Source organism: Astatotilapia calliptera, chromosome 2, assembly GCF_964374335.1.
Source record: "Astatotilapia calliptera chromosome 2, fAstCal68.1, whole genome shotgun sequence".
NCBI lineage: Eukaryota > Metazoa > Chordata > Actinopteri > Cichliformes > Cichlidae > Astatotilapia > Astatotilapia calliptera.
The window spans coordinates 5,113,154-5,174,101 of record NC_137423.1 but is presented as its reverse complement, the minus strand read 5'-3'; the positions used below and the strand labels follow the sequence as shown (position 1 = coordinate 5,174,101).

Below are 60,948 nucleotides of genomic sequence, written 5' to 3'. Positions count from 1 at the left end.
AATGCCAAGGAGCTCCAGAGCTATTTATCTCCATCTCTGCATCTTTTGGAATTAGTAACATCGCATTTCAATAGTGATTCCTCAATCAACAGTGGAGTGCTTGGACATCTGGCTGTAGCTGTGATACTTGTATATTCTTACATGTTGAAATAGCAGCAAGTAAATGAGGGAGTTGGTGAGTGATTGACTGAGTGTTGAATTTGTCAGGGAAGCACCATGTTTAGTCAGTGGTAAGACCTTCAGGCATACAAACTACAAACTACTACAGGAATGTAATATCAAATCTCCAAACAACTTGTAAATTAGTGAAGCTGAGCATGATCTAGGATGTACTGTCTAAATAACCTTAACAATGAGCTGGCTGCTAGATTGTCCCATGTCAGAATTTTACCTGTACTTTGGGAAGTGTACAAATAAAATATTCTCAATAAACTGCAATAGTCAATTTGCCAGCATTGATTTTTGTTCTGCAGCAGCAGAAAAACGTTGGTATGCCTCAGCCTGTGAGTGCTGACAATTTGATCTAACTAATTTCCAAATATTTGTTTGGCTCCAAGAAGTTTCAGAGTTGACCACACTTATCCTTTGGCAATAACGTGCAAAAACTGCAGCGATAAAATGCATTATCATTCACCGTTAATTGTTAAAGGAAGCTGCAGAGTTGGACGTGTTGTATTTTTAAGTAATATTCTATGAACTGCATCTTTAATAAACTCCAAAATTAATGGAACTGTTTTATTACAGTTTGAAAAAAATGTCCAGAATACCACCAACATCAGAGAGGTTAATTTTGTGAATGTGTGTTTCATCACAGTAAAATATGTTCCACCTAGTATAGCAGACATGACCACAAGATCAACCTGCAAACTGAGTTTGAATGTGGGTATCAAAATTTACATGTAACCAAAGTACTTTGGTTACATGTAATTATGTTACAAGTACAATGTAAAAAATTAAATTTAATGTAATCTGGTCAAAGAAAATGTATGTAATTAGTATACATTCATTGAGCATATTTTGTTAAGTATTTAGAGTTATTATTTTAAATAAATCAACCTTTTATTTTATACATCTCAGTCACATTTTACTCAAACATTTTTAGTGTCAAACTTACTGATTCATGTTTATGAGGGCAAAAATAATTTATTTGAGTGCTGGTCGCTTTCAGCCACTATCCGGCCTAGAGCTCAGTGACCCTGTCTGTAACTTTATGAAGTCTGCCACTTTATGCCTGAATTGCTGTGGTTTCTAAGCACTTCCACTTTGCAATAATACCAATTAAGATTGAAATATCTAGGATGAAAGAAATTTCACAAGCTGCCTTGTTGCAACAGTGGCATCCTACTACAATCCCACACATGAAATTCAATGAGCTCTTTAGATCAACCTATCCTTTCACAAATGTTTGTGAAGGCAATGTGAATAGCTAGGTGCTTGATTTTATACACATTGTACATTGTCCACAGTGTATTTGTAACTCCCCTTATGATGTATCTTGATCTTGTGGTATATTTCAATCAGCTTTGAATCCATCATGAAACAAACATTGCTTTACTCTGCTATGTATGGTAACCAGTAATTTACCTGAAGCCTGCTTCTCAGCTGCTGGTTAAACATTTAAACTGTGTGTCAAAAAAGTAATATAAAATCTTCAAATTGCCTGGTTTTGTCACTGTAGCTTCAGAATGATGATAAATTAAACTGAATTCTTCATTGTCTGTGGGCTCAAAAGTCAACTCCATATGACAGGAACACTGAAAGAGCTCAATTTTAAGTCTAGGCCCTCAGATTATACTAATTATACGCAATAACAGACTCAGTTCTTTGAAGGTTAAGCCTCATTAACTTCTCCGTGTAGGCACATGTAGCAGTAAAAGATCATCGGAAAACCCCTGGAAGAGTGTCAACATGTACAAATTCGGCTGTATCTACAAGTGGTATGTATTGTAAGTATTTCGGCATGCTGTACTTTCTGTAAATTATTCTGACTTCATGTTTTTTCCATTTTGTAAGTAGTTTTGTTAAAACCACTACTGTTTTCTAGACCAAATTAAAACAATTTGTGCATGTATTGTTTATCCAAGATCCATTCATTCACCTGACAGTTGTTGTTGATCTACTTATCAACTTCAGCTTAGTAAATTGTGTGATTTTTAATGCAATTTTGTTAGGCCTTTTTTGTAAATGAAAAAAGACAAAAAGGTAATCTACTTGGTTTAACTTGAAACAAAGTTGAAACACACAACCCTAAATCCATCTGCTTCCTCGGTGCTGGTACAAAATTCATCTCAAAAACAAACACCTGTTTCAGAGATGCTCGCTCCCTCAGTTTTAAGCTTTATTATTGGAGAACAAACATGGTGTTTAATCGTTCATATTAGACATGATTTTGATAAACCCAAGATTTTAATGTATCTCAGTGCACTGGCTCAAAGGTCACTGCCTTCCACCTAACAGAGGAGTCATATAGTAAGAGAATGAGCCCTGTAAAGGAGACCAGAGATTTACTGTGTCTTCCTCATACCCATGCTTTGATGCCATAACATTTTATGATGTATTTTCAGCAATACTTTTTAAGCACATCTATCCCATAAGGCAGAGACATAATTCACTTATGGCTATAGCTGAGTCATAGCCTTTCAAAGCCTGATCTAAACCTGATTTGAATTGCTGACGCACACAAGAGCTCATCTACAGTGTTATAGAATAGTCCATACAGAACGGATTTAAACTGATTATTATGTTATGTATACCATTGTTATGGTACTATAATGTTATTGTTGATAGTCGCATCATAACTGCACTATGCAAGTCAGTGTCAATTAAAACTCATATATTATACGCTAATTTTATTTCCATAATTCACTTATTATAAATGGGAAAATAATTTTGGTAGCTTCTGTGGATATTTTGTTATATTGTTATGGTTATATTTAACTTATGACTTATTATTTTTGATTTTTATTTAGATTTATTTATTTATCTAGACATATGTTGTGTTGCAAGGAAAATTAGCTAAAACTATTTATATTATACATGCAGAAGAAGAACATTCCCCACATTTTCCCACACTTAAGGTCATGAAAGTGTCTTGAAAAAATGATTATCGAAAAGAAAAAAAATGCTTACATATAGATTTAGCTAGGTGTCTTAACTTAGAAAGGAACCACTGCCACTTTTAGCCACTTCTAAATGTACATGAAACTCCCATTAAATGTGATAGAATAAAAGAAAATATCTAAAGATAAACTTTATTAGATAATTACAATTTATTGTTACTTAAAATGAATCAGAACATTTCCATATAAGGATGTAAGACAAAACACATTCATGTCTGATGCAGACAAGCAAATGCATGCAATATTTAGTTTCAGAAATGTTACACCGTAAAGAGTTTTGGCAGTGAGGCTGCTCTAATTAAGCTTAGATGTTTTGGTTCATAGTTCAAACTCACCCGTTTTTATTTGGAGAGCAGTAAGGGTTCAAACTTGTCCTCTGAGTGATGTGATTGGAGGACACTAAATCCTTGTTCTGTTAAGGCTCAAAGAAATATTGTGGATGAGAGAAAATATCTTGGCAAAAAGCATCAGTCAGAGATGCTCATGGGAAATTATTGTTTTTAAGTTAATAAGTTGTTTTACTCTTAGCTGAGTGAAAGGGGATTTTAGGGATTCAAATCAAAACAAACAAAATGTCCAAATGAACTAAAGTGCAAAGGAAGAATCCTTGGAAGGAAATCAGTTCTACACATGGTATGAGCAAAATAAAGTCCAGATGTAGTGAGCTGATTTTCTGCTTCAGCTGTGTTTATAGGCATGCAATAACTAACACAAACACACACACAAACTCTCAAAATGGCTTGTCAGGAATAAAAAATTATGAAGGAGCCCACAATTTCTTCATACTAATCAAGATAAATAACCTCTACTGTAGCAAATTGAACTCGCTCCATTTAATGCTTCTCTAATTTCTTATCTCAGCTGAGACATGGCATTAATACAAATTGTGAACACGAAGGTTTGGACCATATTTAAAAGCTTGATTGCAGCCACATGATTAATGGATTAATGTAGTAGAGTTGACAGATAGGAGCAGCTGTCATTTTAGCACCTTGACAGTCCATTTTAACTGAATCTTGTGCACTTTTAGTATATTTACAATATAAAAAACATGTATAATAGCAATATAATAACTTTCATTAAATGTGGTACATTTCATAATAAAGTTTTATGTGTAATATGTACATTTTTTTCTACCTTACACACAAAAGACAGATTTTTCATTATATTATTAAATATATGTTTTCCTTTTCAATAATAAAATTTATAATTACAGTTAACAATGAACTCCTTTGCATGATGTCTCCCAGTTAGGGGATGTACTTTTCTCTAACCAACTACTGTTGCAACGTTGCTCCCCCTAGTGGACGTCCTTCTCTGCTGAATGAACAAGAAAACAGAAATTGTAAACAACTTATTTCACACAAGCAAGACTAGTCATATTTCTTGATGATGTTGTTGAATTTACTTTGAACATGTCTGCAAAGCTACAGGTTTCAACTTGGGCAACAAAAATTAATCACAGGAGACAAATCTCTCCCTTAATATCTCCAAATATTGAGCACATCTCAAAGAGCAATGCTGTAACTGATCATTAGGCAACACTCTCGGGTTAGGGCTCCCTTTGAAAACAGCCCAGTTAGCAAACAGAATGCTGATCCCTCTGTCACTGTGCTCTTCAACCATTAAACCGCCTTTCTTTATGAGTCCAGAGATGAGGTTTAGGTGCTAACAGAGCAGGACGCAGAAGAGGCAAGGGCCATAAAATCACTTGGCTTCCCATATCTCCATAAAGTCATATTTTTCATGCTTCACACAAAGTTACGTTCTATTTGCCCAGAAATGAGATATACCGACTCATAGAGATAGACTGTTAACTTCATTAACCATGAAATTGGATGCTTTTTTCATGTCTTTTAGGTGTTCTGTACTTTTTGAACTGTATTATGTGATACTGGCATTTAAAACACATTTTGAAAACTTAAAGAAGGCACAATTAATCATTTTGATTAATCTAAATGTTCTAAAACAAACATTTTATGGTGGTTGTGGGTGTTCCAAGAGCCCATGCAATAGTCTAACTTGTCAGGGCAGGGCAGAGCTCTGGGGTGGGTAAATCTACCTCCAGTACCCTGGGGATGTGGGATTACCCTGGGCCATTTGGCTGTTTCCAAACAGGTGAGGAGTCAGGTTAGACAAGACGGACTTTGTTGGGGTGTCCAGGGCTTAGTGGATATTACTTTAAAAGCAACTTGGTGGGTGTTCCCTTTGGCATCTCCCTGCCTCTCTGGGTTGTTTGTTTGTCAGTCATTAGAGATGGAGCATTTTGTGTGGGTAGTAGGTCTTAATCCAAGTGATAGTGATTATAGGGGCAGTCAATAGAAGCTACTTGTGTGCACTGCAGAGTTAATAACACAAACATAATCAGTCAGCTTTTAAACGATGAAGTAATCTTGTATTGTGCTGAAGGACTTTCCTTGCTGATTGCTAATGAATTAACATAGTATGAAAACTACTTCTGCGCCTTCTGTTAAAATATAATAATTTCTATGTACAAATGCAATGACCTTTGACTAGGGTGTGTATTCAAAGTCTTTAAATTGAATTGTTACTCGACCAAACTGTCAAGCATAAACCCTACCTTGACTGGGGACTTTGTGTGCCTTAATAAAGTCCTAATAACTGGGAAGCATTGTTTATTTTCTGTTACACTGGCCCTGGGGCCAAACAAATTTAAACCCACTGGCACTGTGGCTTTACCTCAAAGCCTCACATATCCGCTAAATACCATTGGAGATCTGAGACTTTTCCTCGACCGTCCCTTTCACTAATGTTTCTGGTGACCTGACTAGGCCTCCCTGGCACTAGTTTCATTTCCTAATAGTGGATCAGCTATGCTTTTTCTGTTAAACATAATAGAGTTCATTCTGCAGGGAGATTTGTTATTGGTTGCCGAGACGCTGTGCCGCTGATTCTTTTACTTGTTATCATTTGTTGCTTTACATGTAATGTTTGCAATTTAGGATTTGTAGCTTGTTTTGCTGTTACTTTTAGTATCCTGGTTAAGAGCAGACATTTAATGCTGAGAAATACAAGAGGAATATCTCTGAAATATCAATGTAAAGCTAGCGTTCTGTCAAAATAGAAATACATAAGCGCTTGAATAATAGACAAAGAATATTTTGATTAACAAGCTAAATTCAAGTAAACATGGCAATCTGGTCTTTTTTTGTTGTACTAACTCTTTAAAAAGTTCTGTGTATTTGCAGTGGCAAACAAATGTTTTAAAAAGATTTGATAGTATTAGCTTGGAGTATTTATAATGTGGATGTGTGGATCTGGGTTTTTGTAGATAAGCACATCACCACCTAGTGGAGCTTATTGTTTTTACAGCTACAGCAGATGCATTTCTGTCTCAAATAAAAGGCAGCCAATAGAATGAATGAAAAAAGAAAACCGCTAAATCATATTTTGTAGAAAATGTCAGGCCATGTATGTCACTTTATTACATCTCTGTATGTTGGGCATTTCAATGTAGATCTAAACATCCCATCCTATAATCGCTGACTGTCACTGATATCCATATCAAGGCCAGATTTTCCACGTTTGCTCAGAGAACATCCCTTTCAAGCAAATGTGTTTGCTCTTACACTCAAGACATGTGAGCTGAGGAATGAAATATCAAACAGGACAACTGTTTAATGGGATGCACGCATGCTCGCGCAGCCACACGGGCGCACACACACACACAGTTATGCATGCAAAAACAAAGCAAATGAATCTCTGAGTTTACACTTGCAGACACTTCATACCTCAGTGTCCTTAATGATAATTAGTCCTCTATGATGCCCACCGAGTGATCAATGACTGTTCTGTGGGTTTTGCATGAATAATTTGTAAAGGAGAGAGTATGACAAAGAGATTGAGAGAAGCAGTAGCTGTGTCCTGTTGTGTTCTGGGACAGGGGAAGGCTAGATTACCCATGTGCCAGGGGAATCTAATGCAATTACGAGTGTTTGCTTACACCATGTGTCCTCTTCCGTCTGCGCAGCGGCATCGGGACTGCACCCGCCGCCATCCTCCCATTCAGCTCTCTTGTTTGTTTTCAGTATTTACGCCACCACAATTCCCTGCTCCTTCACCACCCCCTCCTCATTTGCCCCTGTTTTCAATATCACTAATTAAAGTAAACCAATAAGGTTGGGGGAGGGCAGAAAATAAGATTTGTTTGAAGACCAGATTGAACTCTACCGGCAACTCAGAAGTCAAAAGAGACATTGTGGGGGTTGTTGTTGGTGGTGTGTGTGTGTGTGTGTGTGTTTTGCTGGCAAAATATACATTATTTATAATGCAAGAAAGGAAGCCACAAAGGGAGAAAGGAGGTTTGTTTAAGAGATTAACATTGGCCTGCTTATTAGCTTTAGCACTCATTCCCAGTCATTTGCCTGTTCTCCCATGCCATCCACAATGGAGCCAGATTATTGATTAAAATCAACTTTTACATTTTAGTCTTAATTTGAGTCTCCAATAACGCTTCGCATTAATGTATCTGTACGTAGAGCAGTAGAGGTAGGAGATTGAAATGTTGCCCATTGTACTATATCAAGCCCTGGCTTGGCTGTCGATACCGTGGGACATGGATGACTTAAATATTTTGTGTATTAGCTCCAAGGATGATATTAAGTTAATCTGTCTATGCTCCCATTTGTTCTTTGAGATTTAAGAAATATAAGCAAACATGAAGCACACAGAGACTCCAGCTAAGATGAGGGCCGATTGAGAGACTTTTGGTAAAGAGAGGGAGCTGATCGCAGTGAACTGTTGGCTTTCTCAGTGTGAGGCTGTAAGAACACTGTCCATGTTCAAACCTCCCCGGTTAGGATTACATATTTGATGGTTAATCCTTTGCTTAAGTTTAAATCTGTGTGTCTTGCTGACAGCAAAGTTGACCTTACAATGTGAACCTTCTTAAAAACTAACTTCCCAGAGGCATACAAGATTTAATTCAAGATCACTAGGAAGAGATCACATTTACAAGCGATATGCAGTGAAAAACTGCGTCTACATGCAAGTCTGTGTTTTCAGTAGCAAGTCTTTACTTGCTAGCCTATTAATGAGGAAGAAAAAAACTTGCTGCAAGACCTACACTGTTAGTCTCTAACCCCTTCATTGAACAGCATTATTATCATGCCACTATAAATTTTGTTCCTGTTGCCCACATGCTAGAGTACTCTTACAGAAACTCTCGATATTAAAAAACTCCAAAAATCAATCTATTTATTCCTGCTAAACTGCAACCATTGATAGGTGATACAACTAACATTGTTCATCTCACTAAAGTGCATTACGCAAGCTTTGGGTCGTGACGTTCATCTGAATGTTACACGGCCATATAATTTACAATATAATAAAATAATATTGTATCTGCTTTTGAACACCATTTCTTACTGTCTTAAATGTATTATTCAAATATTGTCTGTGCCCTGCTTCATTACTGCTATAATATAAAGTATAATACAAAAAATAAAAGTTAAACTCTCTTAAGTCTCGAGGCATTAGTTTCCGGTTGCTTTAGCACTACATACATTTCTGTGTACATCGGTGAGATGGATTTATCTAAAACTGCTGAATCTGTTTGTCAGCTATGCAGACTCCTAAAGACACAAAACAAAGTGTCTTTATAATTTAGACTTCCAGGTACGTACATATTTAAATACACGTATATGTGAATTCAGCATTACTCAGTTGAATTGCTGCTGCCCACGTGTAATTGAAACTGTGGGATGGTTGAGTATGAGTAATCTAACCCAGCCACCTATAATGGATCATTTCAGGTTTCTTTTCTGTTCACCACAATTACTATCCAAAGAAAAGTGTATCAACTGTGTGTGTTTTTTGGGATTGGCCCAGTCTTTTTGTGGACAGGCAGTAAAAAAAGGAAGCGTGATCCGGGTGCCTCAATTTGGAACAATGGTGAGTTGTTGTGAGGAAAAGTGGAAAAACAGAATGATGTACTTCACCGTGGTGGTAGAGCAAGGTTAACTATGGCCAACCGCACTCATCTTGACTTTTCTTGTCTTACCACAACCTTGAAACTCCTATGAAGCAATGTTCAACTTGGGAGCCATCAGAGCCAGAATATTTTTCAAGGCCAAAAACAACGAGTGCTTGTCTACCACTAAAGTCAATTTATTTCACGTGATTTTTTTTTATCCTAATATTTTATCTCATCATATTCTTGGGAAAAGGTGAACAAAGTTCTTTTAAATAAACTGCAAAAAATGTTATAAAAATGTAACTCGCTTTAAAGGCATATTACTACAGCATATTGACCATTTTAAATTGTTCCATGTAGATACACAACCACTTATTTCATATCAATTATGTTCTTACAGTCACATAAATAAAACGTTCACAAACCCTCCCAGGAATTACCTCAGCCACATGAGGCTGTGGGAAACAGGGGAGAGGTAAACTGAGCAGGTTTGGAAGAAAGGTAAATCTCCAAGTACTTTCTTCATGCTTGTGAACTTCTCCGGGATTACCGGGTAAACACACAGGGTCTCAGAGAAATATTTCCCCTACCTCCATGCCATAACCACATCAAAATACTCTGTTGACTCAAAGTTAGCATACTAAAACAAAGAATAAGTGGCAGATGGGATAGGGCTGTGTTCAAGTCTGTCATGGATAAGTCCTGTCAAGCCCACAGGGTCAGAAGTTATTCCACTGTTTTGGGGCACTACATTTAAGTCAAGTGACAGTGAGTCACGGATAAGAGCATGAACACAAATTATGATTCTCTACTTTTGCCATGGTATCGAATTAATATATAATAAAAAATGTATCCTCAGAGTCTTTAATACTAGGTCATAAGAGCTATAAAAAGCTAGACTCAAACTACCCCAGAGTATGACTCCTTCCCATGCCTGTTGGTGATGTGCTGGGTGACCACTATGGGAGAGACTAAACAAAGGAGTGCCATGATAGCACCTTAGAGCTAATCTCTCAATTACTACTTTACTGCTGCTGTCAGACAAAACACAACAAAAGCTTAGACCTGTCACGCATGTATCTCTGTATGTGTGTGTTTGTGTGTCTCTTTGGTAATAGCCATGTGTGGTCTGCCTAATCCTGCTCTTTGTTGCAACTTAACTATTAAACAGTGTCACAGGTTATAAAACACAAACATATGGTCATGCATGGCTCAATAAGGGGTGCATGATAAAGTTCTTATTAGGGTTAAAGGTTTTGTATAACACTAATGCCGCTGAGAAATGTAACTATAGATTTTAATATTGTACGAGGAGCACAGAAAAATGTAATAGTCTTGTATATACTTTTGTTAGCCATGTCATATGTCTTTTGCTTTTAGAGTGCTGTTGCATGGAAAACATTACTATAACAACACTAGTATCTGAATCCATTTCAGTCACTTTATAATGCCAAATGCACTGTTATCAAGTCTTCAACACATGGCAGCCATAATTTCTAAAAATAAATGATAATACCTAGATAAAGTAGGCTTTTCACTTAAAAAACAACACACAATGCCGTGCCAGATATGTTACTGCACAGTTCACTAATGCAGCAGAAAACCAGTTGTCCTTCCACTACACTAAGTACCACATTGTGCTGTCCTCCAGTGAATCTGAGTATATTCCACTAACACAGCAGCTAAAGCTAACCGTGTCAGTGAAAGACCGGGAATGTCACAGGCAATGCCTGGCATTAGCCGTATAATGGCCAGGATTTGCTGATAAAACAGGGGCCTCACACTGGCAGTCTTTAGTGACTTAAGTGGGCCGTTCTTCCATAGCCTTGAGGCTATACAGTATATCTACTTGGTCTCAGGTTTAGTTCTCACAGATATGGATATTGTAATTTCTTGACTGATCAATTTTAGTTTTACTTTTTTGATTTTCCAGTGACACGAAACAAGTGTGCAAGAGGTTTATGAGAACACAGTGATATCAGTATCGTATAGAACTGAAGCCCTGCAATGTCGCACTGCAAAAAGAACATATAAAGACTAATTAAAAGTAGTTAACACTGAATATTTGCAACACTGCGTTTGCCACTGAAACACATCAAAATATATTGTGTGTAGAATGGATATAATACAGAATGATTGCTTCTGTATGTTCACTGAATACATCATCAATGTCCTTAAGAAATGAAAAAATGGAAAAGTGAAACACTTCTAGAAAATGTATTTGTCATAGAATAAAATATCTCAACATTTTGTCAGACTTAATTGTTAGCCAGTGAAAAACAAATAAACCTGTCACTTTTCTTGTTTGATATGAATTCTCACTGTGTGACTGAAGCAGCCATAATGTGAAACGGGAACGAAAAACAGATAAAGCCAAATATAAATTAGATGTGTATTAAATTATTTCAGAATATCTAGTAAAAGAATAAATATTACTAAGAGTAGATGCATTGCGTTGCTGTATTGTGTAACCATGTTGCTGAAACTGACCCTTTTTTTCGTCTTTAATTGTTTTAGTTTTGTTATTTATTTATTCTCCTTAATGTGGCAGAGAAAGAAAAATATTAAAAATTAAAATTAAAAAAAACTTTTTTAAAGTAATGTCTTTTACTTTTTGAATATACATAAATGTAATCATAAAAATGCATACAGCTTGATTCCAGGTAGCAGGAATGTGAAAATGATGGGGTGAAACAGCTAAACATCGGCTGCTGCTTTCAGCGAATCTCATCGAGTCAATGCCACTCCACAAGACAAATAATATTCAACCGCGTCCTTCTATTTCCATTACTAATTCTTTTGTGTTCAGAGAAACCTTTTCCATATGACATGAAATAACAAACAAAGACCAATATAGCATATTCTTTTTTAAACCCACATAGACTGTTTTCTGCCTACTATTCTTATATTCTTAGCATATATAATGTGCCATCATCCTGTCACACAGGAATATAGCTTAATAAATATGAGGAAATCCCTTGATCCCACTCTAAATGTTGTGAAAAGGCAAGGCAGCATGTTTTGATTTTTTTCCAGACATACCTTTATTTGTGCCATGGCATTTACCTCAAGTATCGTGTCTAAAAGTCTCAGGAAAGTAATGATATCAAGAGAAAACGAAAAGAAAATCAACAGAGGGGGGAAAAAACATGTAAATATCAGGGTTGGTATCTCTTATCACTATTCAACTCCATGCTCCTTCATGCTAAAAGGTTGTATCCAAGAAATATCTGCAGAAAAGCTGTACAGATGAGTGAAAAATATGACGAGATGGACAGTTAAGGCTTTTCAAATGCATACAGTGCTGAGGTTGTAATTCAGATAACATGTCCTCCCTGTGTTGGTGCACAATGCTGTGACAATTCCAGAGGTTACAAGGATCAAAAACAAAAAGGGGAAAAAAGAGGTGGGAGACTTACGGTCGTCACTTTGGATAGTTTTCCCATGGATGAGGCAGATATTTGGACACATGTCCGCAAGAAAGCCTTATAAATCTGTGAGCATGTCCAACATTTATAGATGACAGTGCCCAGTCACATAACCACCTGTCAAAACTTGTCTTCCTATTTCTTTTGATCTTCCCCTCTTATCTCCTTCTACTGCAGCATTATGTGCATTATTATGTGTTCTATTTCTCGACAACATTCTCTACTTTGAGGGTTTTTTAGTAACAGAAGGTGACCTAAATTGTATAATCTGTGATTGATAGCATACAGGCAGAGGAGAAGGAAAGGAAGGAAGAGCACCAATTTATTTTCCATTTTAAATAAAGATGGAAAAGTGAGGTAAGTGCCAAGGGTATTCATCTGATCTGAATGGAACTTCAATAAAACAAATTCCTTCGGCAGCTATTTCAGCTCTTCACTGGGAGGCATTCCCCAAACAACCTTTTGTCTTCTGTCCTGACAGCCCACAACTGTTATTCTAGCCCTTCTCTGTGACTCCCATTTAAATCAATATATAATATTACCAAGGACGAAATTTGGTAAGCCTGACCACATGAAGCAGATGCTTCTTCATGGTTTATGACAGATTCAGCTACTTGGTTCCTGTGTCTTTTAGAGCACCTTCTATACAAGGGTATTTAATTACAACTATTGCTGTACATTGATATCTGGATTAGAATGACCATCGTTGCAGCTTCCAAGCATGACAAAAAAAAATTGCCCTGATGTTCCTGCAGATGCTGTATATTTATAAATTACAACCAATTTACAAAAAAAAAAAGAAGTAAACATTTTTGTGTGATGGATCATGATAAACAAAAACAATAATCTCAGAAATCCACATGAATAAATCATTCTTTGCACACTGAAAACCTGTTTTTATTGAGATGATGCCTTTAGTGGACCTAAACATCAAAGCTTTTACACGACTGCCATCTAGTGGCAGATGGTGGCATGTCATTTCCTACAAAGCCGAGCATGGAAAATATTGTAATTGTCAAACTAACACAAAAATGACAAAAACAATGCAAAATGTTATAAAAGTGACAGAATACTTCATTTTATGAGCAGACATTAAAGGTTTATCCTTTGTTTAAGAATCTTGAAGGCTGACGACAGTGCGGATGCTAAGAAAATAAAAAGAAGAAGATGAATTAATATCGAAGTTTCAATTCCCAACAGAACCAAAACATCCATCCTACAATAGAATTGCAATGTTTATACAATTAATCAATCCAGTGGACATTACTACAAACATTATCCATTTTTTTAAGCCACAAGTCACTGTTCTAGCTTAATCAATGTGAATATTTGGATGTTTTAAGGTCTCAAGGTAATCAAATACTTAATCAATAGAAATATTAAGGACACACTATACCAAATAGTATTTAAATTTTAATGTCCTGGGAAATAAGTTTCTGAAATTATTTCTAAAGATCAATCAAATTGAATCTAGTGATTTGTTTAACCAAACAGAACATGTTAGACAGACGTTAAAGATTTGAAAATACTTTTCTTACATACACAATTTTGTCCCTATATAGCAATTCAGCCCCAATATTTATGGCTAAGTAGACTTTTTCGTTGTTGTTTATGTACACATATGAAAGGTCTCACCTTTTACCACTTTTTAAAAGGTCAAAGGCCTTATTGATTTGAACCAGCGGGAGCTTCTCCGTAATAAACTCATCCAGTTTCAACTTGTGATTCATGTAGTCATCCACCAGTTTAGGCACATCCTTCACACTCTTCCACCCTTTAGAAAAAGTTAACAAGCTCAATTTGTAAACATGTTTTCATGTAATATGAATTGCATTGTTGTAAGACCGTCCTGTGGACACATTCACAGCCAGTTCAGTGCACATCAGATGTGAGTTTGATGTGCTCATAGTACATGAAACATATGTAAATGTATTGTTACAAACTGTAAAAGTGATTATATAGTTTATGTAGGATATACCTAACTGTCTGTTCTCACTGAACTTCTTCTTATATACGTTTTGAACTCAGGAACCAAAAACTGATGGGTATTTTGACAGAAATTTAGACGATTCATCGATTGTTTAATTTGTTAACTGAGCACAACTCAAGACTTTTTACAGATTCTATTTTTTGGGGTTATTCTTTGGGTTATTAAATTGTACTTCAATAATATTTAGGTTCAGGAATGTTGATCAGAGAAAACAAGCAATGATTGTTTTTAATGCTTTACCTAAAAAAATTACAAAATAAAATTCTAATGCCAAAGCATTTGTAATATAATTTTTAACACATTTTAAATATTAATAATCCAATAGTAAGGTTTTTTACTCCAATATAACATTCGATTTTGCACTGAAGGGCAACATTAGGGACAGTTTTTCAGGATGATACACTCAATTTTAGGTTCATCACTCAATTCCACAATTACACCAGTTACCATAAACCTGTTGATGCGTTATGAAATGCTGTTAAATAATCTAATATGTATGGTAATTTTTTTTTACTTCACCTCCAAAATAAGTGCCCTTTAAGGTACGTCCCATGAGAAGCTTTTCAACTGAAATGCTCATTACTTCTGTCTCTGTCCATCCAGCAATGACGCAAGTACCCCAGGCATCTCTTGTGGACTCAAATGCAGCATTCTAGGGTGACAGAAGCAGTTGCTTAGCTAATTATCATTTTGTATTTGTATCATTATAGAACTGTTTCACTTGTGTCACTTTTGCAAAAGAGATCAAATCTAGGTTAACAAGGAAGACATTGTACAGTGTATTCCAATTATAGTCACAAGACTTAATTTGCATTGAACAATCGCACGCCAAATTTCAAATGAGGCACCCACCATGATAGCTGGACTTCCAACACACTCTAGCGCATAGTCCACACCTCCACCTGTCTTCTCCACCACAACCTCTTGGATAGGCTTGCTGTAATCTCTTGGGTTTATGCAGTCTGTCGCTCCAAACTGTCGGGCTTTCTCAAACTTGTCAGGGTTGATGTCAACCCCGATGATCCTTCTCGCCATGGCAACTTTGCAACCCATGACAGCAGCCAGCCCGACAGCTCCAAGCCCAAAAACGGCACACGAGGAATCTTTTTCAACCTGAACGCACAAAAGTTGGAAGCCAGTCAACTAACAATTCTTAAAGATCATTTCAGCATTTTCACAGATAGTTTTTACAGTAAATATAACATTTAGAGTACATTCCTTTAAACGCATACATGAGATATTATCAGGTCTGTGAATCTTGATTAAAGTTATGTCTAAATAAATAACGCATGCAAGGATTTCCACTCATTTTTAGTTGGTTTCTTTTTAGTAAATGAGTACAAAAGTGTCCTGATTTTGTCATTTTGTCATTTTATTTATGTGTGTGTGGACCTACTTTTGGCTGCTCCCTTATTCACAAAGGGTCACCTCAGTGACTTTGGCAATTTTTAAAGCAGATTTCTTTCCACATGCAGCCAAAACAGGAACATTTATTTCACATGTTATACAAATGTGTAAACAATTGCACTACTTTGCATTATTTGAATTTGTATAAAGTAACAAATTAAAGTAGTTGACATGTACACCTTATCCTGAAAACTTAGAGGCACTCATGCCATTTCTGCCATCTAGTGTTGATATTAAATGACTACAGTCTTGCAGCATATTGTAAGACAGAAAACTTCCAAATACAAATATCACTAATTTTTCCTTTTTTTTGGTTAAAATATGCTTGGCTGTTTATATATTGTCATGTTTATCAATATATCTTTTCAAATTTGTTGCTTCGTCACATCTGTTCTAAGAGTATTAGTTTGAACCTTTAGAGTTCAGTTTTCTAACCTTGCCTGCATTAATAGCAGCTCCATAACCCGTGGAGACACCACATCCAAGCAGACAGACTTTGTCTAGCGGTGCATCGCTTCTTATCTTTGCAACCGAGGTGTCGGGGACCACAGTGTATTGAGAGAAAGAACTGACTCCAAGGAACTGGTAAACCTGCTGTCCCTTGCAAGATATCCTGCTAGTCCCATCAGCCAAAATTCCAGCTTGCATATTTGTCCTAAAAACCACAAAGAACAGTATTTACGTGAACACATTTTAAGTAATAGAGTAAACGTGGTTGTCTCAAAAATGGGGAAATAAAATCACCAGTTTTTCTTGCAATGATTTGTTTTTGGACTTAGACAGCGTTCACATTCCCCACAGTATGGCAGAAAAAGAGGAATAACTTTGTCCCCTGCGAAAACAGCAAAACAATTATGTAAGTCTGAGAAGAAAAAAAAGAGAAATAAGACAAATGTCATCTGACTGGTTGTGGCGCACTTTACCCGGGGAGAATCTGGTGACTTCTGGGCCAGTGCTCTCCACTATGCCAGCTGCCTCGTGACCAAGTACCAAAGGGAATGGTCTGAATTTCATCCCTTTTCCAGTCTCAAACAGGTATTCCCAGTCTGTGTGGCACACACCTGTGGCAACAACCTGTACAAGCCAAATGATGTGACAGTTTTAGGAAGTGGAAGTGTCTGTGGTTAACAGTCACACTAACAGGAAATTAGATTAATCATATGCAAATCATATGTATTGTCATATTGCTGACAAATTTGAGCTGTGCCCAACCTTAATTCGGACTTCATGAGCTTTAGGTGGTGCCACCTCCACTTCTTCAATACAAAGAGGCTTCCCGGGCTCCCACGCAACAGCTGCCTTGCATGTGATCACCTAAAGGGGAAGAAACCCCAAAACAAAACAAACAAGTTTGCAAGGATGAGTGACTGTGTTTGGGCGCTGTTACAGATGGAAACAAACAACGAACACTCTCCATGACAGAAAACTTTCGAATGAAAAGCAGAACCCCCAAAAAGCAGCAGTAGCTGTTTATAAGACAAACAGTAAAAAAGAAAAAAAAAGCTTAAAAACAACTTTTTTCTTACCTTTCCAACTGTTGCCATTGTTGACAGATGCTGTCTTCATATAAAACAGCCTGTATTTAAACAAAATAATTTAAATAAAGGAATAATTAAATCTTCACTTATCACCAAAACAGCTGCGAGTTACATTATATCAACATTTGAGTGGGTAAGGTTGAACTGACCGAGTCAAACAGCAGACAGGTTGCACCCTCTTCTAATTCTAGTTTTTCTTCAATGGTTTAGCTCTGTCAGCGCATTTACGACACTTTCCGAGACTGCCCGGTGCCTTTACGGCACGTTACGGTCACACGTGTTGTAGTCGCATGGAATTTCGGCAGGGTGGTCTGAAGTCTAGCCACTCGGTCAAATTTGTGAGTAATTTTCTTTGTCTGTGCAAAAACAGTGTTGCGCACTTTTTCGGTGTGTATGTTTTTAAACGACAACGTATCGTGTTGGTTTATGTTAGAAAAAACAGATGAATTTTCGTACTTTGAATGACTGAGTAATGCTAACGTGAGCTAACGACTTCAGCTAGCATAAGAAAGAGCTTCCAAGTCGGCATAGTTTGCCTGAATCATGGGCAGGCTAATTCATTCATAAGTGTTTAGCTTCAAGCATGAAATCACGTGAGCTGTGTCGTCTTTGTGTTTTCGTTATTTCTTATTACAGAGCATTTGAGGAAAATGTCGTTCAGAGGAGGAGGAGGACGAGGTGGTGGCGGATTTGGACGAGGTGGAGGAGGATACGGTGGAGGCAGAGGTGGTGGAGGATTTGGACGAGGTGGAGGAGGATACGGTGGAGGCAGAGGTGGTGGAGGATTTGGACGGGGTGGTGGAAGAGGGGGTTTCAACAGACAGCAAGACTATGGACCTCCTGAATATGTTGTTGGTAAGCCCAGTTCTAACAAAACGCTAAACCGAGTGCTTCTTTATACACATGTGAAGCTAAACTTTTACCACAGCTTCGCGTGAGTTCTCAGCCATTGAGATACAAGTAAACAGTCTTGATGTTGCCAAAACACTGACTCTGTAATATTACCATTACACAGTTATGGAGAAATGGTGTGGATGAGTAGGCTGTGAGAATTTTGTCATCATCAAAGATGGAGACTATCCAAGGATGTGGAAAACAAGACTTGTCCTGTTGCCTGTCTTCTGTCTCTTCTTTTCTATGTTTGCTGAAAAGTCACCAGGAACTAGTCTGTGCAGTCACAAAAACAAACAAAAAGAACAGACAGGCATGCAGATGTCCACGCACACCATCTTGCTTGAATCTATGTAAAGCCCATGTAACATATGTAAGATGACATTATCAAGCCAGCATTTACTGTGTTAATTACTTTGTGGTAGAGTCCTGGCAGTTTACATGCGGTGCCAGTCACGATAGAAACAAACAAAAATACCAGAAAGTTTTTTTTCCCCCTTCTGGGTTGCCACTCTATGCTTTGTCATTTTTATAATTGTTCCTCTAGTTTTTCCACATCTTTGTACATTACCCTAGTGTCCATTCCAATAGTTTTGGCAATCTCCCTCCAGGAATTTGCTGCCGATTGTGAGTCCGTATTATGGTTTCTATTCCTTTAACAGATCCTTACATTGTTATTCTGTCATTGACAAATTCTAGCACTGCATCAAAAAAGTAGCCAGAAATGCATAGGAGAAATCAAAGGTATTCAACAGGCCATTCACGGTTGTAGTGGGCAGTGTTGATGTGACATGTAATTAAGTTTCTGGGGAGGTGCATGTCAGTTTATGAGGGTAGGTTGCATTATAGGGTTTCTCAGTGTCTGCGGCTATGTACATTGCCCACTGAAGCATACGTTTCCAGTCAGTGTTAGCAGGCAACTCTAAAACAACGGTGGACCTTTGGGTGTGTGTGAATGGTGAACTTCAGTAGATATTCTATGTGACGAGAGTATGAAATTAATACACCGTGTGTCACCTACATGAGGCATTCAAGATCCAGTTCATGTTAATTAACTTTAACTACATGTTTCCAAGTTGTCCCAAAAACACCAGAAAACCAAAAAGATGTTATATAATATTAGTAATAGTAGTGGTGATAGTAGTAGTAACAATAGTAATAATAATATGAGCAATATGTAAGTGTTTAAATGCAAACTGCATTACAGACAATCTTTTATATATTTAATGATCATCCCACAAAATGTGAATATGACATGCTGTACCAGGAGTTAGGGTGCATGGAATATATTTTTAAGTCCACATTGTAATATTGTTAAAGATGTATCTGTGTTTCTACTCATTGGGCTGTTCAAAAACAATTTTTTTCCAACTTATTTGAACTTTGTTTTTATATGTTTATATTCTAGTGCCTCAAAGTCTCTGTTTTAGCATATATTCTGGGTCACTTCCTTTAACCCCCATTTATTCCCTCGGCCTCCAAAGAATTTCAGACTTACAGAAACCTTGTGCTGGATGCCCATAAAGTGAACTGCAGAGCAGTCAAGCATATGCTGACGTATTATATAACCAGACAGAAATTTAAATTGGGTGTCAGTCATGGTATTGCACGTCTTAAACTTTAACTGTGTTTCATTGTCTTCACAGCAGTGGGAGAGTTCATGCATCCATGTGAAGATGACATTGTCTGCAAGTGCACAACAGAGGAAAACAAGGTTCCCTATTTCAATGCCCCAGTGTACTTGGAAAACAAGGAGCAGATTGGAAAAGTCGATGAGATATTTGGCCAACTCAGAGACTTTGTATCCTTTCTATTGTCTTTGTTTTTCTCTAAACCTTTGACTGAGTAGGGGATCTGTTTGACATTGTCAGTGTTCTTGTTGCTTCCTTAACCCACCTTTGCAGTATTTCTCAGTAAAACTTTCTGAAAATATGAAGGCATCTTCATTCAAGAAACTACAAAAGGTACCAAAAATGTCTCACTAAACTTTTCTAGTGACTAATTTAATATCTTAGATTTCTAACCAAAATGTTGTCTTTTAGTTTTATATAGATCCGATGAAGCTACTACCACTGCAGAGATTCCTCCCGAGGCCACCAGGAGAAAAGGGGCCTCCAAGAGGAGGCAGAGGTGGAGGAAGGGGTGGTGGTCGTGGAGGTAAGATGGCATTCTCATTTTAATTTAATCTTCTGGCTACGTGTTTAGAATATATAACAAAACAGACATTTTTGTTTTTCTTTAGGAATTCTGCTCAGTTTTTGCTCAGTATTTACTTTTGTAGATTGAAAATGGAAAAAGCCTAAAGCATGCAAGAGTAGTTTGATTAATTTTACTTTCTTTTTGTCTCAGGTGGTTTTCGAGGAGGCAGAGGTGGAGGTGGCCGTGGTGGAGGAGGAGGCCGTGGTGGAGGAGGAGGCCGTGGTGGAGGAGGCTTCAGAGGAAGAGGAGGTGGCGGTGGTGGACGTGGATTCAGAGGTTGGCAGGTTTTCTATCGTCTTACAATGTTTTGGTTATTTTCCCTGATGTGACACATGGTTTATTATGTCTGAACTTTGTTGATCTTTTGTTTTCTTATAGGTGGGAGATGATCTGACTCTGATGGTTCATTGTGACCATCACATCCTTATGGTCACTCTCGCAGCTAAAAGGTTATGATCTGTGTCAGATCCTGGCCTGTTGGACTCATATGAAGATTGTCTCTATTTGTAGAGTTGATTTTCCTGTTCTGTTTTAATTTTTTTTTTTACCAGTTTTAGAAGATTGCTGGATCTTCAAGATTTGTATTTAAAATGTATTCTTGTAGCTGGAACCTTTTTGAGTCATTTGTGGGGATTATTGTATATTTGTGAGAAGAATGACAGGCGTTCGAACGTATTCACAAACCTCCATGTCCAAATGTCTTCATGTGCAGGATGTCAGACGTGTTTTCAGCTAAAAACATTGGTAGTTTGTAATATAAAGAGTTACCATTGCAATCAAATGCCTCAATTAAAAAATGTGCTTTGTAATTGTGTGGCTGTTTCTTTATAATTCATCAGTTTTATCCACATAGAAATTAAAAGAAAAGAAACAAAAAAAACCAGGCACAACTATGTTTTTACTTACTTTGGGCATCTCCTTGCTTATAAGTCACCTAAAAATATGCTCTATTTAACTCAAGTTACAAACCAGTGGAGGTTATGTTTCAAAACCCCTTTAAATTAAGGCTGAGAGAATCCTTCTGCTCATACTGGGTTCCTTGTAATGGCAAGAAGACGTATCTCTTGTCCTGCATGAGTAGGACTGGATGACTTGTGACTTGGGGACAGTTTTGTCAGTTCTTTTTATAAGACTGAAGTGGGAAACTCAAAAGAGGAAGTGATCGATATCATGTTCTTCTTTTGACTTGTTTTGAATGCACTGAGTGACAAAAACAAACGTGTCTTATTCATTGATGTGTTATGGGCTTAGTCTGTGGTTTCTGTTTGGCATGCTTTTAAAAAGCAAAAATATACTTAAAACGATGCAGGTGACGGTTTCACGAGATTGAGGCTGGACCATCTGGCTTGTCCATACTTGCGCAGCACATTGAGGTAGTGCACTTTTATAAATATCTGGGTGTCCCACTGGATGAGAAGTTCTACTGGTCACTGAACACTGATGCTCTACACGAAGGCGCAGAGCCAGCTGGTGGGCAAGCCAACTGTGCTTGGCAGGAGGCTGGACACTTAAGACTGTGGTTGTGAGGGATACATTGAACAAAATGAAAGCTATAATGGACAACAGCAGACACCCGCTCCACAGCCTCCTGACTGGGCAGAGGAGCAGCAGTGGCATACTGCTGCAGATCTGAGTGGTTCAGGAGGCCCTTTGTCCTCACTGCTAGTTTAACTGGCAGTTTTTTTAACTGGTGAAAGAAGTTTTCTTAGTTGTTTTTTTTCCCACACTGTAGTAGGATTCTTCTTTCCTTCTGATTTTTGCAGGTAAAAAAATCAATAACTGAAACTCACATTTTTATATCTTTCTTATATGAGTCTGGCATGTTACAAAAGCCAACTCAGCTTGTTCAGTGTGAATCTTGTTTCCTGTATCTGGGCACAGTGTGTTGATCTATGTCTCAGACTAAACCCTGTGAGTTTCTCAGTGTAACAGAGTAACAGCTGGACAGCATTCAATCAACCCTGGGTTCTGGATGAATCAAACCTAAACAACCGAGCCTAAATAAGGACTAAAAGCAATTCTAATAAATTATTTTATTTTATTTTTTTAAAAAAAGGTGCAAAATGAATAATAAAGGTGCTAAATTGAAAACAACACCAATGAAGTAATTATTCATATAGTGCTGAAACAAATGGTTTGTGACTCTGACTTTTAGATTTATATTGAGGCTTAAAAGCAGATTTGGAAGAGTGTGCTGTACTTTGAAACAAGCTTCAACATATCAAAGATAATTTCCTTATCTAGCTTTTTTTTTTTTATCCTAACATCATCAACATTATTTACATGAAGGAGGTGCTGCTGGCAGTATCTCACCAATCAGAAACAAGGACAAGACTACTGGAAGTAGAGTGACTGATTTTAAAAAGGAAACTCTGATATTAGGAAAATATGACGAGGTTAAACACAGAATACAGACTGAAAACACCAGAGTGTGTACGGTATGTGAGGAAATTTAGAGTCTGGTAGGGAGGTCAGCTGTGTAAGGTTGGCATTTAGGCATTATATATATATATATATTTATATATATATATATATATATATATATATATATATATATATATATATATATATATATATATATATATATATATATATACATATATATATATATTTTTTTTTTTATATTTGTATGACAGGTCTATCATAAGTGAATTTGATAGCTTATAATTGTTATTCCAAATTAAATTTTAGATGTGTGTGAAACAGTATTTCAGCTGCATGCCTGGTGCTGCTTAACTGCCATAAGTGAGTGAAAATGAAATATAAAAACAGAATTCAAAACACAAATTGCATTGTAATCCTGCTCACTCTTTAAAGACACCTGAAGCATGTTTGGTCAAGAACATCATTTATTATTGATGTTGACTGGCACCGTTAACAATTGTCTAGTTTAACACGAAGTACTAAGATGTTCAAGTTCAGAGTTAGTACTTATTCCAACTGTACAAATATATCAGTAAACTTTTAAAGATAAACATAACATATTCTCCAGCATCCAAAAAGCAAAAGTCCCCACTGTCAATGATGACATTCAACAATGACTGAAGTTATTTCTGAAAAGTGTTTAAAAAATAAAAGATTGCAGCCTACATGTTTTCATTTATTAATTCGTTTTATTCACAAGTATTTTTTTTAAATATTTTTTTTTTAAATTATTATCAGTAGTAACATAAGTAGTACCAGCAGCATGCAACTATTTGAAATTCTTAAGCGCCCTTTTTTGGCCTATTTTCTTCATTGCTCCCAAATGCGTCATGCGTACGCTAGTCGTTCTCGTATCTGATTGGTCCGAAGGTTAACTCCTTTACGGCTGCTCAGTGGCCCGTCTTCTTCTCTAGAAACAACGAGCATGGAGACAGCTGGTGAAGTGAGTACTGTTCACAAAGACTGTGTAAGAAATATATGAAAAAACAAACAAAGTTTCCGTTTGTGCATTAGTCGTAAAGTTGCCTTAAATTTCAAGTTTATTGTAAACCTGGCAAGTTCTGTAAGCTAGCATGCACGCATTAATTTGCTCTGAATGAAGTACAAAGAATCACTGTTCGATTACTTAACAGGGAACTTTGGTGGGTCAGCGGCAAATGGTTTTTTGCAAGTAGCTGCAGCACTTAAAAGCCATAGTGATAATAGTGATGGCATGGTTTAAAAAGCATCAAGACTGACGGTGCTATTGGGGGTTATGTAGGCTGAATACTATTAAAGCAAACATCAGGAAGAATCTTAGAGATGCATAATCTTTGACAGAGTGCAAAGGCTAACTACGCTGGGTGCAACTAGCTCGATCTGCCACAGGGACTGTAAAGCTGGAGCCAACCCACAGCTGCAGCTACTCACTTGACTTGGAAAAACATGCACATGTAGATATGGAAAAATACTGTCCTTTGCCTTCAGGTAATCAAGTGCAAGGCAGCTGTTGCCTGGGAGCCAGGGAAACCTCTTTCTATTGAAGAGGTGGAGGTAGCCCCACCTAAGGCCCATGAAGTTCGCATTAAGGTAACTCAGATCATCAGACTCGTTCATAAATCTAAAGCCTGACTTGACTGCAACTGAATAAAAACACAAAACAAAACTATGTTCATTTTAGATTCATTCAGTATTTGTGTATTCTTTTAAGATATGTTGCTATAGTCATGTGATAAATAGCTTTCATAGGACTCTAGGCAATCATTTGAAAAACTACCTTTACTATTCCCATAGGAATTAAGAGGGTAAGTAGCAGCCGGGTGCTGCTAATCAAATGCACTTAATTAAAGGATCATCAGCAAGTGTAGCTTCCATTATTAAAGCAGATTTTTTTGGCAGTTTGCTTGTCTGAAGTATTTATACAGTGCTAGAAGTTTGGACATGGCTTTTCAGAATGGGTGGAAAGAAAAGAATGAAGCTGTTGCAATCATTGAAAGTCCAGACCGCATCCTTAAGAGAGCTTAAGAGCTGTGCATAAACAAGGAAGAGTCCTATGAAAGTGTTATTTGATAAGCAGAAAAATAAACACTTTGTTTTTGCTCTTTATTCTTTCAATCCCATCAACCCCAGGCTTTTGCTTTTAAGGTTTGAAACCACATGTTAAATTAGTCAGTGTTTGTTTTTTTTTTTTTCATAAATAAGGTTTAAGTTCAATTCAACATAATGTTTTAAATGTAGTACTAATATTATACTCTTCCATCCAGCAGCCATGCCTGACGTGAACTTTAAGTGACACTGTGTCTTTCAGATCTTTGCTACAGGCGTGTGTCATACAGATGCCTACACGCTGAGTGGCAGTGACCCTGAGGGGCTTTTCCCTGTCATCTTGGGACACGAGGGTGCTGGAACAGTTGAAAGTGTTGGCGAAGGTGTTACCAAGTTCAAGCCAGGTAAACAACTGCCAAACAAAACATTAAAACTTTAATATTTTACTTCTTGGTATACTTAGGAATAAATATTTGTTGCATGTGGGTTGTTTTTGTCTTGTTCTTTTTCTAAGGTGATACTGTCATCCCGTTGTATGTGCCTCAGTGTGGTGAATGCAAATTCTGCAAAAACCCCAAGACTAACCTTTGCCAGAAAATTAGGTAATGTATGAAGGCCTATTTCCGTAACCTTGAGGTGCTGAAGTCTACTTTTGTGATAACAATTTCATTAAAGAAAGATGCCCCACCACAGGGCAACAAAAGCTCAGTCAGAACAGATTATGTTTTCTTTGCACATTTCATCATGCTAATCTGCACATTTCCTTCCCCCTTCACCCTGCAGAGTAACCCAGGGTCAGGGTCTGCTTCCTGATAAGACATCACGCTTTACTTGCAAGGGAAAGCAAGTGTATCACTTCATGGGGACCAGCACCTTTTCTGAGTACACTGTAGTGGCTGACATCTCTCTGGCCAAGGTGAATGAGAAGGCTCCGCTGGATAAAGTGTGCCTTCTCGGATGTGGCATTTCTACAGGATATGGTGCTGCTCTTAATACTGCCAAGGTGGGAATGACATGACGCTGCTCATCAGCAAAGACATCGTGCAAAACATTAGATTTCATTGGAATATTCACAATCTTTTTACATGTTTGTCGCAGTCTCACCTATAGAGTAATAAGAAAATAGTTGATAGATTCTTTTTTCTTAGTTTGCAGTTTCACACAAATAGTTTTTGATGTGCTAGCAGGTCCTTCAATTTTAAATGATGTATTCAGGTATTTACAGAAAGAATAATAAAGGAGGCAACTGTTAAGATCCATGTTTCAATTATTGTGTGTTTTTTACACACACACACACACACTTAAAAAACATAAGAACAGCAATAGGTAGGCCAAATCTATTTTAGAGTTCATACTTGGATTATTGTTTATATGGTTATTTCTCATGTAGGCACAACACTTAAACTTTCACATTTGTATTCTACCTCATGCTCACTCAGGTTGACCCTGGTTCCACATGTGCTGTGTTTGGCCTTGGAGCTGTGGGCTTGGCCGTTATAATGGGCTGCAAGGCTGCCGGAGCAACCAGGATCATCGGTGTGGACATCAACCCTGATAAGTTTGAAAAAGCCAAGGAGTTTGGAGCCACTGAATTTGTAAACCCAAAGGACCACAGCAAGCCAATCCAGGAGGTTCTGGTGGAGATGACTGATGGGGGTGTGGACTACTCATTTGAGTGCATTGGAAATGTGCAAATTATGGTGAGACTCAGGCCCACCAGCATGCATGACCCTCATGCATGCTAGAAAGATGTGTGAAAAAACAGTGCACATTAGAATTCAATTTTTATAGCACTGTGGTGTAACTTTGTAAGTAGTGTACAAGGTAAGTTTAAAAAAACAACAACATTTATTTATTGTTGTTTGGTTTTTTTGTGTGTGTCAGAGAGCTGCTCTGGAGGCATGCCACAAAGGTTGGGGTGAAAGTGTCATCATTGGTGTAGCTGGAGCTGGACAGGAGATCTCCACCAGACCATTCCAGCTGGTGACAGGTCGCGTGTGGAGAGGCACAGCCTTTGGAGGTAACGGCCTGAGTTAAAGAATTTATTTTAAAGTGCTTAATATTGTCTGGCTGCAGCTTTCGTCTTTATTTTGTGTATTTTTTATAAGCATAACCTTTTATTAAGTGGAGTCAGATAGGACACATTGTTTTGTAATGAAAACACAATCTATAGTGGTATTTTATGAGCCTTATTGTTGTTGGCTAATGTGAAAACTGGAATGCATATGCTGTTTTTAAACCCATAGATTCAGCATGTTAAGTTTTGTAGCTTCTTTTAGTTGTATTAAGACCTATTATTTATCTATTTTATCTATGTAATTGGTGCTTTGCCTCAACACTTTCAGTAAAATGGTTCAGTCATGCCTTACTGATATTGGCAGTTGTAAAACTGGTTTTGTTGTTCACTCTCAGGGTGGAAGAGTGTGGAGAGTGTTCCTAAACTGGTGGAAGATTACATGAGTAAGAAGCTGAAGGTGGATGAGTTTGTAACCCACACACTGCCCTTTGAGAAGATCAATGAGGGATTTGACCTCATGCATGCTGGAAAGAGGTGTGGAAAAACAGTGCACATTAGAAATTCAATTTATAGAAGTGGCTCTGTAGTGAATGTATTTTGTTGTTGAACTGCAGTGCCTTGCATCCTTAGCCTAACTTTCTTTTTTTTCCCCTTCTCATTGCAGTATCCGCACAGTGTTGACTTTCTGAAGTGCCTGAAAGAAACATCCTTCACATCCAGCTTTTAAAGAGTCTCCTGCCATAGTTAAAGCACTTGTTTCTCAGCACTTGTTTTGATAGTGTACTTTTGACTGTTAGATGTTTTTACTAACAGTAAGATATGTTTGACTGATCCATTTCAATTAAAACCTCTGTAAAACCAAAGGTTTCTGCTTTTCTGTTGGTTGTTGGCTGCTCTTGAGCAGTGTCTTTCAGTGACATTTAGTTGGTTAATATCAAGATGGCAATATTTAATCATTAATTTACATAAAGGCACCAATATTTGTTATATTTTGGAAGCACCTGTTAGATAATACCACAGTGAAATAAATTAATAATTAAGAATGTTGCTTACATACTGCAATATGGTCTCACAGGTCACTCACTCATATTTCCAGTTCTTGTGTATCATATAATGGACAATGGACGTCATACTTTTTCCTATACAGGTACAAAATGAATTTAAAAAATTGCCTTTGCGATATTCTAATGTCTTGTGCATCAGGGTCTGTATAAACTGACAGGCTGTTTGGGTCAGAGGCATGCATAGTCGAAACACAAGAACATATAAATATATATACACACATACACACACTGATTTTCCTAAATGCAACAACACATTTTAGGAATAATTGTCCATATCAAACTGTTATTTAGAAAAACATCGACAAGTTCCCACTGCTACAGTGAAATATTCAGTCTTAACCATAAGATGATTCTGTTTTCGCGTAATGTACATAATTATTATGAATACAGTTTATTCAGTGCGTTCGTATCACTTCAGAGTTTATTTCCACTAACCACTGTCCACGCTATCAAACCTGAAGGAGGATGACGTTTTTCCCCCTCACACGTTGAACCAATATTTAATTTTGTACGTATTTGCTTGCGCATGCGTGTTGTGCTTACCATGCGACCCAATCCAAGCTATTTTAACACACGGCGAAAAACTCAAAGTGATTTCCAGAAGATGGCGACCGCACTGGTGGTGAGTCCCTTTGCTAGAATAGGTTATATGTGGTTCTTTATCTTTCAAACAGCACGTTTATGGAGTATTTAATTAACCAGCGGTAAAAGACAACTAGGCGACAGTTTAGTCTAAATAATCGAGAGTCTGAGAAATCTCGTAAACTTTACTTCTGACAGGTAACAGAACTCGCTAGCCAAGCAACTTAGCGTAGTAAATTATAGCCAGTTGTTTTTAAAATCTTAATATCAGCAATATTGCTTGTAAGACCATTTACAGTAACTGTTTTTAAAGCATCGTTTACGCCGGGTTAACACTGCGTTGACTGGGTATATGCCCCGGTCGGTGCCCTGAGTTGAACTCAGATACTTGTATGAATGAGAGGACACCGGTAACGACTCTCGTGGGTTCCAGCTAACGTTAGCTGGAAACCAAATGTTGGTCAGTGTGGGGAAATGTGTTTAAGAATGAGCTAGACATCTTCTCTATAATGCAATTTAAAGTGGCAAACGATAATAAATGCTACCCTTTGAGAAAACCTATTTCTTTTCTCAAGTTTGCTACAAGTCTGTAGATTCAAGCCATTTTACGTCAGCATGGTTCCACGGGGAGGTGGAGCACTCAACAGGGCTAAAGAGGCCCTGAACATGTAGACACGATAGCATAATGTGGCATGGGTTGAAACGATAAAATATCGTAAGACGTTAAATTACTAAACCTCTCAGACACCGTGTGCACACACTTGGTTATAATCATTAAAATACCAAAACAACTTGCACTTCTTTTTCTTCTAGGTGTCAAATTCCGTTCCTGCAAATGGTGAAACTGAGAAATGTGAAACAGCTGTTCAGAAGGTTGTGAATCCTGAAACGTACATCAAACACCCACTACAAAACAGGTAAGCATTTATCCACGTCTGTCTTTTCTTGTAGAAGTATAAATCGATACAGCTTATAACATTCATGTATCATTCTACCTTATGTATAACAGTTGCAAAAATACTGAAGACAGTTAAACTGTTATATTCCAGTAGTGTGAGTCTCCTTAAATGAATTTTGCTGTTATATAGTATGTGTGAGGTGGTAAAAGTTTGCAAATTTTTCTTCACTACCAACCTGACAAATGTAGACAGTATGTGGTCATACTCTGTAGTAAGACGTTTGTTTGTTTGTTTGTTTTTCCCAGGTGGGCTCTTTGGTTTTTCAAGAATGACAAAAGCAAAACGTGGCAAGCCAACCTTCGTCTCATCTCCAAATTTGACACTGTGGAGGACTTCTGGGCGTACGTTTTTGTTACTTGTTGAGTTCATGCCACTCAGTATCATAGACTTAAATGCAAAGCTAGAATTATAGTATGGATGGGTTTCTGGTTTTTGTTTTTTTTGAGCAAAAATATTGATGATAATTCCTGTTTGTGTTGGTGTGTTTCAATGAAATTCAAATTGGCCTATTCGTTGAGGAGAGGTTGCATGTATTCATATGCTATGCTCATTATACTAAGCTTGGAAAAAAGCATGCCCATCCTTAAACTATAGATCCTATAGTGTAGTCTCTGGGCCAATGGTGACCCTTAGAAGTTATGAACCACTGTAAATTTTATTTGTCGCAGAGTTGACGCCTTATTGTGATGGCATCTCTCTCCTTAAGAGAGAGAGAGAAGTATTTCCTGTGTTGTCTTCTGTTCCAGACATCACAACAGACTAAACCTTCCTAACACTGCCAAATCCAGCTTGTCACAAAATATGAGCCTCACAGTTGAAAAAACAAAATAGACTCTCTACAACTTAACTAACAGTGTTTGATGTTTATGTTTGTCCTGCGCAGCCTTCAGTCATATGCTGAGTCTATGAAATAGGAATTTATTTTTTTTTGTGTGTTGTGCCAAGACGAGCTGTGGGTTGCTGCTGATGCATGAAATTAATTTTCTTTAAAAAAATGCTTTCTTTCTTAGATTATACAATCACATTCAGCTGTCAAGTAACTTGATGTCTGGCTGTGACTACTCTTTATTTAAGGTAAGAAGTGCTTTTGTCCCTTTCAGGACTTGCAGTATCCCCATGTAAAATGACATTTTTCTGGTATTTCCTATTCTCTGGTTCACAAAAGTTGTTTTAGTAAACACTGAAAGTGGACCCCACCTATCGAATAATCAGAATGGAAAGGAGCATCTTCTGCATTAGGCTGACAAATGGCGTAGTCCGTGTGCATTGACTGGTTTATTTCAGCTTTTCAGTTTATTGAAATGCTTCATCCAGTCTTTCAACAGAAAAACCTTCCAAAATTTAAAATCCCACAATAGAGTATTTATTTATTTTTTTGTCCTTTTTCCTCTCCCCGCTGTCATAGATGAGGGTAGTTGTGAGCATACAAGTGTCTCAGTAATTCAGCTTCATGTGACTTTAGTTAATAAATTAGTTGTCTGTTAATGTATTAATTTCTTGATGACTTGTTTGCAACAGTGATGTATGTGGTGTGGGCTTGTGTTTGAATACAGGATGGGATTGAGCCCATGTGGGAAGATGAAAGGAACCGGCGAGGCGGCCGCTGGCTGATAACTCTGTCCAAGCAGCAACGTAAAGTAGACCTGGATCGGTTCTGGTTGGAGACGGTATGTTGCGCCCTCTTGTATTTTTGTTTGCTCTAACAGAGTCATCATTCTTTTCATCTATTGGCCTTGTACACTGTGTATGTTTTGACACATGGCAATAGGAATGTACAGTGTAAATGGGTGTAGATAAAAAGGATGAGTTCCATGTAGCAGTCTTTTTTTATAATAGCAAACCACAACTGTGACAAGCCAGTGAATGCTAAGTACACAACTTTTCAGGTACTAACTGCATGTAAAACAAAAACATGTGTCCACAATAACAAATCTTTTAAAATTCATATTTTCCTGCAGCTCCTGTGTCTTGTTGGAGAAGCTTTTGACGACTACAGTGACGATGTTTGTGGAGCTGTCATTAATGTTAGAGCCAAAGGTGATAAGATGGCTATATGGACTACAGACTATGAAAATAAAGAGGCCATCACACACATAGGGTAAGTTGAAAATGCCACAATTAAAGATGAGGGAAAAAATCTGAGCACATTAGATGCTGTTGTGCAAGTTTTTGTTCTTTTGTCTTTTCTCTCTTCTGTCTAGAAGTATGATTCAGAATGATCTGTAGTATCATATAGTATTAGTCTTGGAGTAAGAAGCCTGTTACAGGAAGATATAACAAATGTGTGGGGTTTTTTTTTTTTTTTGGGTTTTTTTTTTTTTTTTTTTTTTTTTAAATGACTGAGTTTGTCTCATAGCTACTATGTAAAATGTCTTTGCTTTTTTTAGGCGTGTGTATAAAGAAAGGCTAGGCGTCCCACCAAAAGTGATCATTGGTTACCAGTCACATGCAGACACGGCCACAAAGAGTGGCTCAACAACCAAGAACAAGTTTGTTGCCTGAGGATCCAAGGATTATCAACCAAGCCTTCCTGTGTTTCCAAATAGACTTTTTTTTTTTTTTTTTTTTAAAGTGAATGTAACTTCGATCTTTTGGAAAACATTGGGGGAAAAGGGATAAAATTGTTGGTTTTTTTTTTTTTTTGGTCACTTATCACATGTTTGGGACACTTAAGGAGACTGTGTGATAAAGATGCCTTTTTCCCCCATTTGGTTCTCAATAATTTGGTGTATTTTTGGCTTTTTTTTTTTTTGTTAAAGTACTCAACATTAAAGGCATATGCAATAAAAACATGTAGTTTAATAAACTGGTACTGTACTCCTGTAGCAAATTTCCAGTAACGGCATAGGGATTTAAAATGTTTACATTGGAATTAAAATGAAACAAATCCAAGTAATGCGTTGACTTCAGAGGCTACTCACTGTAGAAGCAAGGCAATACTGACATCGTTGCCGTTGACCCACTTTGGGTGTCACTAAAGTCACGGTGGGGTTTTTCTTTTTTTTTTTGAAACGCCACCCAAGCATGTTGTGCAATATATTTGTAATTTTTTTTTTTTTTTTTTTTGGGGGGGGGGGGGTTCATGTGAGTGTCTAAAGAGTTAAAACTTCACATCTCTGTAAGGACATCAACATCAGTGTTCCATGATAGATAAAATTTATTTTCTTTGGCCAAAGTATGTGTTCGGTGCATGTGTTTTCCAAAACATGCGTGTTATACAGCATTTGTTTCTTGAAGTGAACAGCCGGGCTGTTCACTTTCTTTGCACGGTATTTGTTTCTAGAACATGGTTAAGCTTTGTTAAACAATGCAAACAGTTATTTCCATTCCACATTTTTGTGACAAAATGAATATTGTTGGATGAAACGGTGCCTTTAATGTAAATCCCTGCCTGGTATTTCTGAAATGTACAGAGCGGCAATGTAAATAAACTTGTACAGTGGCTTTTTTTTTTCTGTTTTTTGTCAACATGGTGTGCTATTAACTTGTCAGAAAATGTTTTAAAGCCTCTACCAAAGCACTCAACAGTGGGTTAGGAGAAGTTACTTTTTTTCCCTGCATTGCAAATGTCTATTATGAAAGAAACTGATTTCAGGGGAAAAAAAAAAAGGTTTGATTCTTGTGTCCAAACTTAACTTTGCTGCTTCATGATGTTCTTTTTTTGGCATGGTGTTCATTCATTGAGGAAAGCCTTGTGCTTTATTTTTTTATTTATTTTAATATTTATTTTTTTTAGAGACGCACTGCTAAAATGCTTTCAGCCTTAAATAGTGTTTTATGAGGGTTTTTCTTTAATCCTATGATACCCTGTTCACCATTTAAAAAAAATAAATAAATAATAATAATAAATAAAATAATAATAATCACATTACTTTTCTGAGATCCTCAGACTCGGTATCCTAGCATTAGGATAAGACATTGTAAAAACAAGGTTTGATATTTGTTCTTCAATAATTAAAGGTTTACACGAAGCAGCTGTAAGTGATGATCATCATAAAGTTGCCCCTGTTTCTTTCTCGAGCATTGTAGGGTTTGTGTTCCAATTTTGTTTGCTGGTTTTATAACTACAGTCTATTGAGGAAGATTAAGTGGTTTCAGTGGGAACCGCTGCATCACTAATTTATGGTCCGTGCCTTTATTAGGCTGCACAAATTGCAGTTTAAGGGGGTTTTAAGTAATCTATGACATCAATTGACTGTTACTTTAGAGCAACAGCAGCTTAGGCCCTCCTGTCCATTTGAAATAAGCATCCTTGTAATTGACACAATCTATCTGGTCACGTTTTCACACGTGACAACTTGGAGGAAATTAGAAGAGAGCTACAGGAAAGTCTCTTGAGGTTATAAGAAAAAGCTTTACCTCATCAAAAGTATTCCTTGTTGAAAGCTTTGGAGCATTTTCATTTTGCTCCCTGGTAGATATTCAAAACATTATTTGTTGATGTTGAACAAGTGAAGATAATTGAACACATTAAATCTCTGCTTTAATGCAGACCAGAGTGACTAGTAAATGTTCTGCAGTTAAAAGGCACTGTTAAATGTTAGCTGTGTTCTACAAAGCCCTTGACATTATGCTTCTTTTCCACTCATTCACATGCTTACACCAATAGTAACAGAGCTGCCATGAGTGCTGCTCACCACTGGGAGAAACTGCAGGATCATGGTCTTGCTCAGTGGTACTTGAGCACATGAAAGGGGCAGGGTATCAAACTGCTAACACTGCAATTAGTGGTTAGCTTGTTCTACAGCCTTTATATTTCATATATTTGCAATGCAGACAAAATACATATGGCCCCATGAATCATGTCTAACCTCATACCTCAACCTTTGGATGGTGTCACCTTGGACTCTACTGCTACTCCAGTACTGCCATTTTGGACCAGGTTATGTCCTTAAGCTTACACACTAAACAAACTACTACTACTGCTTTCCCCAAGTCTGTGCAGGGCTGACAAAATATTGTTTGTATTTGACTGACACTAAAAAAAACTAGTGCATGGATTTACTTCCAGGGTGGACACACAGAGTAATTTCATACTGTCAAGTTGTCCTAAAAACTCCTTGCAGCAAGAGTTCTGACAAGGCACTCAAAAAATAGATATCTCTTCTCCAGTATTAGCTTCAGTGGCTTCAATTTTAATCCAGAATGGAATTTAAAATCATCTTCATATACAAAGTGCTGAATGATTAGGCCCCGTCATATCTTAAAGAGTTCATATTACCTCATTATCCCCATTTGGGAGACAGACAGCCTCTCTACTTTTAAGATTAGACTTAAAACGTCCCTTTTTGATAAAGCTTATAATTAGGGTTGGAACCTGATTAAATTCTTGTGATGTTACAGGCTCAAGCTTCTGGCAGACCTCCTATGATACACGGAGCAGTTCTCCACGTCCCTCTTTTCATGTCCTATTTGTTTTCATACCACATCAACTTTTGTCTGCTCTCTTCCTTAGTTAACTATAGGCATAGCCTAGTCACCTGACATTCCCCTCACCCTTCAACCAGTTGCACTAGATGTCTGCTACTCCTTGAGTCGGCTTCTACCTGAAGTTTCTTCTTTAAAGGAAGTTCTTTCTCCCCACTGTTGCCAAGCCATTGCAATTTATCTCCAATATATTAAACTATTGTAAACTCCATTCTTATACTCATGGCAAGCTGTGAGTGTGCCACAATAAGCTCTGGTTTTATTGTGTAGTTTTGAAAGAAAATGGTGGATTGGTTGAAGATCTTGTCATAAGACATGCAATGTCAGCCTTTGCAACTATACCAAAAGATTGCTCAATTTACTAATATCCCACTCTTTAATGTAATGCTGCAGTTATCATAAATACTAATCAATATGACTGCCTATCTAACTGCTTTTATAGCCAGTTATGTCAGGTCATATAAATGCATTTTTAGGTGCACTAAATGGAGCTTATGCGTATGTTCAATAAAAAGAATCTGTATTCATTCATCTGCCTGGATTCCTGGGTGTTCAGGCTGCTAATCTATTCTTTACATCACTTCCGCTTCCCCACACTGTCAGACTTGTTGTCTGATCCAATCAATTTCTTGCCCACCTTCTGCAAGTCAATCCACCTCTCTTCTGTGTGCTTTAAATCTCAGTGCTCTTCTGTCATTCTGTAAGACTCTCATTAGTGCAACCCACCTAGAGATCTTCCTTCACCTGCTTCATCTCTGACATCACCAGCATTTTGACTCCGGCAGTCCTGTCCTATTTCCTACCATCATTAGACTCCACTCTGCAATGTAGATATCAATGAACCATTTTGACTTCCTCCAAATGATTCCTTCTTCTCAGATGCTGTTCTTGTATTACTGATCAGTGAGATCATTTTCCTTTTTAGTGTATAAAGGTGTGTCTTTCTTTGCTTGCGCCTCCATCGCACAATCCAAAGACAAGCATGTTACATTGATTGTTGATTCTGTAGGTGTGGCTGTGAATGCTGTCTTGCTTATAATGTTTGCCTGTGATAGACTTGTGAATAAATACTGAGTTTACCACACTCAGTGTCACTGCCTCTGACTCAGTGCCAGCAGGGATAGGATGGATGGATGGATGGGATTTAATTGTCTCTTTGGATAGGCAAAACTATGATACAGCATCCAATAAAATCTCAAATAAGATATATTTCTTTATTTTATCAAACATGTCCCATTGTTTTTAACTTATTATTATATATCTGTTGCCACCGGGATGTCTGCCTTTCCTTTATTTTAATAATTTCAAAGCAAATAAGATGCCTGACGCTGCATTATGATCATCTGTTAGCATATTTAGTGCGAGTTTGTGCAACCTGCTTTTCTTCATATGCCTTTTTAGCTGATTAGCACTTCTTGTGCTCCTCTTGTTTACACAGCTGACACCTGAGGTCTGTGGATTTCATGTCTCTGATGCCTTGACAGATGGAATTGCTAATCTGATCTGACACCTAAAATTGACAGTCACAACATTAATGTGCTTCCCATGAAAATCAGGTGCAAATTAAACAGGAGTAACGTATATTTCCCTTCTTTTTTTTCGATTTGTATTTTTAAATTTTGAGGATCCTGTTATGATTCTTAGAAAATGCTGAAAATATTATTCATGTCTTATCTATCTATCTATCTATCTATCTATCTATCTATCTATCTATCTATCTATCTATCTATCTATCTATCTATCTATCTATCTATCTATCTATCTATCTATCTATCTATCTATCTATCTATCTCATTGTTGCTATGAGTGTAATTAATGATGAGCAGTTATGTTGCCATGTGAGTAAGGCAGAAAGGTTCTTTTCGTTTACTAAACTGTCCACCAGGAGGCAGTATAGCTACACACTTGACTTCAGCTTTCACTCTTGAATCCCCCATAAATGTTTTGGTAGATGAAATTGGGATTCCACTGAGTGAGTCTCTGTTGCACACACCAGGGAAAGAAGATATCTGTAAATAGCAGGTGGGTGCCTTATTTATTTATATATCCCCCCCAACCAAGAAACCCCAACTCCCTCTGCCCCCCACCCCCTAGTTGCTTTAGGCAACTGTCAGCCTCCTGTTCACCAGCCCACCTCATATGCACAAGTGCAGCTATAAACACAGTGACATGACACCCCGTTGGATGAAGCTGCAGCATAAAAGGTTGCAGATAGTTCCTTGCATCTGCAGGAGGTGCTGATTCCCTCTGTGTTTCATGACAGATGTGTCACTGAACTACTCGTTCACTGTACCTCACCAGTGGCTGCTTTTGAGGACTCTGAGCTAGTCTCACTAGGTAGGTTATTATCCATGGTGCTGCTGACAGAGTCCTAGAGTCAATAATAATCTTGTCATCTTTCTGTGTGAACCAGAGGGAGGGATCCACTCATTTGCCAAGTAGTATATAGAGGGCTTCATATCACGCAGACACATATAAGTGTGCACAATTGCACACAAATGCACAAGCCCTAGAGTTCTGACTGCATAAGACTCAGGTCCTGTGCTTTCAGATCAGACTCACGTGCAGGCTGCTTGGTGTTTCTGTCTTAGAAGTAGTACACGAGAGACATATATTAAGCCCCTGGTGTTGATAAAAAAGGGAAATATTTGAGTTGACTGCAGTACATTATAAGTATTTGTGTCTCCTTCATGTATTTTTTTGCATATATGACACACATACATTTTAATATTAGACAAAGTGAGTAGATACAAACTAATTACAAAATGCAGTTTTTAAATGATTATTTAATTTATTAAAGGAAGACAGAATCCAAACCTAATATTAATGTGGAAAAGTAATTACCCCGTAAACCTGATAATAGGCTGTGCCACCCTTGGCAGCAAGAACTACAGTCAAGCATTTAGAATAACTGGCCACAGTTCTTGTGGTAGAATTGTGACCCACTCTTCTTTGGGTAGTTGTTTTAAGTTGTTGTTTTGCTCAAGCAGCACTGGAGCATTTTGAGCATGAAAAAATTTAAAAATCCAGATGGGGACAAATACATTTTCAGGACACTTTATACGTCAAAATATAAAGTTTGTCACATAAAAAAAGTGTTAATATTATAATTTCACATTACACACATTACGTCACACGAAGGTAAATGTATATGTGTCTGTTTGCTATACCTGTGAACAGTGCTTCTACATTCTGTGTTTCATCCATTGCCCTTAATTAATTCAGAATAAACGTTTTTTAAAGCTGTAATATGAATAATTTCTATATATCTTAAATTGTTGCAAAGAGAAAGGCTGTGGGGCTAACACCAGCACAAACTAGTTTCGCTCATAACTGCTTCAAACAGATCTGTTTCCAAGTATAGAGAAGCTATTTTACTACCCAAACACAAATCAACTTGTGGAAGTACAACCAGGATTATTCAAATGATCCATTTTCATTCAAATACTGATCATTGTACCACTTGATTGTTTCCAAAGCAAAAATGTCTGCCACAGTAGTTTCATTATTCTTCGTGTAACAACAGTGAATCAGCAGCTGATCACAGAGTCTGAATATTTTTAGACGTAACCCTAATGTGTTAGAACAAGGGGAAAAAAATGTCACGTTCTGTCACATATTTCTCAGCCTTTTCTGTGAACAGACTGCAAAATGGCTAACACTAATGTTAATAATAAGCTGCCTGGACCCTTCAGCAGAAGGATAGATCATGTGTATCTGTGCCTGCAAAATGGCATTACTCAATGAAGTGAACAGCCACAGTAAGCTAATTTATTTAGCAGTTCACTGACTTGCAGTGCTAGAATACAGTATGATTGTCCTTAGCAGCTACAGTTGATGTAATCTGCATGCAGACAATAGCTTATATGCCAATAAGCAAAGCAAACAAAGTGAACGTTAGCTTTTTATGAATTTCTTGAACTCAAACTGACATGAAAATCCAATTTGAACAATGGAAATATACTAAAAATGGTAAAAAAAAAAAATGGAGATGGCAAAACATTTACAATGCAATACAATGTAATGTGAAGTAAATATATTACTGATCTGAAACTATGTACCCTCATGACTTCCTTCTGGATCCACAAAAATCCAAATAAATATTTAAGGCTTTCATTCTTATACCCCATACCTGAAATTATAAATGAACAATTCCTTTTTTGGTCAGAGGACTAGTTCTGTTACCACTGCTTCACCAGGTGTTGTTGTATTGATTTAAATTGCATTCGTGCCCTGAACAAAAAAGCAGCACCAGAATCAGCAGGCTGCTGACAAACATCATGCCGCAGAGAAATAAAGAGAAATAAAAATCACTTACTTGTGAAGAGTGAAGTGAAAAATACTATGAGTCACCCTTGAAAACACCAGCAGTCAGAAAACATGGATTCTGACTAATCAAAGGCTCTTTTATTAAGCCTCTGAACCCTTTCTTGAAGATTTTAATCATTTCAAAAGAATCGCAAATCATCCTTAATTTTAGGAATCAACTTTAATTTTCTATTCAGATCACCAAATTTGGTTCACCAGAACTTCTTTTTTTTTAATCCATTCAGTTGGTTTTTGTCTTGCTTTGTATTTTCTTCTTGAAAATTATAAACTGTGTTGAAATGTGATAGCACTGATTTTTGTATGTCTGCTGGAAAACTCTTTCACTGTGCAAAACCCAGTAATAAGCAGTAACACTACTGATTAGAGTCTCCGAGGGAAGGAATTAACCTATGTAAAATGGATAAAAAGTAGTTAGGGAAAATAATCCTCAGGTCTTTATTATACAGGAAAAGTAAACAAAGTCTTTTCCACATCATAAGCAATGCTCCCATCCATGCTGATTTGACCTTGAGCGAAACAACAAACTCCTACCTGCTTCGGGCAGTTTTATGCACTGACCCAGTTGGTGAAACAGTAATGTGTTTGTGTGTAACACAGCAGGCGACTAGCTCTTTTTAAAAAAGCACTTATTCCCTTTCGTCAGTTTCTGTACATATATTCAGTTTGGCAGTTATTTAGCTAAATGAGCTTCAGCAGTAATCACTAGTGTCACAACTCCAGAATCAAATCCATGTTAAATTCGTTCCCCAAAGCTTTGGGTATCATCCATCTCTTAGCTTCCTTCTGTGGACAGGTTTGGTTTTATGACCTAGTTTTTCTTTCTTTCTTTCTTTTTATCTGCAACACATTTACATCAGGTATGGCAGGATGAGCTGCTGCTTCTTATGCAGAGTTTGATCCCGACTCTGCGGTCAGCTCATCGTGGCTAAATGGTGTTTCCCTGGCAACATATTCCCTATAAGAAATGCTGATGAACGCAGTGGAGTGAGTGGATTGGAGATCTGGGAAATCATTCACTGGTTGCAAGAGCTTGTGATGAGGATAACATATCACTAATATTTGGGACATAACTGAAACACTTTCAAAGCACTCATAGTGCCTGTTTAAAAAACAGGAACATATATAATATATATATTCCTTTGGACATGCTTTTGCCACTTATTTTCCGTGTAGTTCTTGTACCTGATGGTTTCAAAGCAATGTATTTTTGTTTGTTGAGCCACTGTCACAAAAACACATCACTTGTTCCCATTTCTTTAGCTGAATCTAGAAAAACCTAAAGTATAAATGCTATTTTTGCACCAACAGGGTGATTCCCAATAAACTTGGTATATCTCAGCATGGCGTACAATGATTTTGAGGAGAAAAAAAGCAGTGGCAGGATTAACAAAAAAAACTATCAACAGCAAATGAACAGTATCTGAAAAACATTTCAAACAGTCCAGTGAAGATGTGACACAGGAGCTGAGAGATGCATCTGGCCCTTGATCCATCTACTGTTCACTGAAGAAATGGTCTCAGTGGAAAGGTGGCTGTCAAGAAGCGGTTCTTAGGGAAGAAAACAGGCAAAAGGGCTGAGATATGCCAAGTTACACAAGAACTGGGCTGGAAATTAGATGCAAAAGGTCTTCTGAAGTGATGAATCCAAATTTGAAATTTGTTCAAATTGTGGTTAGTTTGTATGGAGGAAGTCAGATGGAGGAGGTACATCAGTGAGAGCCTCCAGCCATCTGCACAGTGGTGGCTCTGTCATGGTTTGTATTTCAGTCAGTGGTGTTGGAGATCTTGTCAGGCAGCCAACATCCAAAGAAAAGCCTTGGAATGTGCTTCAAGAAGCCCAGACAACTATTCCCAAAGACTAATTAAAGGAATTACAAGAAAGCTAGGCAAAGCGAGTTCAGACTCTGTTGTAGAATAAAGGTGGTCATAACAAATGTATGACTTTTAAGTTTATTAGAAGTGTACAACCTTTGTTTTTGCCTTATATACTTGTACAGATGTACTGGTCGATATATAGATCTGCACTTATTACCACTTTTACTAGAACAGTTTAAAGATGGCTCCAAGTTTTTGTACAGTGCTGGATATTTGGTCACGCTGTATTGACTCATCCTTTTCTGCTCGAAATATGTTAGGTTAAATCAGATACTGATATGCCACTTCATTTGAGGCATTTGCTTTTTTGTGACGGATAACTGGGGCGTGATATTGTTTGCGAAACAAACAAAAACCCGCTCGCTCTCTTCTTCGGGACAAAGGTTAATGCAACAAATCTGGCATGGTCTATATTTGTAAGTATACAAAACTGCCTCTAATCCAAATCTCCAGCATTTAGGGAAGTGCCTGTGATTTCCAATGTGTGTACATCGATTTGTTAGCTGTGTAATCCTCGATTGTGACAATGGTCAGCGAGATTAGGGGCTAGAGCCACAGCGTCGGCCCTTTTAGGCGGGTAATGGGCAAAAAAGCGTGTTAATTGCCCTTGACTGTTGAAAGTAAATTAATTATTGATTGCTCTCTCGACTCCTCTTCTGTACTTACATACCCTTACAAATCCTTTTATCTCCGGCTCAGAGTAAGAACATTTCCTCTTTTCCCATCATTATGCAGGGTGGTGAGCAAGAGGACCACTAGCCTACCTCTTCAACCAAAGCCATCTTGAATTTTGTTCCCGCTTGTAGTTGTGTAGCATGCTGAGCAGTCCTGTCAGAAAATCTCACCTCAAAAGACGCTTACCTTCTTCTCTGATCTCTTGCCACCTCTCTCACTCACACCTCCTCTCTCTTTTCCTCCTCCTCTCTAATTTTCTAATAGTGTCTCCTTCATGTTTTTGCTTCTTCCAGCTCACACGCACACATACTTACAGCCCACATACTACGCACATGTCCCCATATACCAGCAGTGGTTGCAAATAAATAAGTGAAAATGAATAAAAACCCGGTTTGAGGTCTAAAGTCTGCTTAAATTGATGACAGTGAACATAAAGGCGTGGAGGCAGTACAGACAACAGCATCATTATTCTACCTATTGATTTTCTCCGACTGCTACTAAAAGGAATAAGCCACCTTGGACTTGAAATGAGATATAAACAAAGTCCAACATGATACAGCTGCATAATTTTTTTTTCTGCAGCAGTAGATGTGAAAGCCCACGCTTAGCTTAGATGCTTGGCTACAAGTTGAACAGCCACAAGGGGCAGTACCCTCCATGGAGAAGGAGGCTAGAGGGCAAGATCAAAGTAGCACGGAGGGAGGTTAGCCAACTAACGGAGTAGCAGAAAGGTGCGACAAAGAAGGTGCATAAGAAATACAGCAAGCTGTCCATACCTGAGGCCTTGGAAACTGCCAAGCAAAGACTCACAGCCTTGGCCAGCCGCTTGAGGAGGTACACCAGAGAGATAGAAGGCAGGAGAATAAACCAGCTGTTCTCCACAGAACCAGCAAAGGTGTACTCTCAGTGGCAAGGGAACAATAATAAGAGAACAGCACCACCAAGGCTGGAGACGGAGCAATACTGGAAGAGCATATGGGAGAAGGACGCAACCCATAACGGCAATGCTCAGTGGCTAGAGGATCTGAGGGCTGACCACAGCGACCTCCCTGAACAGGGTCCAGTAACCATCACAGTGGCAGATATCCAAGAAAGGGTCTCCAGTATGAAGAATTGGACAGCACCAGGGCCCGACATGGTTCACGCCTACTGGCTAAAGAAGCTGACTGCACTCCACGAGCGTCTGGCAGCACAAATGAACCAGCTGCTAACCGAAGGTCGGACGGTCCTGATCCCCAAGGACCCCAAGAAGGGACCGGTCCCCTCCAACTACCGACCAATAACCTGCCTCAGTACTACATGGAAGCTCCTGTCAGGCATCATATCGGCTAAGATGAACAGGCACATGGGTCAATACATGAGCGGGACACAGAAAGGAATTGGCAAGAATACCAGAGGCGCAAAACACCAGCTACTGGTAGACAGAACAGTCAGCCGAGACTGCAAGACCAGACTGACCAACCTGTGCACTGCCTGGATTGATTACAAGAAGGCCTATGACTCAATGCCCCACAGCTGGATACTGGAATGCCTAGAATTGTACAAGATCAATGGGACCCTAAGAGCCTTCATCAGGAACTCAATGGGGATGTGGCGCACAACACTAGAGGCCAACTCCAAGCCCATAGCACAAGTCACCATCAAGTGCGGGATCTACCAAGGAGATGCTCTGTCCCCACTGCTGTTCTGCATAGGCCTGAACCCCCTCAGTGAGATCATTAACATGACTGGCTACGGATACCGACTACGGAACGGAACAGTTGTCAGCCACCTCCTGTACATGGATGACATCAAGCTGTATGCCAAGAGTGAACGAGACATCGATTCGGACTGGAGAAGTGTAGTCGAATGGTAACAAAGAGAGGGAAGGTAGTCAGAACTGATTGGGGATTGAACTACCAGAAGGCAATCTTGCAGACATAGAGGACAGTTACAAGTACCTGGGGATCCCGCAGGCGAATGGGAACCATGAAGAGGCCCCTAGAAAAGCTGCAACCACCAAGTACCTGCAGAGGGTCAGGCAAGTCCTGAGGAGTCAGCTGAATGGTAAGAACAAGATCCGCGCCATCAACACGTACGCCCTGCCCGTGATCAGGTACCCTGCTGGGGTAATAGGCTGGCCAAAGGAGGAGATAGAAGCCACTGACATAAAGACAAGAAAGCTCCTTACCATGCATGGAGGGTTTCACCCGCAGTCCAGCACCCTGAGGCTGTACGCTAAGCAGAAGGAAGGGGGCCGGGGACTGGTGAGTGTCAGCACCTGTTACGTTTCGGTGTTGTCAGTGTTTTGTTTTTGCGTGACTGTCATGTGTTTCCTGTTTTACTTTGAAGGTCTGTTGTTATCTTAGTGTGTTCAGTTTACGTTTCCTTGTCTCGTCAGGTCTAATTTGCCCCAGCTGTGTTTCCCTCCTGTGGTCCATTCCCTGATTGCTCCTTCTATGTATTTAAGCCCTGTGTGTCAGTTGGTCATGGTTGCGATCTCCCCCGTGTTGTAAATAGATTTGTCGATACTTTAGTTTTGGGATTTTGGTGGAGAGCTGTAGTTTTTTTCTCGTGTGTTTTTTTTCTTATTTTTATTTTCATACGTTGCACGCCGGTTGCCTAGGCCGGGGTGTAACAGCACCACAGTCCAGGATGAGACAACGAACATCCAAGAATACATTGGGAAGACGGCCCCAACTGACCGAGTGCTCAGTGAATACCTCAGGCAGCAGAAACCCAAGAAAGAGGAGGGAGACGAGGAACCATCATGGAAGGACAGGCCCCTGCACGGTATGTACCACCGGCAGATAGAGGAGGTGGCTGATATCCAGAAATCCTACCAGTGGCTGGACAAAGCTGGACTGAAAGACAGCACAGAGGCACTAATCATGGCAGCACAAGAACAAGCTCTGAGTACAAGATCCATAGAGGCTGGGGTCAATCACACCAGGCAAGACCCCAGGTGCAGGCTGTGTAAAGATGCCCCAGAGACAATCCAGCACATAACAGCAGGGTGTAAGATGCTAGCAGGCAAGGCATACATGGAACGCCATAACCAAGTGGCCGGCATAGTGTACAGGAACATCTGTGCCGAGTATAACCTGGAAGTCCCAAGGTCAAAATGGGAGATGCCCCCAAGGGTGGTGGAGAATGACCGAGCTAAAATCCTGTGGGACTTCCAGATACAGACGGACAAAATGGTGGTGGCTAACCAACCGGACATAGTGGTGGTAGACAAACAGAAGAAGACAGCCGTAGTGATCGATGTAGCGGTCCCGAATGACAGCCACATCAGGAAGAAGGAACACGAGAAGCTGGAGAAATACCAAGGGCTCAGAGAAGAGCTCGAGAGGATGTGGAGGGTGAAGGTAACGGTGGTCCCCGTGGTAATCGGAGCACTAGGTGCGGTGACTCCCAAGCTAGGCGAGTGGCTCCAGCAGATCCCGGGAACAACATCGGAGATCTCTGTCCAGAAGAGCGCAGTCCTGGGAACAGCTAAGATACTGCACAGGACCCTCAAGCTCCCAGGCCTCTGGTGGAGGACCCGAGCTTGAAGGATAAAACCGCCCGCAGGGGCGTGCTGGGTGTTTTATATATATATATAAAAACATTCGTTATATATGTATAACGAATGTTGAAATGTAACAAATTGGAGGGAGAAATGTGTCAAACCACCAGAGAAAGGTGTGAGAACAGCTTCAAATCACCTTGGTTTTGGGTCTACAAGTTTATAATAATAATAATAATAATAATGGATTGGATTTATATAGCGCTTTTCAAGGCACCCAAAGCGCTTTACAATGCCACTATTCATTCACTCTCGCATTCACACACTGGTGGAGGCAAGCTACAGTTGTAGCCACAGCTGCCCTGGGGCAGACTGACAGAAGCGAGGCTGCCATATCGCGCCATCGGCCCCTCTGGCCAACACCAGTAGGCGGTAGGGTAAAGTGTCTTGCCCAAGGACACAACGACCAGGACAGAGCCCAGGGATCGAACCGGTGACCTTCCGGTTACAGATACGCTTCCCAACCCCCTGAGCCACAGTCGCCCTAAGTTGAGTGAAGTTTAGAACTTCACTCAACAAATAGAAGGCCATACTTGTGAAAGTTCTACCCACCTTTGCAATGGCCATGATGAACATTGTGTTCAGGGTCATTAAGCCATGAAGTGACCTATGGATTTGGGCTTTATCACATGAAATAGACCGCTACGGTCATGAAAGACATGTTTCATGACAAAATAAAGATGACTGGTCTGAACAAGTTTGCAATGATTTGCAGTGACACTTCTGTAAAAAGGGACAAGTGAATACAAACCATACTCACCGCAGGTGTGCAGGTTCAGACTCTTCCTTTATCACGTGTCTGAATGTGTGTTTGCGGATGCGTGAAAGATGCTGTTATGAAATATACCAATATTTTATCAGCGACCAAAATGCATCTCAAATGAAATCAGAGCAGCGTGACAGTGGAAGTAGCATAGTTAGATATTATGTGACAAGATTTTCATCACTATACATACTATACATTACTAAGTAGGTAATTTTAATGCTTTAGTTTGTTAATTATTTAAATAAAAACAAAAGCACAAAGGAAATAAGCATAAATTAAAATGTGGGTCTTAAGTGAAGGTCTCAAGGATCAAAGGAGTATTGTGAGATCGTAGCTGTGGCTAGAACAGGTTATCTTCTAGTTAAAAGTTGGTGGTTTAATCCCTGTTTCTCCAGTCTGTTTGCCAAAATATCCTTGGTGGTTTATCTTTAATACAGGAATTGTTATCCTGACTTTGTGTACCAATATAACACTGTGAGACCTGGTCTGTTTCTCCTTGGTTTGGTCCTTGGTAAGTTAATTGTTCTAGGGTTAAACTACTTATTTAATGCACAGATATTTTAAGGGTGTTTTTGCAACTGCTGTTTTTAGTCCATTTAAATTGAACCCTAGTTCCTTTTCCCAGTTGGTGCAGTTCATTTGTGCAGGTATGAACACATTAATTGCACTTGTGTGTAGATCTAAACAACTTCACGGAAACGCGTTGGAGGAGGTACGGTTTCAAATGAACACCAGAGGAGTTCATTTAAATAAATGTGATCCGAACTAACTACCACCTGCACGTTACAACTTGGAGCTAAAAGAACATTGCGTAGCTATGTATGCTATTCTCCAACTCTCAATGTGGAAAGCTTATAGATGTACAAAGGTCTGTGCGGGCTAGCAGCTAGCCCTAAAAATGAACTTAAATTCTCAATGATCTCCATTGGTCCAGAACAGAGTACTTTTTTTCTACATTTACTTTTGTTGCTTTGACCCCAGACACCTCTGGCCAATGAGTGGACTGAACAATCTCATGTGGTTTGTAATTATGCAGTTTGGCTTGCTTGGTGAAAACTCTCTGTTACGACTGTGCGTAAATCCCCCCTAATATTGGTATGATCCGAGCTCAGACACTAAGCGACTGAGCGAGGGGGCGGGGCAGCTGCTGCCTGCAAGTGCGCTGTTGGAGAAACGCAGCGAGGCAGACAGAGGAGAACTGAAGTTCGACCAGGTACCAAAGAAAATCATTCGTACTGTACAAATCATGTAAATATGACGATGTATCACAAAAGATTGATGTCAAACTGATCACTTGACCCATATTACGTTACTCGTTCTTCAAGAGAATCAACAAAAGGCAAAATGAAAAGCCGAACAACAACAATGCTGTTTCTTTAGAGCAGGGGTAGGCAACTCCAGGCCTCGAGTGCCGGTGTCCTGCAGGTTTTAGCTCTTACCCTGGGCCAACACAACTGGATCAAATGATTAGTTCGTTACCAGTCCTCTGGAGAACTTCAAGACATGTTGAGGAGGTAATTTAGCAATTTGAATCAAGGACACATTTAAAACCTGCAGGACACCGGCACTCGGTGTCACGGTCTGGGGGGCAGACCGTGGGGGATGTTGGAGAAAGGACCCAAACGCTGGACTTAATGAAATGAACAGTGGGTTTATTTACAGTGAGGTAAATGTACACCACACATTGAATCTCCAAAAGTGCTCCCTCGACTTCCGTGACGTGTCTTCTCCCAAGTGCTGGTATCCCGTGCTCTCTGCCCCTGTGCCTTCACACACCCCGTGTGTCTTGCAGTCCTGTGTTCCACTCTCCTGAGGAAAAAACACAGACACAGCCGTTATGGCACCAACTCCAACAGGCATACACTGACCAGCACTACAAACACTGACATGGAGTCTAACTCAACGATCCTGCGCCGGAGGAAGCTCCATCGCTCTGTTAAGTAGCTCCCCCGACGATCCTGATCAGAAGCAGGTGTGTGGTAAGCTAGGCGTGACCAGCAGCTGGCAGGGCCACACCCATCAGGCCTGCAGGTGGCTGTCCTTCATCCTCCAGCCTCACACACATACACACACCAGCATTGAACACAAGAACACAGTGCAGCAAACATACATCCAATACACTAATAACAATAAAGGTCCACACTGTTCACGAACCCCGAGTCCCCGGAACCGGGTCCGTGACACTCGGGGCCTGGAGTCGCCTACCCCTGCTTTAGAGAGTCTTAGCTTACATGTGTGTTTATTTCATATTTTCAGTTGTTTCCCTCCAGGGCTAAATAACTCAGTTTCAGTAATGCACTGATACACGAGAATGGACATAACGAGCTTCTTTCAAAGAAAAAACTCAGGTAGATGTTATTTTATATATTATGCTTTGTATGTTGTTCAGTATATTTTTATGCAAAACAAGAGGAATTTCAATACACAGCATTATATTTAAACCAGATATTTACATACACTTTATGGAAAACACAAGAACATTTTTTTTACTGTACAACATCAATTTAGAGTAAACTTGTTTTGTTTTGGATAAATAAATATTGAAACATCTTTTGAATTAGTTATATCTCAGAATAAAGAGAGAGAGCTGTCTATTTTTTTATCACTTTGATCAAATTTAGGAGTACATGTACACTAAGGTTATTGTTAATTAATAAGAAAACGCCAGACGATTCCATTCTGAGCTGAAGAAGTTTCTGATAGGTTAGTAGAGTCCATGTGAGTAAATTGGTGGCACAGCTGTGGATGCATATAAGGCAAAACACAGAGCCTGTTTCTTTGAAATGGGAAAATCAAGAGATATCAACCAAAACACCAGGAAAAGAATTGTGTGGCTCAATTTTGAATACAATTTGGTGCCATTGTCAATTAAGAAATACAGATAGTTTCTCTCTTTACTCTTAAAGTTAACAAATATGTTTTTTTATATTTATCAACCTAAAAAAAATAAACATTTAGTCTGATTTGATGTTACAATGAATTGTTTTTAGGTTTGTTATTTTTCAAATTCTATATTTATTAAGTTCTGCAGGTTTGTTTGCACAACAAGGCTAAATAATTATATAAACTTTTCTCAATCTAAATATTGTACTTTGGTAGAATTAAAAAATAAGTGTAGTGCAGATCTATGATGATTTTTAGTGCTACTATCATCTAGTTCTGACTCTGTCTTGGTTAAATCCCAAGTAGTCCTGATTTTGAACTGTTGTAGTCCTGTTTTAATTCTGGATCAGTTCTGGGTTTGGTTGAATTGGGGTTTAGTCCTCGTGTCTTGATACAGCCCTGACTTTGTTCTGCCTTAAAAAACTAGTTTAAGGTGTCCTGCATATGTGATATATAGTTTTCCCTATATGAAGTCATTCTTTTTTGAACAAAACTCAAAACAGAGCCTATTACTCTTTCAGTCATTTCTAAACACCCCCCCAACCCCACATGCATCATACTACCCTTTAGGGCTAAGCCCCGGGTGTATCAAATGTCTGCCTCCGCCTCTGGTTGACAGTGCAAGTTGGGGCCCATTTTTATTAACCTCAGCAGCAATTTCTCAAGGCTGAAGTTAACATTCATCTTAACAACCACGCACAATGACAGTGGGTAATTAGACCTCTGGTTGCTAAAATTATGTTTGCCTGTAATGATATGATGTCACTAAATGTAATTAATGATGAATATGCTAATAGGAAAACTTAGCTGGTATCTGTCATGCACCGTGAACTGCCATACATTGCAGAGATCTAATGTGGCACAAGAGTTTAAATACTTCTGTGTGATGAATTCCATGCATTTAAAAGGTGTCCATGCTGTCAGCTGGGGGATTTCTGCATCACAAATAAATAGCTGTATTTGTGTAGCACTGCCTCTGGAGGCAGGATTTTAAAAATTGCCTTCTGTTTCTTTCTTTTGGCTGGATTTTGTGTCAGGAAAGAAACTCCAGCTAAATTTCCTCATAGCAAAAATGTTGTGAGAGTTTATTTGTAGATTCTCTGAAATGTAACATCTGCTGTGTTGCCACACAGAAAATAGCTCAGTATGATGTAATGTGACATATGTCTGACTACAGAAATAGAAAACCCACACTCCAGAAATTGAACACAGAAAAACATCAGCTGGTATTCCACGTCTGACTCTGTCCTGTTGCACTTTAACTGAGGCTGTGTTGTACTTGAAGTCGCACTTGCTTTAATGTACCCACATGACTTTGATAGTCACTTGCTGAATGTTCCCACACCAATGTCACACATAAAATTCAACTCACATTCATTGGCCGTGGTGACTTGAGCTATTCCCATCCTGACACATTTATCATTGAAGGACCTTGAATCCTCCTGTAGCATTTTTACTATGATAATTGAGAGAGAGATTTAGACAGATCTCCGGCTTTTCTGTGCCCTCCTGTTGGCAGGGTGGTGTTCATCTCTTTGAGGCTGAGATCTTTATGGTGATCTAATCTCTTGCATTTAGGGTTTTGGTCAGTTGAATTATATTCTTTCACTTTCTGATCAAGAAAGCAATTTCTTTTTGGCTGAGGTTTATGCACTGAACCATTTCACTGACTTGCTTTAGAGAAAGTTAGAGGCAAAGTTATCTATGTGATGACTATGTTATTTCTGTTCAATCATGTGTATTTTCATTTTCTTTTGTCTTCAAAGACAAAAGAAAATGATGTGAACAATGTATAAAAACTTGATAAATATAACAGCAATACCGTATATAGTGCAGTAATCCTTTTGGATTTAGGTGATCCACCAAACAACCGATAACAACAACAAAGCAGATCCAGCAAACTAAGCCACTGAGAAGAGCATGTGTGATTATTTGTGAAGAATATAGTTTTATAGTATAGTACAGCGGTCCCCAACCCCCAGGCCGGTACCGGTCCGTGAGTCGTTTGGTGCCGGGTCGCGAGAGTTGAGGCTCAGGTGTGAAATGTATGGTTTTCAGGGTTTTTATCGGTTTTCAGCGTTATTTTGTTATCGTTTTTATCGTTAACTCGGTTTTCCTGGGTCTTTTCACGTGTGTTATGAATAAATTTTCTTTTTTTCGGTACCGGTACTAGTTTTATTTTGTTGTTTTTATCCGCGACACCTTAAAGGCCGGTCCGTGAAAATATTGTCGGACATAAACCGGTCCATGGCGCCAAAAAGGTTGGGGACCGCTGGTATAGTATATCTATGTTTATTAGTGACAGTATAAACAACACTGGCACTGATAATAGTGTGATGAAAAACACAATCCCAATTATACAGAGAACATTAACACTGCATTTTTCATCATTTTCCAATCTCCTCTGTCTGTGAGACACAATTCCCAAAATATTAACGTGTCGTATTTTGTTTTACACATTTAGCCTGGGATTTTAAGATATTTCACAGTGGGTGACGACTTATAGAGAAGATGATATGCGTAGACGAGGAGCATTTTACTGGATATATATCTATGAATATTTTCCTATGACATGTACGAAAACATTGTGAACCAAAGGATATGCCGCTACATATTTACATCTATTCCCCAAATCTTGTTATTCCATGGATGTTTGTTGGGTAAAGGGTTCTCTTTGTCATTCGTTGTGTCATATTTTTCCATTACATGACCCATGAATGATTCAGGAGCTACTGTGTTTGTTGCAAACAGTCATTCATTTTTCATAACAGCTGTATCTTGAAAAACCTCTTCTGTCCTGGACCACCCTGCTAGAGCATGGTTGCATTTTCATCACTGGTGAATGAAGTGTAATGCAGGCATTCTTCTTTTGTGCATGCTCAGATTTCCAGATGCACGATTTCTCCTGTTTTTTTTTTAATGGCACTTCTATACATTGCTCACAACCTTGAAATATTCACCTCTTTGGCAAAGACGATACTCTAAGTTTCACACACATAAACATTCGCAGTGTATACATAAATATAAATTCTTACTGTTTGTGTATCTTCGTCAGAAAACCCATAAGGTTTATTTTGCCCTAACCACACATGCAAATGCTTTTCAGTGGGAAGACAAATGCATATGCATCAGTAATTGACTGTGCGTGGATATATGCTCTTAGGTGTCTGTTGAGTCAGCCTCATTTGAAGCCATTTCCTGTACAGCTGCTCTGGATAAGTAGCTATTTACTGAATGACCAAAATATCAAATGATATAAATGCCTTATATAAGAGGTGCAGTGTTAGAAAGAGAGCCACACTGGATTCTCAGACCTAAAGCTATTAGTCAAGGTATAATACAACCACACATCAACTTTTCACGGCTGTGGCTTATCGCAAAATAAACACTATACTGAACTGAGACGTTTATACTGTAGTTTAATTGAATTTTGACCTCGGGAACAGATATAGAGCTGCAATGTAGAGGCGACCTAAGAAGAGAAGGGATTATGTGCAGTGGGGCCATCCAAAAAGTCTCTGTGGGGCAGAAAATAAATAAATAAATAAATGGAAAAAAAAGAGGCAGTCATGTTTTGGGCAATTGGTGTGACTGTGTCATAGAATGCAGCTCGGTACATATGTGTGTCTCTCTTTGCAGCGATTTCCCGCCAGCCTAGAGGGAATAGTTATCTCCTTGACTTTTCTTTACCTCAAGTCAGTGGCAGACTCTCCACCCACCTATATCTGTGGCTGTGCCAGGTGAGAGTGGCAACCTCATTTAGATAAATGCTTTTCCTTTTTTTCCCCAGGAACTTCAGGTTGTAAAAGGAGTTCAAAGGAAAGTTATCTTGTCCTTTCCTTACACCCTACCCCCAACACACACACATACACACCAATCCTTTACCCTTTCCATTCTTTTTCTCTGTTTCTTTCCCTCCACATCTCAAGATTAATAATGCGGCATAACTGATCCCCCCCTCCTTATTTTATCTACACCAGATAGTGCTCAGACAGCACAAGCTAATTTTAGAGGATGACACTGCTGAGTGCTTGCGATAAGGAGCTCACAATGAGCAGGACGTTATTTTCTCTCTCTCTCAGGTTCCAGTCCTCAGGTGGAAATCACCGTAAACACGGCATGTCCCAGATCTTCAAGATTACAAAAAAATTGCAGAACATATTTTGCATCATTAAGCTTTGGAGACTGCATCTGGCATGCATCCTGTCTTACAAAATTAGCGTTTGGCTGTGATGTCTGCACTTATTCTTGTTTATACATATGGCTGTTCGCATTTGAGGGAACAAACCACAGACTTGTGCAGCTGTAGAAGAGGCACAGTACAGAAAAAAGTGACAGTCTTTGAGAAAATCATTAATATTTCATTTTAAAAGGACCCCATGCAGTTTTTCTACAGATAACACATGCTTTAAAGTGACATATTTTTTTTTAACAATTAACAAAAGACGTCGAATAACGGCAGGGGGCTCCAGATCCTTGGCTGACATAGCAACCTGTTTAGCATTCGAAGCTTAGAGCCCACAGTGCAAGTGTTTATCATACAAAATGTATTATTAATTTTCAAGCCTTCAGAAATATCGACCTCAGTATTTGTCTAACCTAATCATGTTTATTTTATCTTGCCCATAGCGTGTAAATCATGCTAAATCAGCTCTAATTACACTGGAGTGGAGTTTGTCTACAGTTGAGGCAGCAGAGATTAGATTCAAGGACAGGATTATTTTATTGCTGCGTTTTTTGTTGCCTCCTGTTCTGGATGTGTATTGCTACACTGACATGTGGGCGTGTGGGTGTTTGTGATCTTATCTTACGAGGTAGATAATTGAAATTTATAGGAGGCACTAGATAACATGAATGTACATCGAGCCACCAGACAACATCAGGAGGAGCAATATATATCCTGTAGCTGCTGTTCATTTTCCAAGAGGCTGAAAATGGAAAACCAGCGACTGGGTTATATGGTAGACTCTGACATGGACTTTAGTTGCTGGACCTGACATTTTCTCTTTGGTATAAATTGGTAAACCACATACACCGAGTGTTGGTATTACTTATTCGTAACCTGGTGGATTCAAAAACAGCAGCTGTTTTTGTTTTTTCATGTTCAGTGTTCAAAAAAGTAATATATTACAGATTATATGTTACCTTTTCAATATAAAGGATTAAGGTATATAATTACTCTCTAGAGAAAGTAATTCAGCATGATACTCTTTACATATCTTTTATTTTACTCAGTAACATGATCAGAAATAGTGCTATCAGCGTTAATCTCGTTAAAATGACGTTAACGTGGCAAATCTCCGTTAGCAAGTTAACGCGAATCGTCCCGTGCGAGAGGCTGCACAGCGCTAACGCATTAACGAGCTAACAGCACTAACGCGTTGACGGAGATTTGCCGCGTTCATGCGGTTATGACGTTAACGTCATTTTAACGAGATTAACACTGACAGCACTACCAGAAATGCATTGTAATAATAATAATGTTTCGTTAAATTACAGTCAAAGGCCAACACTAATAAGAACATGCATATGCCAACAACACAAAGCAAATGTGAAAGCTAACCCAAAGAGACTTCAAAGAGACCTCCATTGCAGTTCTGCTGTAGAAATGTGTACAGGTAGAAATGGAGGCTACAAGCCTGACTGCTCATCATTACCTTTGTGACCTCCTGAAGATCAGGCTCTGGCTCCTGTGCTGATGCCAGTGTGAACTCAAATACTTGCCATGTTGTGTTAGCAGTACAATGTAGTTGATTCTGTTGTGACCAGTTTACATTTTATCATAGCGTTCTTGTATGTTTCAAGTTTTTTTTCCCTATTAATCTGCCCATCCTGTAATGCAAATATACAGGATGGGCAACTGTAACTGTAACATAATTACAAATATATGGTAAAGGCACAGCTGTCAAAAATGTCAAAAACTTCAGCTACCAAATTACCAGCTTATTAAAATTTTAGGCCATGTACATATTATTATTATTATTATTATTATTATTATTATTATTATTATTATTATTATTATTATTATTAAATGGACTACAAATGCAATATCTCATATCTATGGCCAACAAATTATTTTATATTTTATTTCCAGTATTTCCAGTAGGAAATTCTTTTTCCCCCCCTAGGTAATGCCATAGCAAATGATAATCTCTGTCACTGCAAAGTGTTAGAGGAATGCACGCAGAGATTCTTGTCATATTCAAATGAATGTTTGACAAATGAGTTTCTCTTGAGGACATATGATACATTATTAGCATTTTATTATTACTAATGATTGTGGTGATCAGGATTATGTAGAAAAGATAAATCATTTCCCTTCCTTTCATTTAGAGAATGAAAATGGTTTATGGCACTTAGAGGAGCATTAGACCTGGGTCAAAGATTTTGATGTTAGTGGATTTTAAAGGAACATTTCTACTTGGGCCTTATTCTCATAGTTTTTAAGATCATGACCGTTGATTTTGTTGAAGATATCACCACTTCTGTCTCTCTGGAGCTTCTAGATGAGTATCACATGCAAAACCGAAAGAATGACAAACATTAAAACACAAACAAACCTTGCATGATTGCTTAATTATGTCTTTACCTGTAGTGAGCCATGATAAAAGTTCCTTATTCTGCAGCATATATAATGGATTAATAGGCTATGGTGTAACCATTGCAGAGGTCTCAGCTTCTTCATCTATATTGCATTTATACTGCAGTGATAAATCCCACTCTTGACATCTACACTGCATTAATGCTGTAATAATAGCAAAAGTAAAGGTCCCTCACAATGCATCTATCTTACAGTAGTCTTGCAGGAGCTGCTTCAACCTATTCTTTTAAAAATGTGATAAAGTAGAGTTGAAGACTTGCAGTGTGTTGCGACAGTGACCTCATATCTCAAACAACTGGGTACTGAGCCATTCCTTATGCCTGACAACTAAAAAGAGGGAAAATTAGACTTTTTGACTGTTTCTGTAAAGGCCAAAGTAACACTATAAAAGTGGCAAATAAAAAATCTTTGATTTGCTAGAGAGGGATTTGACCAGTTTTCCATGGCTCGATTTGAGGCAGACTAATAAATGCAGAGACAGTATAACTACACAGCCCACTCTATCATTCTTAACTATTGTCAGTGTTTACAATCAAGGGTACATTTTATCCTCAGAGTTTTCTGCGCAGGACTAATGTTCTCTGAATCGTACAGAGAGAAACAATTCAGGTTAAGTGTGGCAGCGGAGACACAGAACTGCCTCTGTTTGGGGATTTCAATTTGCATTCAAGTCTCTGCCCCCCCTTTCTTAACTACTTCTTTTTTTCCTGCAGCCAGTAAGAGACAGAGTAAGCACACACATCGGCCTAATTGAAAGAAAAAAAAAAAACTTTGTGCAATTTCTAAGGTGGTATGAGCTTGTGTTAAAGTGTTATTTTTTAAATTGTTTGCCACTTGGCATTAACTAAAAGGAAGCTAATTTCTGTAATTACACGGTGACCACCTTTTACACGATGTTCTTGATGATATTTCTTAAAATATAAAGTGACCATGCATAATGTGTACTTGTGCAAATGAATTCATTCAGGCCTGTGAGCTATTAACATGGTGGAAAAATAAATGTTTTTTGCAGCTTAGTTGTTACCCACTTAAATTCTAAGTACCACACTCTTGAGCTCTCAAAACCTGTTAACAACCTATTGTTTAATTTGAAATGCCCTTTGCCAGCAAAAGCAAAATAACACTTTTGTCTTACTTTACACTGAAGTAGGTTCCCCACACCGTGTTTTCATGCAGGTGTTCTTTCCCATTAATGTGGTGGAATGAACAGGTGGACAGTTTGTTTTAAGGCTTATTTCACGAATCCTTTCATCCTGCTTTGTATGTTTATCTCATGGTACACTGCTCACCTGCGAAACCTTTGTTGATCCAATTTGCAACCTGCTTTGTATCACACTGCTTTAATACATGCCTGAATGCAGGAGGCATATTTGAAGTGTTACATTGTACTACATGTTTTGTGTAGGTTTGAAATGTTTGGAGGGATTTTTCAACAGAAGTATGTGGTTCTCAATTTATTTGTGTAGTGAGTCAATTCACGAGTTTTTTTCTTTTTCGGTGTATCTGCTTTTCCACACAACCTGTCTTGACTTTTTCAGGGAAGGATTCTTGACAGTCTTTTGACAGTCCCCAGAGATAATGTGTGAACTTGTTGAACTCATTGTTCAAGAGAGCAGAAGTTAAAGGAAAGCTTTTCCAAAGGATAGGTTAGACCTTTCTGCTTTCTCCCACCTAACATGAGAAAGTTTTTCACTGAAATGATTCAGCGAAGAACATCTTATAAAAAGAATTATAATCCCTGCAAGTTAGAGTGAAAAACATGAGAATCTGACATTCAGACAAGCACGGGCAAACGATTGTACGTCTTAAATGATACAGTGATCAGCCACAACAGGAAAGCCACTATTGTGTACGTTCTCCACATGCCATCAAAAACCGCTATGATCTCTGTCATAAGATCTCCTGTGACTGTTAGCTATGTTTTGGTGTATGTTTTTATATACTAAATACTATAAAATATCAGAAAATCAATAATAATATATAGTAATGGAGTAAGGAAATTTCATATGCCTTCATAATCATACATAGCAACATTTATAATGAAGTATTTTCTACTGGGACTGTGTACTGGCATGGCTACAGTTACAAATCAAAATGTATTTATGATGTATTTATTTCTAAAACATAATTTTGCAAAAATATTTGTATTAAATTCCTTTTGAATTTTAATTCTATTCTTCTTCTTTTTTGATGTTTGAATAATAAGCAGCATCAGAAACTATTGATGGATGGAAAAGGTTTTCATCCCCTCTTTCAGTAATGATACACAACCTGCTGTCCACAGCTTTAGAACTGTTTGAACGGGCTAAGCCTCAGAGCAGATCGTGCCAGGCACTAAAATTCAGAGTCACATAGCAGTCGGAACAAAGGTGCACTCTACCTGAACTCAAATACATCTTTATTTTTTTTACTCAAAATACAAGAGTCGCTGTCGGATTCCACCAAAAAACTGACTCCTGTGTTGAAACCTATTCATCTTAAAGACGGAAAAAAAGGTTTTAGTAATTAAAACAAGTAAGTGTCTTTCCAGTCCTGAGGATGTTCAATAAAATATTACCTTGGGAGTACTGAGTATTGACTTTTTATTTGTTCCAGTGGCTATGGTCTAATATCCTCAGGCACTTCATTTTCTCTTATTCTTAAATGTTACTCTTTGCTAAAGGGTCAAATGAACAAAAATTAAATCCCCATACAATACACAAACCGACTCAGCGGCCTGGTTGCAATACCGTCACCATTTTCTAATACCATTGGCCTTTTGACTGGATGAACACCATTTGGACCATGTAATCAAGTTCCACATCCACAGTTGGCATTAAAAGATTTTATGGTTCAGATTCATCAGCAATCCTATCACAACTTGATCAAGCATTATGTCTGGCTGCCCCACAGTGAGAAACTGAAGATGATGTGGTTTCCCTAGATTGATGTGGAGAACCATTGCTTATGGGCTTAAAGAGCATTATGTCATTCCATCATAATGACACCAAGGCACATAATCCACATGGGACATGTCTAGTTTTCTTCAGTGATGAGCTCAACTTGCGATTGCCTGCTTCATGTTTGTGTCTCATGTCTATGTTTAGACAGCTAAAAAAAATGTAAAAAGGTTTAACCTTTAAATTAATTTCCAGCCAGTGATTCTGACAGGATTTATACTTTCAATATAAACCATTAGGCAAGGAAAGGACTTTGCAAGGAGGTAATTCAAGGAGCACAGTTTTATTCGTGTTTTCACTGAATACTGTGAAATCAGACTAGCTAACTCCGTCTTCTTAGAACTTCCTATTTGTGTGCACCCAGATATGACACAGTGAAGTGCCTCAGTCCTCAATTCATCTCAACGCAACACCAAAATGTCCTGGATGTTACCTTGTGTTTCTGGCTGGAGAAAGTTTGTCCCTACTTTTCTCTTTCTGTTTATTAGTTTTTGATACCCTTATCTTCTGTGAAGAGCATTCAATACTTTCCAACGTAACCTAAGGTATTATCTACCAAGAATGACAGAAAAGGCTGAGATGACTTTTTGGGGGTAAGACTCTAAAGAATATCATAAAAAGGCTTAATAAGTGATATGAAATTAAAAAAAAAAGTTTATTGGCTTGAAGTAGCAACTGATACAGAAAAAAATAGTTTCTCAACTAGAACCAGACTACCCATGAAGAAATGTTCCTATTTAACTGAATAATCACCATAGTTGCACAGGTTCAGTAATTACCCCGCAGCAATAATAATAATAATTGTTATGAACAATAGGGTCAGCCATTAGTTACGATTTTTTTTGCAGCTGAGAACTACCCATATGGAAAAGATACATATAAATCTTATAAAGTTTGTATCTGTCTTGCGTGAAACTTGTATGAAAAGCACACAAGAGTGAAAACAGATATAAGATCCCTTGGAAAATTATATAGTGAAACTTGTATGTTTTGGATACTTACTAAAACAATATATGAAAGTAATGAGAAAGTGGCCACTTTCATGAGTAAATCATATAAGGTTTTACTATTTCTTTTCCATATGGGTAATTTTATTAGTAATTAGCGATTTAATACTTTAACACTCAAGGTAAAGCATATGTCAGGCAGTCTGTTATGAGTTTATTTTGTTTTATTTGCCACATATGAATGTGGGATATGCAAACGAAAGCATTTTCTACTTCAAAATGCGAAATCTTATGCTTCTTTACTCCGCAGAGCAGCTTTTTAATCATTTTTAAATTATAGAATCAAAGGCTCAGTACACGCAAAAAAAAGAAAGAAAAAAGAAAAAAAAATATATATTTATAGAAATAAACAAGGGATGATGTTTGGTCTCATGAAGGACTGTTCAAAATATCAATACCTCTTCCCAGATTGGGGCGCACAATGGTAGATTTACTTTCTGAGATAGTTTCACAGTGACGTATGCCCAGATGTTTCTTTAGCCATGCTGTTTCAACTATTAATACTTTTCCAGCTGCAAACTACAACAGCTCTATGTATTTCTTTGGATTCGATTCATAATGAAATTGAATTTCATTCTCACCACTTGTCTGTGCAAGATATTTTCCTATAGGAATTTATGCTCATCCTTTATCCTCGGCAGCTTTTTGTTTGGAGATTTGACTTTGGCTACATGTTTATGTATGCCACATTCATCACTGTAAAACTGAGCGGTCAGAGAAACTGATAGATAAAATTGTAGTAATCACATTTTCTTCAAGAGTTTACTTTCTACTCTACTGGAAATTATAAAAAGATTATGTTATGACATTCAGCTTCAATTCCCACATGAAAGTTCAGCAAAAATCTGTGGAATGCTAATATAGTTAGAATGTAAAACAAGTAATAGAGATCATTTAAAAAACAATATTTGATATATTTGTCATTCAGCTGTAAAAGCTGGCTGACTCTGCCTGTAAATGTACATGGCCATTTTTTTTCAACTCTTAAGGATCCTGGGTCTTTTCATCCAGCGTCTTGAAACTTCATGTGTTTCATGTCTGTGCGTCTTATATTGCCAAGTTCATGCTGTCATGTCTGCGTCTCATTATGTTTCCTGTTGTATTTTGAAGAGGTCTTGTGTTTCCAGGTTCGATGTGTTTAGTTTTACTCTTCCCCTGTGATGTCATTGGCTGTGTCCCAATTAAGAGACCGCACGCTTGAAGAACGTATTTTGAGTGCGATTACGTCACCGCCACACGACGACAGCTGTCCCAATTCGAAGTGTACTTCAAATGCATACTCCAAATGCACCGTCGATTTCCCCAAATATCAAGCGTT

The 60,948-nt window shown here is 38.3% G+C and overlaps 4 protein-coding genes across 5 annotated transcripts; 3 read left to right on the top strand and 1 right to left on the bottom strand.

Moving 5' to 3' along the window:
* Positions 1-13,357: 13,357 nt before the first annotated feature.
* Positions 13,358-17,671, bottom strand: LOC113030743 (alcohol dehydrogenase class-3-like). Its single transcript, XM_026182434.2, has 10 exons — positions 17,567-17,671; positions 17,406-17,455; positions 17,092-17,193; positions 16,803-16,953; positions 16,624-16,711; positions 16,315-16,534; positions 15,325-15,585; positions 14,992-15,124; positions 14,118-14,256; positions 13,358-13,627 (listed from the first exon to the last, which is right to left on the bottom strand). The coding sequence occupies exons 2-10, from the start codon at positions 17,421-17,423 to the stop codon at positions 13,594-13,596; spliced, it is 1,146 nt and encodes a 381-aa protein (XP_026038219.1). The 5' UTR covers positions 17,424-17,455; positions 17,567-17,671; the 3' UTR covers positions 13,358-13,593.
* Positions 17,616-21,316, top strand: gar1 (GAR1 homolog, ribonucleoprotein). Its single transcript, XM_026182445.2, has 7 exons — positions 17,616-17,755; positions 18,054-18,272; positions 19,955-20,109; positions 20,213-20,272; positions 20,351-20,465; positions 20,658-20,783; positions 20,886-21,316. The coding sequence occupies exons 2-7, from the start codon at positions 18,068-18,070 to the stop codon at positions 20,894-20,896; spliced, it is 672 nt and encodes a 223-aa protein (XP_026038230.1). The 5' UTR covers positions 17,616-17,755; positions 18,054-18,067; the 3' UTR covers positions 20,897-21,316.
* A 2,425-nt stretch (positions 21,317-23,741) lies between these two features.
* LOC113030729 (alcohol dehydrogenase class-3) lies at positions 23,742-27,836 on the top strand. 2 transcript variants are annotated; one of them, XM_026182414.2, is made up of 9 exons: positions 23,742-23,874; positions 24,399-24,500; positions 25,219-25,360; positions 25,471-25,558; positions 25,740-25,959; positions 26,396-26,656; positions 26,841-26,976; positions 27,369-27,507; positions 27,638-27,836. In XM_026182414.2, exons 1-9 carry the CDS (start codon positions 23,857-23,859, stop codon positions 27,660-27,662), a joined length of 1,131 nt encoding a protein of 376 aa, XP_026038199.1. In that variant the 5' UTR covers positions 23,742-23,856; the 3' UTR covers positions 27,663-27,836. The 2 variants fall into 2 exon arrangements, with proteins under 2 accessions (XP_026038199.1, XP_080160652.1); XM_080304526.1 differs by having other exon boundaries at positions 23,840-23,898.
* Positions 27,837-28,548: 712 nt separating this feature from the next.
* On the top strand, positions 28,549-33,022 carry LOC113030736 (eukaryotic translation initiation factor 4E-1A-like). Its single transcript, XM_026182426.2, has 7 exons — positions 28,549-28,659; positions 29,433-29,536; positions 29,824-29,919; positions 30,589-30,652; positions 31,132-31,245; positions 31,537-31,676; positions 31,966-33,022. The coding sequence occupies exons 1-7, from the start codon at positions 28,564-28,566 to the stop codon at positions 32,078-32,080; spliced, it is 729 nt and encodes a 242-aa protein (XP_026038211.1). The 5' UTR covers positions 28,549-28,563; the 3' UTR covers positions 32,081-33,022.
* Positions 33,023-60,948: the final 27,926 nt, after the last annotated feature.

Bases quoted from the DNA above. Each gene is read 5' to 3' on its own strand.
- LOC113030729 (XM_080304526.1), top strand. From the start codon at position 23,857: ATGGAGACAGCTGGTGAAGTGAGTACTGTTCACAAAGACTGT. The intron at 23,899-24,398 runs GTAAGAAATATA...CTTTGCCTTCAG, and splicing joins GTACTGTTCACAAAGACTGT to GTAATCAAGTGCAAGGCAGC. The intron at 24,501-25,218 runs GTAACTCAGATC...TGTGTCTTTCAG, and splicing joins CCCATGAAGTTCGCATTAAG to ATCTTTGCTACAGGCGTGTG.
- gar1 (XM_026182445.2), top strand. From the start codon at position 18,068: ATGTCGTTCAGAGGAGGAGGAGGACGAGGTGGTGGCGGATTTGGACGA. The intron at 20,110-20,212 runs GTATCCTTTCTA...CCACCTTTGCAG, and splicing joins TTGGCCAACTCAGAGACTTT to TATTTCTCAGTAAAACTTTC. The intron at 20,273-20,350 runs GTACCAAAAATG...GTTGTCTTTTAG, and splicing joins CATTCAAGAAACTACAAAAG to TTTTATATAGATCCGATGAA.
- LOC113030736 (XM_026182426.2), top strand. From the start codon at position 28,564: ATGCGTGTTGTGCTTACCATGCGACCCAATCCAAGCTATTTTAACACA. The intron at 28,660-29,432 runs GTGAGTCCCTTT...TTTTTCTTCTAG, and splicing joins AGATGGCGACCGCACTGGTG to GTGTCAAATTCCGTTCCTGC. The intron at 31,246-31,536 runs GTATGTTGCGCC...ATTTTCCTGCAG, and splicing joins ATCGGTTCTGGTTGGAGACG to CTCCTGTGTCTTGTTGGAGA.
- LOC113030743 (XM_026182434.2), bottom strand. The intron at 16,954-17,091 runs GTTGGGCACAGC...TGGCTTGTACAG, and splicing joins CTCATGAAGTCCGAATTAAG to GTTGTTGCCACAGGTGTGTG. The intron at 14,257-14,991 runs GTGAAGTAAAAA...CTTTTTCTAAAG, and splicing joins AAAGGGCACTTATTTTGGAG to GGTGGAAGAGTGTGAAGGAT.